Below are 57,542 nucleotides of genomic sequence, written 5' to 3' on the forward strand. Positions count from 1 at the left end.
CCGGGTTCGAACCCTGGGTTGGGAAGATCCCCTGGAGAAGGAAATGGCAATCCACTCCAGTGCTATTGCCTGGAAAATCCCATGGACAGAGGAGCCTGGTGGGCTGCAGTCCATGGGGTCACTACTAGTATATAGTAAGTAGAGAAAGAAATAAATGCACCAAAGATGTGAGCTACCTCCAGCTATGTCAGGCCAAAGTCTTGCTTGCCTGCTTCAAATCATGTTGAACTTTCTCTTTCCAAACTGTTATGTGAGTACTGATCCTAACCAGTATGGTAAAAGTATTGTAAAACTTTAGCTGAGCAGAAACATAGGAATGTTCCATTTTGAATATTTTTCCAGATAGTTACCAAATTAAGTGCAAAACATTTTCATTCTGTTTCAAATAGAGCTTATTCAAAAAGATATTATTAATTTCCTATGGATGATATAGTGAAAAGACCACAACAAGACGTCATTAGGGCCTCCCCCTGGGGCTCAGCATAAAGAATCTTCCTGCAGTACGGGAGCTGCAGGAAACATGGGTTTGATCCCTGAGTAGGGAAGGCCCCTGGAGGAGAGCATGGCAACCCACTCCAGTATCCTTGCCTGGAGAAGCCCATGGACACAGGAGTGTGGCAGGCTACCATCCATGGCATCACAAAGAGTCAGACACAACTGAAGTGACTCAGCACACATACACACACAAGGACCATTAAGACTAACCTTGTAAATAAACTATTTTATTTCTAAGGCAGAGTCTGTCACCTGTGAGTGGATACTAACTGCCTGCCTCGTTCACAGGATAAGGTAAGATACAGTAAAGGTGAAATGTTTTATAAATCTCAAAATGTTTCACACATTTAAGGTATCATTTAACCAGATTTTTGCTTACTCAGAGGAAGTTCTGTGAACTTAATTGTCTAGGTAAACAGTGAGGACCCCAAAGTCTAGAATGTATGTAGTTAATACTGTTTGCTCCTCTTCCTCATAGCCAGTTCAGTTCAGTCGCTCAGTCATGTCCGACTCTTTGCGACCCCATGAATCACAGCACTCCAGGCCTCCCTGTCCATCACCAACTCCCGGAGTTCACTCAAACTCACTTCCATCGTGTAGGTGATGCCATCCAGCCATCTCATTCTCTGTCGTCCCCTTCTCCTGCCCCCAGTCCCTCCCAGCATCAGAGTCTTTTCCAGTGAGTCAACTCTTTGCATGAGGTGGCCAAAGTATTGGAGTTTCAGCTTTAGCATTAGTCCTTCCAATGAACACCCAGGACTGATCTCCCCTAGAATGGACTGGTTGGATCTCCTTGCAGTCCAAGGGACTCTCAAGAGTCTTCTCCAACACCACAGTTCAAAAACATCAAGACTTCGGCGGTCAGCTTTCTTCATAGTCCAACTCTCACATCCATACATGACCACTCGAAAAACTATAGCCTTGACTAGATAGACCTTTGTTGACAAAGTAATGTCTCTGCTTTTTAATATGCTGCCTAGGTTTGTCATAACTTTACTTCCAAGGAGTAAGCGTCTTTTAATTTCATGGCTGCAATCAGCATCTGCAGTGATTTTGGAGCCCAAAAAAATAAAGTCTGACACTGTTTCCACTGTTTCTCCATCTATTTCCCATGAAGTGATGGGACCAGATGCCATGATCTTAGTTTTCTGAATGTTGAGCTTTAAGCCAATGTTTTCACTCTCCTCTTTCACTTTCATCAAGAGGCTTTTTAGTTCTTCTTCACTTTCTGCCATAAGGGTGGTGTCATCTGCTTATCTGAGGTTATTGATATTTCTCCTGGCAATCTTGACTCCAGCTTGTGCTTCTTCCAGCCAGCATTCTTCATGATGTACTCTGCATATAAGTAAAATAAGCAGGGTGACAATATACAGCCTTGACGTACTCCTTTTCCTATTTGGAACTAGTCTGTTGTTCCATGTCCAGTTCTAACTGTTGCTTCCTGACCTGCATACAGGTTTCTCAAGAGGCAGGTCAGGTGGTCTGGTATTCCCATCTCTTTCAGAATTTTCCACAGTTTATTGTGATTCACACAGTCAAAGGCTTTGGCATAGTCAATAAAGCAGAAATAGATGTTTTTCTGGAACTCTCTTGCCTTTTCCATGATCCAGCGGATGATGGTAATTTGATCTCTGGTTCCTCTGCCTTTTCTAAAACCAGCTTGAACATCTGGAAGTTCAGGGTTCACGTATTGCTGAAGCCTGGCTTGGAGAATTTTGAGCATGACTTTACTAGCGTGTGAGATGAGTGCAATTGTGCGGTAGTTTGAACATTCTTTGGCATAGCCTTTCTTTGGGATTGGAATGAAGACTGACCTTTTCCAGTCCTGTGGCCACTGCTGAGTTTTCCAAATTGGCTGGCATATTGAGTGCAGCACTTTCACAGCATCATCTTTCAGGATTTGAAATAGTTCAGCTGGAATTCCATCACCTCCACTAGCTTTGCTCATAGTGATGCTTCCTAAGGCCCACTTGACTTCACATTCTAAGATGTCTGGCTCTGGGTGAATGATCACGTCATCGTGATTATATTGGTCGTGAAGATCTTTTGTGTACAGTTCTTCAAACGCTGCAGTTTTCAATGGCCAGCTGCTTTTTTTTCCTTCTCTTCTCCCGCTATCTGTGTCAATTCTCATTGTTATCAGTGTTTTGCTTCTAAAAGCTCCTCTTTCCCCTTTTATTTTTGGCTCTGTAGGATCTTTGTTGCCAAGTGCGCTTTTCTCTAGTTGTGGTGAGTAGGGGCTACTCTTTGTTGCAATGCGTGTGCTTATTGTGTTGGCTTCTGTTGTTGCGGAGCATAGGCTCTCGGGCATGTGGGCTCCAGCAGTTGCGGGTCCAAGGCTCTAGAGCACATGGGCTTTGTTGCTACACAGCAAGTGGGATCTTTTTGGACCGGGGATCAAACCCATGTCTCTGGCACTGGCAAGCAAGTCTTCACCACTGAGCTACCAGGGAACCTCTTTCTTTTAATCTGCTACTAATAACATGCTGTGGGGTGGGGATGGGGATCTTTTTCTTGGGGTTCAAGCTGTATTTAGAAAAGGCACAGGAACCAGAGATCAAACTGCCAACATTTTATGGGTCATAGAAAAAGCAAGAGAATTCCAGAAAATATATCTACTTCTGTTTCATTGACTCTGCTAAAGCCTTAGAATGTGTGGATCACAACAAACTGTGGAAAATTCTTAAAGAGATGGGAATACCAGACTACCTTACCTGCTTCCTGAGAAACTTGTATGTAGGTCAAGAAGCAATAGTTAGAACCAGATGTGGAACAATAGACTGGTTCAAAATTGGGAAAGGAGTACATCAAGGCTGTATATTGTCACCCTGCTTATTCAACTTATACGCAGACTACATCATGCGAAATGTCAGGCTGGATGAAGCACAAGCTGTAATCAAGATTGCCGGGAGAAATATCAATAACCTCAGATATGCAGATGATACTACCTTTATGGCAGAAAGAGAAGAAGAACTAAAGAGCCTCTTGATGAAGGTGAAAAAGGAGAGTGAAAAAGCTGGCTTAAAACTCAATATTCAAAAGATGAAGATCATGGCATCTGTTCCCATCACTTCATAGCAAATAGATGGGGAAACAGTGGAAACAGTGACAGACTTTATTTTCTTGGGCTCCAAAATCACTGCAGATGGTGACTGCAACCATGAAATTAAAAGACACTTGCTCCTTGGAAGAAAAGTTATGACCAACCTAGACAGCACGTTAAAAAGCAGAGACATTACTTTGCCAACAAACGTTTGTATAGTCAAAGCTATGGTTTTCCAGTAGTCATGTATGGATGTGAGAATTGGACCATAAAGAAAGCTTAGCACCAAAGAATTTATACTTTTGGACTGTGGTGTTGGAGAAGACTCTTGAGAGTCCCTTGGACTGCAAGGAGATCAAACAAGTCAGTCTTAAAGGAAATTAATCCTGAATATTCACTTGAAGGACTGATGTTGAAGCTGAAACTCCAATACTCTGGCCACCTGATGCAAAAAGCCAACTCATTAGAAAAGACCCTGATGCTGGGAAAGATTGAGGGCAGGAGGAGAAAGGGATGACAGAGGATGAGATGGTTGGATGGCATCACTGGCTCAGTGGACATGAGTTTGAGCAAACTCCGGGAGATGGTGAAAGACAGGGAAGCCTGGTGTGCTGCAGTCCATGGGGTCGCAAAGAGTCAGACAGGACTGAGAGACAGAACAACAACAACAATATGCTGTGGGTTCAGAGAAGATGACTAGAAATGGGTATAGATTTAGAGGAAACAAAAAGTGAATGAAAGTTGCTCAGTTGTGTCCCGCTCTTTGCGATCCCATGGACTATACAGTCCATGGAATTCTCCAGGCCAGAATACTGGAGTGGGTAGCCTTTCCCTTCTCCAGGGATTTTCCCAACCCAGGGATCAAACCCAGGCCTCTCACGTTGCAGGCAGATTCTTTACCAGCTAAGCCACAAGAGAAGTCCAAGAAAATACAAAAGACTTTCACTATAATGAAACAAATTAACATTATTGCATGTGACTGTTACGTTGCTACCATTTTCCCCTTATCTCCTGGTTATTGGATGTGTTTTGAATTTCTTTTTTCAGCAAATATCTATTGAGGACATTCAATAGTGCCAGACACTAAAGCATAACTCCTATGCCTCATGGAGTTTACAACCTAATTAGGGAGGCCATTAATAAAATCACAGACTACAATGAAGAGTGCTTGTCCTGATAAGGAAGGTATGTAATCTTATAGGACTAGGAACAGAGGAGTCACAAGTAGTTTAAGGAGTCACAATGGCTTCCCAGACCCAATGGTTTCAGACGCCTTTCCAGCTGAGACCTCAAGGAGGGTTAGGAATTAACCAGGCAGGGAAGAGGGATGCATGGGAAGAGTTCCAGGTAGAGAGACAAAAAGTGGGAGAGCACAGGAAGAGGGAGAAGAGAGGAGAGAGAAGCCAGCCATGATGTGTTTTGGAGGAGCTGGGAGGATTCCAACACAGACCAGAGTATAAGGTAAAGCTGGAGAGGTAAACAGGGAAGGAATGGGTAGAATTCTGGCTTCAGAAGGTATTAACTGTATTTGCATCTTTTTGTATTTTCCTATTATATATTTCTTTTATAAAAGGACTTTTACTTTTTCCTGTGATTTTGACAGTGCCACCTACTATTGGCACCCAAGTGTGTGATTAATGAATTAATAGAGCACACAGGAATAGAATGCTGCCGCATTCATTATGAGGTTGGAGTCATTACCTCCTAACCTTGTGAGGTAATTGTCAGAAAAGCATAGGCTTGGGAATCACACAAGTCCTCAGCCTGCCATTTATTAGTTCTCTAATTTGGGAACAGGTTATCTAACCTCTTCAAGACTCAGTCTTTTTCATTGGTAAAAAGAATATAGTGACATTTAGTTCATAGAGGTATCAGGATGAAGTGAGATATTTATATAACATCTAGCAGAGTGCACCCAACAAATGCCCTCTCCTGTTCTCTCCTCTCCCTTTCCTTAACTCCCATTCCCTTCTTTTCCACCTGCCCCTGTGCCTTGCTCCATAAACATTACCTCTCCTTTGCATTTTCTAGGCCTCCCTCTCCACTGCTTCTTCCTCTCAACCTACAAATGTCCTCAAACTCCAGGCCAAAAATTGAGTCCCTCTCTCAATCCAGCTTCTCATCCCATTAAGTTACCTTTCCATTTCTCTGCATCCCTTTACCACCACAGTCATTGAAGGCGTTGTTAGCATTTCCAATCCAAATTCAGTCAAGGACCCTCAGCTCTGAAACCTGGACTGAGAGAGGTGGGAGTAAGAAAGGAGCCAAGACCCAGCCACTGTCTCCAAGGAGAGAATCAATGGTTTTGGAGTCACTGGTATGCTGATCGTCTCCACTTCTAAACTTCAACATTTCACAACCAGACATCTTTCCCATTCTTTTTCTGCCAGAACTTTTACTTTTCTTAAAAAGTCCTTTTTAAAATATATAATATATATATATATATATATAAAATCTAATTGGAAAATAAGAGGAGTGAAAATACAAGAAGATGCAAATACAGTTAATACCTTCTGAATTCAGATCTCAAGTCCTCTCATCGGTTCTCATTGTGTGCTTAAGAAAATTATACTGGTGATCACTTCCTTTTAAGTGTCCCCTTTCCTCAGCTAAAACTTTGCTGAAGCCCCTAACTCAGTCCCACTGGGCTGATGATTTCCTTCCCCTGATCAAAAACCTTTAATGTCTCCCTACTGTCTACGGCAAAAGTCTGAAGTCTTGAGCAGCTCCCTTAAACCCTTCTGTGATCTGGTCTTTTTCCTTCTTCACTTCTTTTTCAAACAACCTATGTTCCAGTCATCAGAATAAATCACCATTTCCTGAATGTGCCTTGAATCTCTTTGATTGCTCTGTGGCTTATGGGTATCTCCATTATCTGGGAAGAATTTCTTCCACACTCGGCCTGCTAGGTAGTTAAATCCATCCTTCTAAGTCTACCTCTTCAGTACTCCTATTAGAAAAAAAAAAAAAAAAAATCTAAATTTCTCTTTACTCTCACAGTTCCTTAATTCCTTAAATTTCTATTAAAGTTAATGACATCATTTGGCTTATATTACAGTTATATGTGCTTACATTTATCTCCCTGACTAGGCTGTAAGATTCCTTTTCTTTTTTTTCCTTCAGGCTGTAAGGTTCTTGATGGTAAATAAATTTGCCTCATTTACGGACTGTGACTTGCCTTCATTTTTTGTATCCTGTTAGCAGCTATGACAGAGAAGGCAATGGCAAGCCACTCCAGTACTCTTGCCTGGAAAATCCCATGGATGGAGGAGCCTGGTAGGCTGCAGTCCGTGGGGTCGCTAAGAGTTGGACACGACTGAGCGACTTCACTTTCACTTTCCACTTTCATGCATTGGAGGAGGAAATGGCAACTCACTCCAATGTTCTTGCCTGGAGAGTCCCAGGGACGGGGGAGCCTGTTGGGCTTCCGTCTATGGGGTCACACAGAGTTGGACACGACTGAAGTGACTTAGCAGCAGCAGCAGCAGCAGCGATAACGCATAGTCAATAAGCTCGTTGCCTCTATTGGTACAGTTATGTGCTGACACCTGCTGGTTATGTCTAGTTCTGCAGCCTGACCCAGCATCTTCCTCTCAAGAATTTGGGGTGAAGAGAAGTGTTAGTCGCTCAGTCGCGTCCGACTCTCTGTTACCCCATGGACTGTAGCCTGCCAGACTCCTGTGCCCGTGGGATTCTCTAGGCAAGAGTACTGGAGTGGATTGCCATTCCCTTCTGCAGGGGATCTCCTCGACCCAGGGATGGGAAACCAGGTCTCCTGCATTGTAAGCAGATTCTTTACCGTCTGAGCCACCAGGGAAGTTTAAGTATTAGGGGTGGGGACACACCTACCCCTGGAAAATTAAATGGCAACCCGCTCCAGGATTCTTGCCTGGGAAATCCCACGGACAGAGGAGCCTGATGAGCTGCGAGTGGTCGGACATGACTGGGAGATTGAGCGTGTATGCACACCCTTACCCTGCCAGGTACTGGAAACCTGCGCTGCTGGTAATGTTGCCCCACAGTACCCGCCATCCTTGGTGACTCTAGGGGCACACTCAGACCTGCTGGCCTCTAACTTGCTTCTGGGGTCTCCAGTCTAAGTTCAGTACAATCTTCAGAACTTTCTGCACCGACCCCCACGCCAGCAATTTGGACATCACATTTCCCCCAGTACCACAGAAATATAAGGAGAGCAAGATCTCAAGGAACTGGGCAGCAATTTGGGAACAGGGGGTGTGCAATTCCTCCTCCTCACCTTAAGGAATCAAGACTGTTTCCTACAGAATGCTATTCCTTTTGACCTTTGTCTTATTTATAGAAGGCTGTTGGGGCCATGGACTTTCTTGGTGACAGTGTGATGAACCGGAGGTTGAGCACAGAGTAGGTAGGCGGGGCTTGGGGGTGGGGCCAGGCCAAAGGGCCTCTCACTTAGGAGCTTCTCCATTCTGTCAGCTCTCCCGGAACATCCAAGGCGGGACTGGCACCCAGGGCGCAGCAGGTGAGGGACTGGGCAATGACAGAGGGTAGGCTTCAGGGGAGATGGTGGCAGAAGAGTCCCGGCTCTGTCAATCTGAGCTTTCCATATTGTGGCTCTCATTTGGTAGAATTCTTAAGAGTCTCAGGGGGGAGGTCCAGCTCAGTTTTTCCTGGAGTAAAGCAGCCGCAGAAAGAAAGACATGGTTTTGGATGGGTGGGCGCAGGGCTGAGGGATGGCGGTGGATAAGGGCATATGAGAGACCACTGAGAGAAGCAAGGAGATCTTAGGAGACATGGATATGGAGGTAAGGGCCAGTGAAAGAGTATGGCCAGAGGACCACAGGGCAGCACTCAGTCAAGTGGAAACGGGAGAGAGAGACACAGAGGGAGGGAGAGGACAGTGGCCCAAAGGCGAGACGGCCACGCAGGCAGTGGGGAGCGGGGTAACAGGAAGGCCGAGGAGGAGGGCAGGCTCACATGGAGCAATCTCCTCTTCCGGCTGCAGAGTGTGGTCCAGAAAGCCCCAGCAAAGCTGGGGGCACAGCAAGGTTCTAGGTTTCCACCGGACTGATTCGGCTGGGGTAGAACCCACTACCCCAGTGACACCTCCCCTGCTTCTTCAGACTCCCGTTTTGGTTGGGGGACAGGGTGAGGCTGCTCCTCACTGCGGTCAGAGCCACATCCTGCAGAGGAACAGGGGAGGGGGAAGTAAGAAGCAAAACAAGCAGAACCACCATAGGCAAGCCCATGGGGAGAGCCCTCCGGGACCAGGCACTCATGTGCCGCCAGCAGGTCCTCGGTGCGGCCTCGGCAGAGGACCTGAGACCTCGGGGCAGTCTTGAGGTGCTTGTTTCTCACGCTTCCTCAGTTGCGCTTCAACCTCATTGAGAGCATCCCACGGGAGGAGGCTTCTTCAGATTGTGTGGGTCAAGGCCCATTTTCATCATTTGCCAGTGACTTTAGCCAAATTGCTTAATTGTTCTTAGTTTCATTTTCCTCATTGCAAATTGGGGATACCTACCTTACAAAGGGTTGGAAGACTGAGATAATTTACATGAAGCACTTGCCATATAGTAGGTTCTCAATAAATATGAATAATTATTATTTTTTATCAGGACCCCAGGGACCCCTCTATTTCTCTATATCTCTAAAGGCAGTGCAGCACACTAGCTGACGTGGGCTTTTGGAGTCAGAAAAACAATTGTGTTTGACCTTGGGTAAACTATTTAATGTCAGCTTAAGTTTGCTCAGCTGTGAAACAAAGATACTAACGGCTACACTTCACAGTGCAGGTGTCCTGTGGGTACAGATGTGCAGTACCCAATCAGTGTCCAAAAAGGGCAGCCGTGAGAGCTATCTGCCAGGTAAGCTTTATCTTCTCCACTTCCCTTCAGGTCTTAGCTGTGGTGGGCTAACTTGGGCTATGCCCTCATCCCTCCAGCTAAAGCTCCTACTGCTCTGCTGGCCTGTTTTAGAGATCATGATGTCCTACCGTCCTAAAGGGAAAAATGGGAGCAAAGTGTAGAGGACTGAGGGGGCCCAGGAGGAAAGAGATGACAGAGATGATGATGAGACAGAAACCAAAGAGACAGAAAGGGGAAAAGCTATTTCTCTCTTGCTCAGGAAGCCTGTGGCCTCTCTTCTAGTGACTGATCACATAACCCCCCACCCCACCCCCGCACCCCGACTCTTCCCTAGGAACCATGGAGTCCTTCAGTTCAAAAAGTCTGGCGCTACAGGCAGAGAAGAAGCTACTGAGTAAGATGGCAGGGCGGTCTGTGGCTCATCTCTTCGTAGATGAGACGAGCAGCGAGGTGCTAGATGAGCTCTACCGTGTGTCCAAAGAATACACACGCAGCAGGGCCCAGGCCCAGCGGGTTATCAAGGACCTGATCAAGGTGGCGGTCAAGGTGGCTGTGCTGCACCGCAGTGGCTGCTTCAACCCCAGCGAGCTGGCCCTGGCAACCCGCTTTCGCCAGAAGCTGCGGCAGGGCGCCATGACAGCACTCAGCTTCGGGGAGGTGGACTTCACCTTCGAGGCCGCCGTGCTGGCCAGCCTGCTGACCGAGTGCCGGGACGTGCTGCTGGAGCTGGTGGAGCGCCACCTCACGCCCAAGTCCCATGGCCGCATCCGCCACGTGTTCGATCACTTCTCTGACGCCGGCCTCCTCACGGCCCTCTACGGGCCTGATTACACCCAGCACCTGGGCAAGATCTGTGACGGGCTCAGGAAGATGCTGGACGAGGGCAAGCTCTGAGAGTCCTAGCCCCAGCGCGCTCCTTCTTGGCAGAATGGCTGACTGAGAAAACTACACATACCAGGCTTCTAACCCTGCGCCTCTGCACTAATGCTTTTCAATCCTCAGGCTTCAGTCTTTCCCAAGAGTGCGTGTGACTCTGAGACTACCCCACCCCCAAACTCCTGGTGGAGAAGAAGCAATGCTGAGGGTTGAGGCCTCTCTTCCCACTCCAGCCCCAAGACCGGAAACAAAGCTGCCTGAAAAAGACGAAGTGAAACTTGGATCTCTTTTTCCCCCCCCCCCGCAAAGGGCCTTTCAAACAGGGAAGCCCCCTCACCTCAAACCAGGGTAAGAGAGCACATCCCAGCTAACTCTTCTGGGGACACTAAAGACAGCTGGGGGGAAGGGGACCCTGAGAGACATTCTAGACCTTCAGATCTCAGCAGAGTCTGGAGGGACCCCAGAGGCTCTGCTCCAGAGGGCAGGAAGAAGGGGCTAGGGCAGGGAGAGTCTCACAGAGGAAATAAAACTATTAAAACATGCACAGGGCTCAATGTTTAATCTCTCCAGCTTCTTAGATCTTATGACCATCACAGAGGGAAGAGGTATATAAACACCACTCATCTCTCCTCTCACCATTTCCATACAGGAGACTGAGGCATATTGCCAGTATCACTGGGGTTTCTTTGCCTACTTCTCTTTAAGAAACTCAAAAAAACTGTACCACATCAGTGCTACAAATTGCAAATAAATATGTAGTGAGGAGCAAGGCATAGATCAATAGGCTCTGGTAGGGAGAGGGTATGACAAAGAGGCTCCCATGGCAAAAAGATTCCCACAACTGTCTTCCTCTTCAAGCTCCAAGTCAATTCTTCTTCCATCCCTTAGTCTCACATAGGCTGAAGAGAGGAGCGGATCAGAGGGGTGAACTGGTGGCACGGAGGGTTCCGGACTCTACATTGCTGTTTTTTTTTCTCAGAGCAAGAGTTGTGAAAAAGTTACAGTGACCTGATTAGTCAAGACTAAGCCCAAATTCTTTCATTTGAGATTGGGGGCAAGGCCCGGCACAGTCTGCCACTCCCTGAGGCAGGGCTAGATCACTGATGGCCCATTCTCAATAACATGGTTGGCTAAGACGGTGGCGAAGGTGGACTAGAAATCACTGGCTCACTGTTCCTGGGTTCCCCTCATCCCAGGGCTACAGAAATCCCATTTTTCAGCTAAGAGTGGGAAACAGTAAGATACAGCAAATAAATATTACTTCAATATAGCACCAAATAAATTAGGTAACAGAGCTGGAGATGGGGAGGAAGTTAGGGGCTAGGGGAGTCCCTGCCTCCCTTGGCTCTAAGGCCAAGGAATCATGGAAGAGACAGGAAAGGCAGCAGGGATGTAAAAAGACCTTTTGAGTCTAAAGACCAACTCTAGACTCAGCCCAAGAACACAGAAGGGGTCTATTTCTCATCCCCTACCCTTGCCAGTAGAACTGCTCCAGGCCAAGGAACTCTTGACGGACAAGGAGGCTGGGGCCATGGCAGGAGTACGGGGAGGCAGGCTGGGAAGCCGTGTTCTCGAGCCTCACCTCGGGCTCTTCTCTCCCTCAAGATGTCCCTTCAGCATCTGGCTTCTCTCAATCAGTTCTGGGGACCTCAGAGTTTGAAGATTTCATCCTCCTGGTCCCGAAGTGTCCGGGTCCGAGAGGTCTGGGTCAGTGGCACGGGACCTAGGACTGCTCGTTGCTGCATCCGAGGAGAACTCAGGTGAAGACTTGAATCTTCCCCAGGTATCCTGCAGGCGAGGAAAAGGGGGAAAGAGCAATAGATCAAGGGAGGAGACTGAGATGGGCTGAGTGAAGAAGTAAACGGGAAGCTGTCTTCCTTTAATATACATGAGCTGGTTGCTTTACGATGGAGTCCAACACCCTCTGGATAAATCCTAACCCTAACGTTCCTTCAGATCATCAGAGCAGTAAGAACAGCCAACTGCTTCCCTCCACTGGGAACACAGAATCATTTTCCAGTGCCTCCACCCATTCCAACAGCCATGGGCTCTGTGAATTGTCTTGGGGCCACCTGAGGGAAAGGCTTCACCTTGCTTCTGCTGACACTGGGCTTACTTTGTGTCTGATCAGGTAAGGTTGGGGGAACAGAGAAATTTATGGAGGGACTTAAAAGGACCCATTCAAAACTCACCCACTTTCCCCCCTTTTCAGCTTCTGGGCAGCAGCCTTCTTTGACAGGCTGATCTGTGAATCGAGCTTCTTAAGGAAATCGGAGGCAGAAAGGTCGTGCATGGGGGGCTCCTGGCCAGGTGTGGGAAGAACTTCACCATTGGCATGTCTTAAACCTCTTTCTCGTTTCTTCCTCTCGGCTGAGTGTGGTCGAACTTCATCCTTACTTGCCTGTACCGCTTCTTCTCTATCCTTTTCTTCCTCAGAATCCAAACCATTGAACAGGTCTCTGGGCTCTGTCAGGATGGGGATGTAGAGGGTTTTCTTCAGGAAGATGGAGTCATTAGTATAAAGGCGGTTTGCACGCTTAATCTGTTCCATCTTTAAAAAAAAGTCACCACAATTAATGACAGTAATGATGATCCACATTATATTTGTGCAGCACCTCATGCCTTTTAAAGTGACTGTTCAGAGTCTTAGCTGGCCCCATAACAACCAAAATTACAGAGGGCTGATATTATCCCTATTTTATTGATCAGTAGTTTTTCATACTTTTTGGTTTTAGGGCCCCTTTACATTTTAAAAAAATATTGAGGGAAAAAGCTTTTACTCATGTTCATCACATCTATCAATATTTAAGGTATTATAAATTAAAACTTAAAAAATTTAAAACACTGTTATATGTTAACATAAATATTTTAATGAAAAATATTTTCTAAAACAAAAATAGCGAACATATAGCAAGAACAGAGACACTGTTTTACATTTCTGTAAATCACTTTCATGTCCAACTTAATTGAACACAACAGGCTTCTCATATCTGCCTCTACAAGCATCTGCTACAGTATCACAGGTCACATGGCTTCTGAAAAACACATAAAGTCTTGCTATCACTACTATTAAAATAGTTTTGACCTTGTGAATCCCTAAAGAGTCTTAGGGACCCCTAGATTTTGAAACTACTGTAAAGATGAAGGAACTCATTTTGAAACTAACTAGATTCTAATGACCTTTCTAGCTCTTGGCTCAAAGGCAGTGGAGCAATGTCCCCATATTTGATACTTTGAAAACTACCATAAAGATGAAGGAACTGAGGCTCAGAGAGGTTAAGTTACTTGCCTAGCAAGCTATTGATAGAGCTAGAATTCTGGGCCTTTTTACTCCTCCCAGGAATGCTTTTCTCATTTATTTATTTTGGCCATGTTGCAAGACATGTGGGCTCTTAGTTCCTCGAGAGGGCAAGGCTGGAACCCATGCCCCCTGTAGAGGTTAAGGCCCCCTTAACCACTGGGCCTCCAGGGAAGTCCCCAGGAATGCTTTTCTTATAATATTAATAGTTTCACTGATCAAATTATTTATTTAGTGCCTATTTATTCATCACCAAACACAGTGGCTGGCATCACCATCTATATCTACCTGCCTCCCAAGGTAGAAATAGCACTGTCATCCTTAACTCATACTTTTCTTTCACCATCTATACCCAAGAGGTCAACAAAAATTCTGCAAAAATCTCATCTCTGGTCTCAGCTTCACATTGCCATTGACTTAGAACAGAGTCAATATGTCTCATTTGGGTATTGTTAAGTTTTTTAACTGGTCTTCCTCCCTCCATTTCAACTCATCTTCTACCCTGCTGACATATATCTTTTTACAAAAAATTTAACCTGATCAATCTACTACCGTGCTTATGAACTTTCTATGGCTCCCCACTGGGTCAGAGATAAAATCCAAATTACCATTCAAGGGCATTCTCAATTTCGCCTTCATAGGAAGTCCAGCCCACGGCCCTTCTTCTGCCACTTACACCTTTTGCCATCCTGAACTTTTTATTTTTTTTCCAACATTTCATGATCTTTCACACTTTTGTGACTTCATCTGCCTGGAACGCTTCTCCACTACTCCCTTCTTAGCCTGGAAAACTTCTCATCAACTATCATTCCCTTTGTGTTATCTTCTTCAGGGCTCCCAATGCATACTGTAAATATTGCCACAGTAATACCTATCTTATTATATTATACTGTAGGCATATTTGTCCTGTGCAAACTGTGAGTCATTTAAGGGCAAGACTGGTGACTTGCTGTATCCCTAAGATTCTCCTCAACATCGCACAAACTTGGCACACAGCAGAGGCTCATTAATGCTTTATGAGTAAAGAAACTAGATAATAAAATATAGAAACCACAGACACAGTGTATCAGTATTTTATTACCCGAGGCCAGGCAGCCAGTTTTACTAAAAATTCATCCCATAAAGGCACCAGTTTGGGAGATCATAATTCTTATAACTGTCCAATATCAAAGCCGTTTCCACTCCAGGCCAAGACTACTAAAATAAACTTGACTAATAAAATCTTATGCTATAATGACTTTAAAAATAAAAACGGATTGATCTGAACAGTAAAAACAGTTAAAAGCGGCTTGCAGTTTTATACTTTTACTTTGCCAAGCACTTTGATGCTATGCATTTTATTTTGCCTAGATAATATCCTAGGTCCCTTCTAGTTCCAAGGTGACATGAATTAATTTGTGAATTTTCTGTTGCTTTTATTACTTTGCAGAAGTACCAGATATGGGGACATTATTCCTCTGCCTTTGAGCCAAGAGCTAGAAGGTCATTAGAATCTAGTTAGTTTAATAAAGCAGTTCAAAGTGAGGATTTTATTTTTTTGGCTGTGCAACACAGCATGTGGGCTCTCAGTTCTGAACCAGGGATTGAACCCACGCCTCCTCAGTGGAAGCACAGAGTCAACCACTGGACCACCAGGGAAGTCCCATGAGGATTTTAGAACAAGACAACTTGGTCTGAATCCTAGCTCTAACAATTAGACTATTTGTATATAGTCTATAGCAAGTTATCTCTCAAAGCTTCAGTCTCCTTATCATTAAAAATTTATTTTTATTGAAGTATAACTGACTTACAGTATGATATTAGTTTCAGATGTACAACATAGTGACATTTCTTATCTTTAAATGGAAATGGTCACATCTACCTCATCAAGTTGCATGGAGATAATATGAGATAATAGAGCCTGGCATATACTAAGTGTTCCTTAAATGACAGGTAGGTAATAAATTAGGTAATTTATTTGCCTAAATTTTTTTTTATTCTCATTGTACATATGGTGAGGAAACTGAGGCCCCAGACAGTGAAGTGATTGACTATCCAATCACTCAGCTAGTAAGCAGCAGAATGAAACCAGAACCTAGAACTTTTCTTTACTAGACTTTACTAGACTTTTCTGTACTCAGAAAGACACAGGGCAGTAAGAAAACCTCAAGCAGTAATTGTTGATTCACGAGCAGCGGTTTCCTTCATTGCACAGCATCTGAGCCTCTGCTGGGATGAAAGGACTGCTCGGTACTTTCAAATCCATTTCCTTTATGTAGGCCATCCCTCTACTTAAATGTTCACTTTACTATACTCCCAATCTCCAGTGTGGAAATTGTAGCCAGACTTTCATTCATTCAAAAAACATCTATTAAGCTTCTATGTGCTGGGGATTATGTCAGGCTCTAGAGATATAAAATTGAAAAGAAACAGTTCTGTCCCTTAGAGTGCAGGCTATTGGAAAGACAAAGATGTAAAGGATGTAGACCACTGGATTACAGAGGTTTATAGAGAGGAGCATAGAGAAAGGAATGTCCAAGTCTTTGAAGGCACATTGTGATGGTTCCCTTAAAGTCTGCACTAATGTCCTCTTCCAAATAAAACCAATCTTCTTTCCTGACTTCCCACTCTTTGGGAACACCTCTACAAATTCACCACGTTCTGTCACCTATGATCATTATTTGTGTGCCTGCTCACTTCTTCAGTTCAGTTCAGTCGCTCAGTCGTGTCCGACTCTTTGCAACCCCATGTATCACAGCACGCCAGGCCCCCCTGTCCATCACCAACTCCCGGAGTTTATCCAAACTCATGTCCATCGAGTTGGTGATGCCATCCAGCCATCTCATCCTCTGTGGTCCTTCTCCTCCTGCCCCCAATCCCTCCCAGCATCAGAGTCTTTTCCAATGAGTCAACTCTTCGCATGAGGTGGCCAAAATATTGGAGTTTCAGCTTCAGCATCAGTCCTTCCAGTGAACACTCAGGACTGATCTCCTTTAGGATGGACTGGTTGGATCTTCTTGCAGTCCAAGGGACTATCAAGAGTCTTCTCCAACACCACAGTTCAAAAACATCAATTCTTCAGCACTCAGCTTTCTTCACAGTCCAATTCTCACATCCATACATGACCACTGGAAAAACCACAGCCTTGACTAGACAGACCTGTGTTGGCAAAGTAATGTCTCTGCTTTTTAATATGCTGTCTAGATTGGTCATAACTTTCCTTCCAAGGAGTAAGCGCCTTTTAATTTCATGGCTGCAATTACCATCTGCAGTGATTTTGGAGCCCCCCCAAAATAAAGTCTGACACTGTTTCCACTGTTTCTCCATCTATTTCCCATGAAGTGATGGGACCAGATGCCATGATCTTAGTTTTCTGAATGTTGAGCTTTAAGCCAATGTTTTCACTCTCCTCTTTCACTTTCATCAAGAGGCTTTTTAGTTCCTCTTCATTCACTTCTTACTAAACTGTAAATTACATGAGAGCAGCAACTACACATTTTATTTATGTTTCTGTCTCCCAAGATGGTTACCACAATGCTTTGAACATACCAAGCAGAAAGATGTTGCCTAAATTCAACAAGATATAGGGGAAGACCCTTATCAACTTTAAAGCAATGTATTTTTACTCCTACTAAATATACCCTATGCATGAGCTGAAATGCTTGGCATAGAGAGTACCTGTTTTGTACCACAGAGACCACCTTCTTGAAAAGAAGAGGACAGAGCATTGAGGAGGAGAAAAGAACAAGAGGAGTCAGCACTTAAGGAACCTCAGACTAAAAACTAGCTCTGCATTGTTTGCTGTGAATGTTGAGTCATTCTCAATTAAAATATTTCTATGTAGTTAACAGTACAGGCTTTGGAATCAGACAGACCTGTTTGAATTTTCACGTCAACACTTATTAGTTATTTGACCTTGGTCAAACTGGTTAACCAATCTTAAGTCTCAGTTTCTTCATCTGTAAAAAGGGCACAATAATTATAAGCTTGATAGTAACTGATCTAATAAATAAATGCTGCTCCCCTCCGTTGGGATAATGGGACAGGATTTGTCCCCACAGACAGTGCAACACTGAGATGGGAAAACAAAAAGATAAAGGTGGACCAAACCTTTCTCACAATCTATCACAATTAGTTAATATAAACACAATTAAGAAAATTTCAGGGGACGTTGCCTAGAGGGCCATACATTCTCATGAGAAATAAACCTCTTCTAATTGGGTGTCTGCGTCCCAATCCTGAAAGACTCACCGTTACCCCGTATTTGAGTGCTAGTCCAGCCAGGGTGTCTCCGGGCGCCAACTGATGCTCCAGGCGTCTTTCCCTCACCGGGGAGCAGGCAGACTGCACCAAGCTTCCATAAGAACGAGCCCGGCTCCCTTGAAGCAGTCCTGACCCCCCGAGGGGGGCCTGTCTAGAGGGAGAGGCCATTTCCTCACCCTGCGGACAACTGAGGTTACAACTAGGGAAGGACCGGCCAAGTGACCGATAGTGACAGGCTTGCGGTCCGAGAATGGGTATCTTAGAGGATTCCTCTCCGTGTCAGTCTTCTCTCTCCTGTCTCCCCGCCTCCTCCGGCGATGCGACCTGTCAGCCCTAGCTTCTCCTCCCTCCAAGTCCCCTTCCCACAAATCTGCACTCTGACTATTCAGTCCCTACCTGAGTCTTTCCTTAGCACCCCTCCGACTTTCGACTCCCCACAACAACTCGCGACGTTGACCCCTAACCTTTGAACTCTAGCAGCCTCCTTAACACGCAGCTCAATTTGCCCCTACGTCTGGCAGCCCGACCTCCTGGCTCCCCAATACCCCGACTCCGCCCAGTCCCGGGGTTGGCCCTCTAGGGTCAGGAACCGATCAGGCCCACCCTCTGTGGGCTGTGGCTGCAGGCGAAGGGCGTGACAATAGCGAGAGTCTGTAGCACTCTTTCCCCTTCAGAGATCCTCAAAGGTATTCTCCAAACCAAATCAGTCACACCCTCAAAGTCGGGCTCCACATCTAGGTTCTTGTCGTTCCAAACGCCTCGAATCTGCCAAGACGAAAGGGCCTGGATCCAGCCTGGGGCAAGCCCTTTGAAAAAAGACTTCATTTCCCAAAAGGCCCCGCGCCGGCGAGGTCGCAGGGCACCATAGGAAATGCAGTCCCCCTCGGCCGGCTAGACGCTGGCTTCCGGGATCGCGCAGTGCATTCGTGGAAGCACATCCCCGGAAGTCAGGGGGCCAGCCGGAAAGAGACCGGAAGGAACGGAGACGTCCCACTCCCGGTACGGTGGCCTGAAAGGAGTGGCGAAGGCGGCTGGAAAGAGTTTATGATTTCTGGGGCTCACAGTCGTGATGTCTTTCAAGAGGGAAGGAGACGATTGGAGTCAACTCAATGTGCTCAAAGTAGGCGGGGAGGAGTGCGTCCGAAGCAGCTTCACCTACCCTCTGAAGGCTGTAAAGGAGCTGTTTTGTTGCTCTGGCAACAACTGGGGGGCGGGGTGGAGGGAACCAAAAGACTAGAGGTGGTGGTGACCCCTTCTTCGCCGCGGATGTGTGTTCTCCCATGGTCTTTGTTCCCTTTGAGTCCTCGTCTCTATCATTTCCCTTTTATCCCTCCTTTATGTCCAGCTGATCCCGTCCGGACTTCTTCCCCTGTCCCCTGCAGAAACGAAGAGTCGGGGACCTGCTTGCCAGTTACATCCCAGAGGATGAGGCGCTGATGCTACGGGATGGACGGTGAGAGCGAGGAGTGGATCACGTTTAAGGGTTTTGAAGTTAGAGACTTAAGAACTTCTGTTATTAAGGAGGAGAGCGGGAGTATCTAGGATTCTTTGTCTGGGAGTGAGTGACAGGGATGTGGGTGATGGAGACTGGGAGACTTGGGAGTTGGGCTTTGGAAATGAATGCTTGGACGGGGTGGGACCTATGACCAAGACTCCACTCCCCAGGGACCAATTATCTTTCCTACTCCCCAGCTTTGCTTGTGCCATCTGTCCCCACCGACCTGTCCTGGACACTCTGGCCATGCTGACTGCCCACCGTGCGGGCAAAAAACATCTGTCCAGTAAGTTTGGGAAAAGACAGACGATAGAGAACAAACCCTTAAAATCTCTTCAAACCATCCTTGGTGCTCTGCTTTTAATCTTCCCCTTTCTCCTCAGGCCTGCAACTTTTCTATGGCAAGAAGCCGCCAGGAAAGGGCACAGAGCAGAATCTAAGACAGCATAATGAACTCAGGAGAGAAGAGACCACAGCAGAGGTAATCAGAGAGGGGAAGTTGTGTTCCAGGCAGGACTGTGCTGCACACCTTAGGCTTGAAGGACTTTGGCTTGTTTCTGGCTCTGAAGGTTCTGACTCTGTCTCCTATCTCCATGCCAGGCTCCTCTCTTAACCCAGACTCGACTTATCACTCAGAGTGCTCTGCACAGAGCTCCTCACTATAACAGTTGCTGCCGCCGGAGGTCCAGGTCAGTGGGATGGGAAAGCTAGAGGTAGGGAGGGACAAGAGATAGATAGCTCTAAAGTGATTATTTTCCTAATTGTAATCTCAGAAATACTAAGTGTTCTGGGGGTGTTAACTTGTGTTTCAGGAAAAAGATTTTTGTAAATAAAAAGTTTGGGAAGTGCTGCTTTGTAATCCTATTTGATTAAAAATTAGTGTATTTTAAGGGTTCTACAAAATCTTAAGATAAAAAAAAAACCTTAAAAGATTAATTTAGACTTCCCAAAGTTTACTGGATTCCAAAATTCTTTTTATGCAGAACACTTACTAATATCTTGAGGAACACAGAATTGGGAAGCACTTCTGTAAGGAGTTGGGAGTCACAGGAGATTAGGCCCTTTCCTTTACTGCTTTTACAGACTTTGATTCTTCTCTGTCCAGACCAGAAGCCCCTCGTCCCTCTGTCTCTCATCCCCCTTTGCCACCCCCAGAGGTTGAACCCCAAGGTGGGAAGATCAGTAGAGAACCTGAGCCTGAGGCTGGTTCACAAACCAAGGAATCAGCCACTGTCTCATCCCCGGCACCTATGAGCCCCACAAGAAGACGGGCCCTGGATCATTACCTCACCCTTCGAAGGTGAGTATGCAGAATTTTCCCTCAGTTTTTCCCTTTTCTCTCTGACCCTCCTTGTTTCAAAGCTTCTCAAGTGTTTTTACTTATCCCCATGGGGCTTCCCAGGTGGTGCAGTGGTAATGCAGGAGAGGCAGGTTCGATTTCTGGGTCAGGAAGATTCCCTGGAGGAGGGCATGGCAACCCGTTCCAGTATTCTTACCTGGAGAATCCTGGCAGGCTACACTGCATAGGGTCACAGAGTCGGTTCCTACTGAAGCAACTTAGCACACATGCATGCATGCACAAAGACTCCTTACATATGTAACTTTTTTCCAAATAGTTCAGGAAATTAACTACAGTTAGAAAGAACTATTGGGGCTTCCCAGGAGGCTCAGCAGTAAAGAATCCTCCTGTAGTGCACAGGAGGCAGGTTCGACCCCTGAGTTGGGAAGATTCCCCTGGAGAAGGAAATGGCAACCCATTCGAGTATTCTTGCCTGGGAAATCCCATGGACATAGGAGCCTGGCAGGCTACAGTCCATGGGGTCGCAGAGTCGGATGTGACAGAGCACTCGCACAGTCTTTTATTAATTTAATAAACTTCCTTTCCTGACCAGTTCTATTTTCTGATGTTTCCAGCTCTGGATGGATCCCAGATGGACGAGGTCGATGGGTAAAAGATGAAAATGTTGAGTTTGACTCTGATGAGGAGGAACCCCCTGATCTCCCCTTGGACTGACATCCTTTTTCCCCATTCATTTCACAAATAAACTACAGCAGGCGCTGGGAGCCCAGCTTTCCCTGAGTCTGGTTCCTTGTTTCAGGATTTCAGATCTGTTCATTCTCAGCCCAGCCAATTCTTCTCTGCAAGGTACACAGCTCCCCACACTTCTAACCCCTCCCCCACCTTCTCCCACAGTCATGCCAAGCGTCAGCTGCATGCAGCCTGGTGCCCTATTAATAAGTCTGTCAGAAGGAGGTTTTTGCCCTTCATGTTTTCTGCTTTCTTCTCCACCTCCACTCAAAGTCCTTGTCTCCTTCCAATAACATGAGGGTTGTGGGTAGGCACTGGTCGGCGGGGAAGGGTTGGACATGTCTGGAAACAGAGCCAGGGCTAGCCATCCTGTGAAAGTAGAAGAGACTAAAGGCATTGGCAGGGTTATGGGGAACACCAAGGGAGGGAGCTCCCCCCACCTCCTCCTGGTAACTTGAACCTCCCTGCCTGCTGATCCCCAGAGTATAAATAATCCCCTGATGAATTGGCAGTAACCCTTGGGGGTTAGCGCCAAGATTTCCACTCCAAAGCCCAAGGAAGGAGGCAGGCAGAGTGGACAGTAGGGCCTTTATTTACAGGAAAGGGGGGACAGATGAGGATTTAAGCTTTCAGGGCTCCGAGCCCTAGTTGGTAAAGGGAAAGGTAGTGTTATCTCTTCTTTTGCTGGCGACCTGTAAAGGAAGAAGAGTAAACATAAGTCGTTATCCCATCTCTTGCCTCCTGCACAGGTGTTCTTCTTCTTTCTAGTTCGTTGGCCAGTCTCATAAAGAGGTAATATCTTAGGTCACCAAACATGCTCCTCCCCGCCATGTTAAAGTAAGAAACAACAGGGCAAATAAAAACACATGGCCCCAAATGGCTATGACTAACTTCCTTTTTGCCTCTCTATTAGTATACTCGGGCAGAGTTTTTCTGTCTACTTTCAGGTCACCTATGGTATTTGAACTTCTGTGAATGTCACGTTGGCAGCACCCTAGGCTGCTAGTCACTAAGTTAGCTATCAGGGGCATCCACCGGCTTCTGCACTACTTGCCTTCTCCCCCACGCACCATGTCTGCAGCTACTCACGCAGTTCATTGTTCCGGGTCATGGCCTGGGCGGCCCGAGCGCGTGGCCCCTGCTGTGTAAAGTGGTAGCCAAAGCGGACAATGGAGGGACACTGTTCGAGCACGGTGGCCATCTCCATCTCCACCGCGTCACCAGGCCACTGGCGCTGGGGGAGGGCGAGATGGAAGCTGTCAGCACCACCCGTCTGGATTGTTCACCATCTCAGACCACCAACCCTTTGGGAGGTTAAAGAGGCTCGCTCTCCAGAATGAGTGACGAGAGGTGCTGCCTTGGCTCCCCTCATAAGAGGGAGAGTTCAAACAAGATCAGATGAGGTCCTGTCTGTCCCCAGGGAAGAGGATCAGTGAGTATTCAGTTCAGTTCAGTCGCTCAGTTGTGACCGACTCTTTGTGACCCCATGAATCACAGCACGCCAGGCCTCCCTGTCCATCACCAACTCCCGGAGTTCACTCAAACTCATGTCCATCGAGTTGGAGTATTAGCTGACTGCAAAGACTAGGGGAAGGGAAGGCTGACCTGGTTGTCTACTCGGAGCTCAGTGAGTGTGGCGTTCTCCCGAACTGCCTTCAGCACAGCCATAAGCCCTGTGCTACTAATGAAGTTGGATTCGATGTTCAGGCTCTGGAGGCTACGATTCTCACGCAACATGTCAGCCACCGCCTGGGTAGTAGGGACTTGGATTAGGTTTAGGGTACAGTTTCACAGATGACTGAGGAGAGAAAGAACAGGAGCAAGAGCGAGACATAGCTCTTTGAGAAGAGGCCTTGAGCTGTGTGTGGGGCTCCAGGGAGGCAGAGGGAGGGTAGGTAGTCGGGAAAGCAGTGGGTGACGTGTGCAGTGGAGTTGGGGGTGGTTGAGAGGGTTTGGCGCTTTAGGAAGACAATCAGGATTTCACAGCTGCGAGTCAAAGGACTGAGGGGAGGAGTCTCCAGCAGGTCTCCCCTAAGAGAGTCGATGGGAATAGCACCCCCAGCACAATCCTTTCTGACAGCCCTGCCAGGGATGCATGTCAAGGTGCAGGGAGAGGGTGAGGGATGCCAACTAACTAGCCTTACATTGGCAATGGGGTCACCACTCCTCGTGGCCACCAGGCTGAAGCTCCGGACATGGGTGTTGGTCTTCATGGCCTCACACAGCTCAGTTAGCATGGGGATTGGGATGTCCTATCAAAGGGGAATAGGAGAGGGTGGGCCAGGGGACTCATGACATCAGAGTTAGGCTGGTGTTACTGCTTAGGGGATGGGGTCAGATATCACACCTGGATATTATTGAGGTTCACCTCCTCTACCTCCTTGTCATTGCTTCGAACACTCTTCAGTATCTCCTCGATGTTGGTGGGATTTGGGGGCTCATCTGGCACTGGCTTGTACTTGTCAGGCTGCACCACACCTGGTGGGTGAGGGGAGGAAGGAAACCCCAACGTGTCCCCACAGTCTCCTCCCCACTCATTCTCTTATCACTTACGCATTATGTCCTGTCCCTAACTGCCTCGTGTCACCCTTTGCTACCTCTGCTCGGACTTTGGGACACCTGCCAGGAGCCCTGGGCGCCGTGCTCCCACACACACTCACTGCTGATGCCTTCGGTGTTGCAGATTTCTCCGCTGCAGATCGCATCATAGTACTGCTTGTTGCTCATCAGTGTGTACATGCCCAGAATTGCTGGAGAAAGTAGGCAGAGGAGGGCACAGGGAATGAGAAAAACGCGCTTGTTCCAGCCTCCCCCCACCCCATTCTGAATCTAGTGCATTTTTGAGGCCTGGCCTCTTCCAAAGAGGTTTCCACTTTTGGTCCCAAGGGTCCCTTCCATTAAGCTGTGTAAGGCAGTGGTTTTCAAAACATTGAGACCGGGCTAAGGGAAGGTCCCTAAGGAGCCACTACAGGGTGAGGGGGTCTGTCAGGCCCTCCTGTTTTCAGCCAAAATAGTTTTGCTTTATAATCCCTGTAAAATCGCCCTTGAGATGTTAACTTATTACATTTAAAAATGAGTGAATACATATATAGACAAAAATTAAAAACCACTACCTGAGGCTTCTCTAAACATCCACACCCACTGGTCCCATGCCATGTTCACGACCCCTTGCCCCAGATCCTCCCAACTCAACTGCCCACAGCTGCCCACCTGCAATGTCACACATCTCAGCATCTGTGGCGTTGGCCAGCGCCTCCTCCAGCTCAGGCTCCAGAGTGACCTGCTCCTCCACTGGAATTTCTCTCTTGGGCTGGATGTAGGGTTTCCCTGATGGGGAGATGAGGATGGTTCAAGTCGAGGTCATTTCTCCTAAGATCCTGGCCTCCAGCTTCCTTTCCTTCTCCAGGAGGTAGAATGCTGGGTCACTAGGAGCCATTGTAAAACCTGAGTCCTCTATAAGCTCAGGACTCCTGGGTCCCCTTGATCACTTCTAAGAGCTAGAGTGCAAGTTGGCATGCAGGTGTAGGCAGCTGATTTCCTGGCAGTTAGGAGTGGGCAAGTGAGAAGAAAGCTGGAATGGGGACATGTGAGGGACCACCATTAGGTTCTAGGAGGCATGGATGTTAGAGATCCCATACCCTTCTTCTCGCCTGTGAAGGGCACCAAGTCATCACGCTCTTTGACCTCTAGTGCCTGCTGTTCCAGGTACTGCAAGAGGGCCTCTCGGTCCAGCGGCCCCGTTGGGCTCTTCTTTGTCTGGTCACGTTGTCTTAGTCCAGCTGGCAGGAGCATGTTCTTAGGGATGAGTTTTGGAGAGCAAGTCAGGACCCCCCCTCTGGCCTGGGGCACCTCCAGGTCTCCCTAAAGCATCTCCAGACACCGTTCCCCTGACCTTCTTGGGACTCTAAGCCCTGTAGATCACCCTGGTCTCAGTCCCCCAAGGCCCCACACCCTTCCTGCTGCCTAGGGATTGCCCGATCCCCTGTGCTGGAGCCCCTACCTCGGGGTCCATCTCCTGTAGCTCGCAGTCCAGCTGTTCTAGCTCCTCAGGGCTCAAGGTCTTTAGGATCTCATCTTCATCTATGTCTCTGTATTTTTCCAGTTCCTTTTGATAGGATGACATGATGGCCCCCACCCCCTCCCCACTGTGTGGCACTCACGGAGCCTAGGTTATAGGGAGAAAGTGGTCGGACAATGGCAAGATGTACACGGACACAGCAGGGAAACAGACAAGCCAGTGGGGCAGAACAATAAATAAGCTGGTTGCCTTGGAGGACTGAGATCTAGCTGGGCATGGGAAAATGGGGGAAGGTTGGGTTGTTTAGTTAGAACTGGAGCCTCCTTCCCACTTCCACAGCTTCCAGCCACTCTGGATGGGGATCTCAGGTATGCAAGGTGAATCCCTCTCCCCATTGTATCAGAAACCCTGGCAGTACCCCTCCCCTTAACCCCGCCTGTCGATGCCTCTTGCCCTAGCATAGCTGCCAGGAGCCCTGCCATCACAGCTGGCCCCAAGCCCAATTCCTATTGCAAGGAAGGGGGGCAGGCAGAGAGCTTCAGGGAAATTCCGCCTCTCTTCCCCCAATCCAGTTTTTCCTAAATTGGCTTAAGAAACCAAGGAGGATTTCGGGGGGAAAAGACAGTGCTCTTACTCCACCCTCATTTCCTTTTATTGTGGGGGATCAAGATCTCATTATGTTTTCTAAAATTCTAAATCCTGAGGGAAAGCGAGAGCTCAGAGGACCTGGGAGACATCCAGGTTGGGGGAAGGGTGGTACAGCCTTAGGAGAAGGTACTGAGTTCACACAATTTGTCCCTGGCTTTGGACTGGAAGGTGACACCAGTCTAATGGGTGGGAAATGCCTTCTAAATGGGATAAAGTTTCTCTAAAAACAGTGAGAGGATTAAACTTGCATGATCTTTTAAGCCACACATACACACTGTGCTGAATATGAAAGATTCAGAAAATGTGTGAGATACTTACATTGACAATGTAAATTACAGTTAAGGGAGAGGACAGACAGCGACAGAAACACTAAGTGACAGAGACACAGACACACTCCACATCATTCCCAGTAGAAGCCACTCTTCTCCTCCCATCTCCCACCAGGCTCTGATCCACAAGCCCCCTGCCTTCCCCACCTACCAGTCCTGATGGCCACCTCCCTTCTCACCTCCCCTGCTGTTGGTTGGTCTGTCTGTTCTGCTGGAGCACCGTCCGGGCAGCAGGAGGAGCCGGTGCCGGGGGAGAGGGTGGGGGAACAGTGAGCTCAGCATTTTATTATTTTAGCTCTGGCCAGGTGGGGGGTAGTGGGAGATCACATATACACAGCCCCCATACCCTGCCCAGCCCTGAGAGCCTCTAGTGGCCGCTAACAGCCATGGCACCTCCTCTCCTTTCTACAAGTCTGAGTCCCAGAAACCGGAGTTCTACGAATCACAGTTCCTATTAATGCTTACTGGATTGGATTAAAAGTCTGTTTGGGTTTTTCCATGATATCGTACAGAAAACCTGAACAAAGTTTTTGGCCAACCCAATATTTAGTGCCTGCTATATTCAAAGCAGGGACTACAAGGAGATATAACGGTGAGTATAAGGATTTTGTTTTGGTGTCTAATTTTAAGGTGTCTATAAACTGTTAGAGGAATTAATATTTTACAATTTAAAAAGGGCAACTCTGAAAGTTCCCTGATGGTCCAGTGGTTAGGACTAGGCACTTCCACTGCTGAAGGCCCAGGGTTGATCCTTGGTTGGGGAACTAAGATCCCACAAGCCATATGGTGTGGTCAAAAAAAGAAAAAAAAAAAAACAACCCTTAAAAAATAAAAAGGATGACTCATAATAAAAGCTATTAAACAAATATAAAACTCATTCACAAATACTTTTTGCTCCCAACCCTAGATTGGACACCAGACAAAAGGGATCTTTCTATTTTATTAGATTAAAAAACACAAACCAGTAGGAACTAGGGGGAAAGATGGCGAAAGAAATACAGAGAAAAGCTGGGCAAAGATCAGCGATGACAAAGGGGAGAAGCAGGGCTTCTTAAGAGCCCCAACTTAAGACCCTTAAGTTAGGACAGGAAAGAGGTTTCTAAGGACCAGACATCCCTTCATTTGATGACAATTTTCTGGCGCAAGGCTCTGGGCCCAGAGCCAGGGAGGGGCTCAGGAGGTGGTGGGCCAGGGCCTAGGGCTGAGGCGGTGGGCGGCAGTCCGTGGGCAGTGATGTACTTCTTGTAGGCCTCACGGATGATCTTGAAGGCTCGAGCAGTGGCGTAGGGTATGTCTGTAACAGGGTCCCGATATAGGGCTGGCCGATGGGTCACCGGGCAGACCTCCCGAACAGGGATCTTTGGGGGCCGCCCTTGAGGAAACCATTCCTCAAATGTGGCATCGTCACTAAAAGTGATGAAGGTACGTGAGCAGCGAGCAGGAGGGATGACGGGTCCAGTCCCAGCACGGGGAGTCAATGCAGAAGCCATGGGAGCGGGATCAAGTCTGAGGGAAAAGACAGAGAAAAACAGAGAGAGCTGAGAGGTGAAGATAACAGATAAAGAAAGAGATCAGAGAACTGAAGAAAGAGGAGGAGGCAGTGGATGGCAACAGTCCGGGAGAATCTATTAAGTGATAGACAGGACAAAGCAGGGCTGGATGGAAAAACAGGAGAAGAGAGAGACTATAAGAAAAATCAGAGCTGATGGGAAAAGGATCTGAAAGATACCCAAGTGTTAAGGGAGCTGTGTGAGGAGAGCAAGTGAAATGGGGCTGAGGGAACACAAGCTGAATACAGCAGGGAGAAACTGCACTCCCTTCCCCGAGATTCACTCACTCACCCTTCTACGTCGACATTCTCTTCTTTAGGGCCTGGCTCCCCAACCAGTGGCACAGTCACCGAATGGTAGGTGATCATGGGCCCGGGGCACTTCCGCTTCTTGTGGACCTGCTTCTTCTTGTCAGCCTCGAGCCGCTCATATGTCTCTTCAGGAAGGAACGTGTGGATGGTCAGGTCCCCACTTCCCAAAGCCCAGTCCTGTCCCATAGTCTCTTAATTATCTTCCTGGCTGTCTAGTCACTGCTCACCCAGGCCAATTAGGAGAGTCCTCTAAAGCCCGCAAGCATCTCCCGTTTTTAAGCTTTCTGCTTGGCACTCTTGACATACATCCTGCTCATCACTTCTTAGGCTCACCTGATTCCTCACTGGCTCACAACAGTAGGACTTCAGAGCTCAAAGGGATCCTTTGCTGGGGAGCCTGCTCATTTCCTGTAACCTCTTGTTACTATTCTGTCAACTTGCTCCTACCTATCCAAGGCAGCACACTGCCTCTTTAGGATTCCCTAGTGATTAGAGTTCTTTCCTACTTTTTAAAAGTAATTTATTTATTTGCGGAGTTATTTGTTTTTGGCTGTGCTGATCTTCGTTGATGCGTGGACTTTTGCCTAGTTTCAGCGAGTGTGGGCTACTCTCCAGTTGCGGTGTGGGGCATCACATTGTGGTGGCTTCTGGTGCTGTGAAGCACCGGCTCTAGGCACACGGGCTTCAGTAGTTGTGGTTCCTGGGCTCAGTAGTTGTGGTTCCTGGGCTCTGGAGCACAGGCTCAGTAGATGTGGTGCAAAGGCTTAGCTGCTCTGCAGCATTTAGGATCTTCCTGGACCAGGGATTGAACCCATGTCTCCTGCATTGCCAGGCAGATTCTTTACCACTGAGCCACCAGGGAAGCCCCCTTCTTTCCCACTGTGAGCTGAAATATACTTCCTGTTGATACTGTTTCACCTTTTAAGGCCAAAAGGAACACAAATCTAACCTGTCTTCCACTTGACAGTCCTTTAAATAGTTGAAATTAGTGCTCATCTCTCTCCAGGCTGATCACAGTACCCCTTCTACTGAACCATTCCTCACACAATGTGGTTCTGAGTCACTCCCTCCTTTGCCACCTGTGCCAAAAACACCCTTCTGTTCCTGTACTTACCATGATCTATGGTAGAGGTTGCAAGATAGCAGCCCCCTTATGTGTCCTGCTTGATTTGCATAGTGTTTTAAAGAAAAATCTGAATTAGTTGCTGACATTTAAAAGTCAGGAAATTACATTCAAATACAGAGGTTTCTGGTCCCTTTTGAAAAACTAAGAAGAAAATCTGGCAACTTTGCATCTGCATTCTCAGAGGGCAACAATGAGCTGAGCTGAGTAACTGTTCTTTCCTTCAGGCCGTCCTCTCTAGTTCACTAGTCACCCTGTCTGGACCAGGTGACACTGCTCTGTGGCAGTTCATTGTTGGTATACACGTCTCTTAAGGGCAGTGACTGTGACTCACATTACCTATACATCATGAGGGTCATGCAGCATTCCACACATTACAGGAATTCAAGATTCATTAATGTATACACAGATCAAAATATTCCTGGTCCCTCTGTCCTCCTTAAATGTGGGTACTCTGAACACAATTCTCTACTGCAGGGGTCCCCAACCTCTGGGCCGAGAACCGGTACCTTCTGTCAAATCAGTAGCAACATTCAGTTCAGTTCAGTTCAGTAGCTCAGTCGTGTCTGACTCTTTGTGTTAGATTAGAAATAAAGTGCACAATAAATGTAATACACTCGAATCATCCTGAAACCACCCCCTCACCCTGGGTTCGTGGAAAAATTATCTTCCACAAAATTGGTCTTTGATGCCAAAAAGGTTGGGGACCACTGCTCTAGATAAAGTATGACCAGAAGAGTCCTCTGGATACCTACTCCCCTGACCCCCCCACCCAGTGATTTAATCTCTTTTACACTTGAATTCTGGATGGTAATATTGCTTTCTTTCCCTCGAGCCAACCTTTCAGCTCTTCTCTCAACACTTTCCTGTACCCTCTGTAACCCTGCTCTACAATCAGCCAACTCATCTATTTCATCAAGTTTTGCACTCAGCATGCCTTCCAAAACTTGCCTTCAAGAAACCTGTCATCCGCAGAGGCCACTACTCCCTGCAACCCTCTGGTGGAGGCTGCTTATTCTTCCACATCCCGGGCAGGATGTGCCTGTGTCCTGTGGAGCCCCACGCTTCAGCTCTCTTTGCTCCATTACCCTAGATACCTCTGTTCTTCTAGTTCTTTAGTACTTCGAGTACCTTAAAAATCTCTGGTTTCTATCACTCCTTCCAGCCTTCCTTTTCTCTCATCAATCTAAACTCCTTCGCCCAGACCTGGATCGATGAGCAGTACTGGAGAAAAGTTACACAGCAGGTAGAATGAAACTGCCAGAAATTCACAGTCCCAGACTTCAAAAGAACTGCCAACACCAGCAGATGATCCTGTCTCCACAACAGTTTCACAGTCTTCACTCACAAGCTTCCAACTCTGTCCCAACACCTGACAACTGACAGTGCCTAAGACACATCTGAGGAGAACTATTATACTGTCTGCTCTGGACTCACAACCCTACAGCTGTGAGCCACCCTTACCTCCTTCCTCTTAACTGAGGCCAACTCTTCTACCCATGCCCGAGCTCCCACCCTGACTCCCACTTCTCCAAAACCCTACATTATTAACGATCCTTTCTTTTCTGTCTTAAAATCCTTTCTGTTGAATCTCACCAAAAACATATATTCTCCAATCTTTGAATAAAAGAGAACAAGGACAAACCCTGTCTTGACCCCAGACCCCGCACTGTTCCTCTCCTACCCTTCATGGCCAAATTTTAAAGTTTTGGCTTCCCGACAACTTCCCAATGGCTTGTTCCCCAAAAAGTGCTCCCTAAGGTCATTTGTGACCCCCATGTCACCAAAACCAACGGACACTTCTCAGTTCTCTTCACGGGCACCTCAGCAAGACTGAGAAGCTACTGCTCCAAAACATTCTCTTTCCTTTGAGTTCTTAAGACAAACTTTCCTGGCATTTCCCACTCTCTGGCCTTCCCTCAGATCATTTTCTAAGTTCTTCCTCTTGTAGGAGACCATTACTTTCTAGTGTCTGCAGGACCTTCTTGAGCCTCTGCCTGCCCTTCTTCCTCTATGTTTTCTCCCTGAGTGATCTCATCCACTCCAGTGTCAATTACCATCCATATTCAAAACCTTCCAAATTTGTATTTCTAGCCCAGATATCTTGTCCAAGCACCAGATTTGTGTGTTTATCTGATTTCTCAGCACTGCATGAACTGCTCACAGACATCTCAAATCCAACATGTTCAAAAATGAACTTATAATTTTTTTCTCCTGCTAAACATGCCCCACCAGGATCTCCTATGTCAGAAGCCTGGGAATCACTCTCTTTACAGTGGCCTGAAACCATCAATGTAGTCAAAGGATGAAGATTATAATTATAGTGACATCAAGTGACCTCATTATTTGTGATATTTCTCAGACACTTATATGTTTTAAGAGATAACCACTGTTTTACAGCACGGCGTTGCCATTATACAGACAAAGGGTATATTTCCCATTTTAAAGCCAATATAATAATAATTTTTTTAAAAAGTCATGACAGCTGGACTTCCCTGTTGGTCCAGTGGTTAAGAATCTGGCTGCCAGCATTATTTACAATAACTAGGACATGGAAGTAACCTACATGTCCAACAACAGATGAAAGGATAAAAAAGCTGTGGTACATGTATACAATGAAATATTACTCAGCCATAAAAAGGAACTCATTTGAGTCAGTGCTAATAGGATGAGTGAACCTAGAGCCTATTATACAGAGTGAAGTCAGTCAGAAAGAGAAAAATAAATATCGTATATTAACACATGCATATGGAATCTAGAATGCAGTCCTGATGAACCTATTTTCAGGGCAGCAATAGAGATGCAGACAAAGAGGACAGACTTATGGACATGGAGGTGGTAAGAAGGAGAGGGTGGGATGAGTAGAGAAAGTAGCGTGGAAACATATACACTACCACTACCATATGTAAAACAGATAACCAGTGGGAATTTGATGTATGACTCAGGGAACTCAAACTGGGACTCTGTGACAACCTAGAAGGGTGTGATGGGGTGGGAGGGAGGCTCAAGAGGAAGGGGACATATGTATACCTATGGCTGATCCATGTTGATGTATGGCAGAAACCAACACAATATTGTAATTATCCTTCAATTAAAAACGAATAAATAAAGAACCTGCTCTGTGAGGCAGAGGACACTAGTTCGATCCTGGTCCAGGAAGATTCCACATGCCGTGGAGCAACTAAGCCCATGAACCACAGATACTGAGCCCTCATGCCCTACAGCCTGTGTCCCACACAAGAAGCCACTCTATGACAATGAAGAAGAACCTCTGCTCTCGGCAATGAGAGAGCCTGAGGGCAGAACAAAGACCCCGCACAGCCAAATATAAATATTTTTAAAAAGTCACAACAGTACACCCTGAAAATGTTGAAAATAAATTAAATCTTTTGTGGTCTTTTGGAGTGAAAGTCACTCAGTCATGTCCAACTCTTTGTGACCCCATGGAATTCACCAGAATACTGAAGTGGGTAGCCTTTTCCTTCTCCAGGGGATCTTCCCAACCCAGGGATTGAACCCAGGTGTCCCACATTGCAGGTGGATTCTTTACCAGCTGAGCCACCAGGGAAGCCCAAGAATACTGGAGTAGGTAGCCTATCCCTTCTCCAGCGGATATTCCCAACACAGGAATTGAACCGAGGTTTCCTGCACTGCAGGCAGATTCTTTACCAACTGAGCTATCAGGGAAGCCCCAAAGATGTACTTTCCTGACTGGGAACAGAACCCAGGCAAGGCAGTGAGACCACCAAGTCCTAATCACGAGACCACCAGGGAACTTTCTGGAGTGAAGGTATCTACATTTCAAAACTACTGATAGCATTAAACTAAAATGAGTTAAGTGAAAGTGAAGTCACTCGGTCGTGTCCAACTCTTTTCTACCCCATGGACTGTAGCCTACCAGGCTCCTCCGACCACGGGATTTTCTAAGCAAGAATACTGGAGTGGGTTGCCATTTCCTTCTCCAAGAGATCTTCCCGACCCAGGGATTGAACCCAGGTCTCCCGCATTGTAGACAGACGCTTAACTGTCTGAGCCACCAAGGAAGTCTTAAGGATACCAAGGATACCATTAAACTAAAATGAGTAGGGTTCCAGATATTCTGGGTAAACAATCTTCCACACCACAGTAAAACTGTATTTGGGTTATGCACATTCAATTATATGTCCTTGATCAAAAAAAGATTCAGGGAGAGAGAAATAGCAAATCAAATACTGTAGATTTCACCTGTTATTTCACTCAGTGCACATATGCTCCAGAGTGAGCACATGATGGGAGGTGTGAAATCTGCTGTTCCCTCATTCATCTCTCATGATCTGAGAATTCTCATCATCCCTTAAAGAAATGTATGCTTTTGTACAGCATGTTCCCATACAGGACTGTGTGCCCAACAGCACATAAACTGAAGAGATTTTATAGAATTTTTACCTTAAAGCAATGTTTCTTATGAATGGACTGATTCTACTGAATTTCTAATTCTCATGATCATTAAAGTAGCATTATCATCTCATTGCATTTTGTGAACAAGGAAAGAAAGATACAAGCGGGTTGTAAAGTAATTTGCCTGCAGTCTTATAGCAAGTGAACAGTGGAGCTAGAATCTGAACTCATTTCTGTACAATTCTTATTTTATACCAAAGTACTTTAATATAACTTGTTCTTCAGACCCCTCATTACTGCCTACTTCCTTGCTCCTAATCACTTTCTCTCCCCATCTTTCTTCTGATTTCTCTTGTCCCAAATCTCCATCTGTCCAATTCTTCGGGGCCTCTAGATCTAACTTTTTCTCATGCTTCTCAGCCATTCTACCCATTGTTCTCAAAACCAAAGACTGACCCAGTGAACGTAAGTTGAGCTCCTCTGTGATCTTGGCCTCCCTGAGCAGCTCCTCCTGGGTCAGTGGCCGCTCACAGTGGGGCCCCTTCCGTCGCCGTGACTGGCCCTGCCTCTCCTGTACCCGAAGGAATGTTTGTCGTGTGTGCTCAGCTGTAGACTGACGCATGGACTTCCGACCTGGGAAGGAAATCACAGAGGAAGAAATCTTTGAACTCATGTCTACCTTCTCTGAATTTAATTTTAAAGCTTTTAATTTGGAAGAATAGTACAAACTTACAAAAAGTGAAGAATAGTACAAAGAACACCCATGAATCATTTGCCAAATCATCCGTTAATATTTTGCCCTTTTTGCAACCTGTGTGTGCGTATTTTCTGAATAATCTGAGAATTACGTTATGCACATCAACATCATGGCTCTCTTCCCTAAATACTCGGTGTATATCTCCTAATAAGAATTATTCCTACATGCTCATAGTAAAGTTATCAACTTCAATAAGCTTAACACTAATACAGTATTTTATCATAATACTTCAATTTTGTCTATTGACCCAAACATCCCCACTCACTGTCAGTGCCATCATCCTGTAGTTCTAATGGAAGCAGTGCTTTCTCTTCTCGGGTCTTCTGAGAGCTACCAGCTGGGGTGCTGACTTTTCGAGGCCTCAAGCTCTTGAGAGGCTCCTGGGGACAGAGTGAAATCAGATACCAAGGAAGAGAAGCTACTGAGAGATAGACAATGAAGACCTTAGGAAGAGAAAACCAGCACAGCAGGAAGTGGGATTGGTGTGGGGCATAATGGGACCTGATGAAAGGGAGAATACAAATTAAGGAAGTCCAAGAAAACCAGGCCTCCCCTGCACCTTGTATGCTTTGGTGACTACTCGGCGCTTCCTTCTTGGCTCTTCTGCTTCTCCATCACTGGATGGTTCATCCCCTTCGTCGATGTCAAAGTCAGAGTCCACCTCATCCTCTGTGTCTGACTGGTCCCCTTGATACTCATCATCTCCTGATTCCTGAGGACATAGGGAGATGCGGTTCTCACTGGCATCAGGTATTAATGCCCCTCCAGGAGGAAAAGAATCCCTTTGCCTATTGATAAAGGCTGCCCCACTCTCCTTCCCAGCCTAGCCTTTCATTTCCCTCAGGCAAGAAGGGCTGATGGTCTTTGGCTCCAGCACCACCCCTTCCAATGTTAACTGACTGCCCTTTACCTGCAGCACACTGTGTTAAGTGCTGGGGTAAAAAAGGATACGGTTTGGTTTCCACCTTCAGGGTCTCACAATCAAGTATAGGAAAAGACATCATCATAAATGGAAGCTTTAATACAGGGCAACATAAAAACTACCAAATGGCAAGAAAATGTTATAGGTGATCAGAGGAAGGCACACCTGCTATGGACTGATGACCTGGAAAAGTCTAAATGTTAGACTTTATTCCTTTAGACCAAGGGTTGGCAAACTTTTTCTGCAAAGGACCAGATTAAAGAGATAGTGGGTTAGATTCAGCCAGCAGGTTGTAGTTTATACTAAACTCTGCTTCAGACTTTAAAGAATGAAGAGGACTTGAGCCATGGTTTAAAATACTGCTAGTATTTAGACAGCCAAGAGGGAAGAGGGAATCACAGGCAGAGCAAATGACAGGCCCAAATGTGCAGAAGCAAGAATGTGTACAGCTTGTTTATGGAATAAGGATTTAGACCTAAGCAAAGCACTCTGGCAAGACCTCTTCCTAGCTGACTGCCTTTGGCTCCATCACAGCCTCCTTCCAACATTAACTGAATGCCCTATAGGGCTACAAGATTTGAAAAGAAGGTTGCATTCAATCTATATGCTCAGTCGTGTCCAGCTGTTTGTGACCCCATGGACTGAAGCTGGCCAGTTCCCTCTTCCCATGGAATTTTCCAGGCAAGAATACTGAAGTGGGTTGCCATTTCCTTCTCCAGGGATTCGATCTACAGAGAAATGTAAATGTCATGACTTAATGACATTTAACTTTTAAACTTATGATCTTAACACGCAGGACAGTGATCCTCAATCCTCTCCCTCTTCTTACCTGGTCCAGCACCGATAATCACCGTTGAAGTAAGCTAAAGTTACTGAGAAATATGTCTCATTTCTCAGGTGAGTTGGGACAGAAAGAGTTGGGTCCTACTACCATGTATGAGCTTCCCTGGTTGCTCAAATGGTAAAGAATCCACCTGCAATGCGGGAGACCTGTGTTCGATCCTTGGGTTGGGAAGATCCCTTGGAGAAGGGAATGGCTACCCACTCCAGTATTCTGGCCTGGAGAATTCCATAGACAGAGGAGCCTGGAAGGCTGTATAATGCATGTAGTCACAAAGAGTCAGACACAACTGAGCAACTTTCACTTCACACCAGGTATAATGGGAAGACACTGAAGATTTGGGGAGGAGAGGAAAACTACATACAAGGAGTGTTTCAGAAAGTTCTGGAGGTGGTGGGATGGACTGGAGTAGAAAGCATGTAGTAGGCCTAAGCCTGACTTTGGGCTAAAACAGCAGCCACACAGGAAAAGCAAGAGAGAAAAAAAAATGCTTTGGAGGAGAGGAGTTAATTGAGCAGGGCAGCACCTCAAACATGTGCCTTTCTCTGCAATCACTGATGAGACTGATGGGTTAATCTTGCTACACATGGTGCCAAAGCAAGCAAATAACACAGTTGACAAGCCAAGGCAGCCAGTATTCAGTCTTGTACTGGTGACCATCATTTCCTCCCAACTAATGTTTGTGAAAGACAGCCTGAGAACACATTAATCCCCTCAGCCCTGACCTGGTATTAAATCATATCACCAGAGAGTAGTAGTTCAACTACACATTAGCTTAGTGCCCAACTGAAATGCTTTCACTAAGTTATGGATTTACTATCATTCCTTTGGCTTTTATCAAGGGTCATTAAGAGACATGACTAGTTAAGAGAATGCTTTTACATCATCTACCAAACCCCTGTTACTTTATTTATAAGGATGTAATTCTCCTTAGGACTTACTGCTGAATAAGCATATCTCTCTTAAAGAACTTAAATGCTTCTTTCTTACAAAAAAAGAAATTCAGGATTTGGCTGCCAGGAAACTCACAGATAAATTTAATATCAACGGTTATTACCATTTTAGCAGAGGCTCCTGGTACAATTACTTCTCATCTGTCTCTATTTTTACTGTTCCTACTTTTTGTTTATATCATAAGCCTTCTTAAATCCTTTTTGGAAGCATGAAGGGTACATATTAAATAACGACTCGTAAAATGACAGGAATAGGAAAATGGCCTTTGGAGGAGAGATGAGAAGGTTCTATTTTAAACTAATTGGTTATGGCTGTGTTAAGCAATGATTCCTAATCAGTCACCAAGTCCTGTGGATTCTAATTCCTTAGTTTCTCTTGACTCCTGTTCATGTTTCTCTCTCACTGCCTCCTTCTACCATTTCCTCATTATAGAGTGATCTTTCTAAAATACAAATCTGACCATGAAATAATCTTCTCAGTCCTCTGAATGAAGAATAAAACTTAACATGGCTCACAAAACCCTAAAAGAATGGGCCCAGGCCTGCTCCCTCTATTATTCTCCTTCCTGGTTTGGAGTATGAGAGTATCTGTGCAAGTCCAAGAGTAGGATGTCAGTGCCTTTACATAGTCTGCCCCACCGTCTTCCAGGACTAACCTTCCTTCTCTCCCTGCTTCCAGTCCTACTGCTCTCCATCCAGCCAAGGCTCACTTTTCAAACCGTCCTCAGCTTAAACATCATATTTCCCAGGGATGCCCATCCCAAACAACTTTGTCTCCCAAGTGTTACCATAGCACCCTATGCTTAACACTTTTCTCCTTATCACACGATATTTTAACTGACTGTTGACTCAGCTAGGTCCCCCACTGGAGTCTGAAAAACGTAAGGATAAGGTGGTGTTCTTAAGACTCTCTGTTTCCACAGCGCCTATCACAGTGCTTGGCTTGCTTTAGGCACTTAACACATTTAAAGAATGGACAGATTCAATCAATACAAATTTAACAATTGTCAACTCAATCTAGTCATTGGACTAGGCACTCGGATGTACACTGTTGATCAAAACAGACCATCTCTAACCTTACAGAACTTACAGTCTATTGGAAGGTATAAACAAACAAAATATATCTAACTACAAATTGAAATATGTTCTATGAAGGACATACATGGGGTCACTTTTCAGGACAGTCAAGAAACAGTTCTCTAAGAAAACATTTACAACGATATTTGACAGCTGAAAAAAGGAGTTGGCTAAGTCCCTCTATCTTTTATTCTGAGAGATTCTTTTCTACAGTTCAAGTGAATAACCAGGCAGTAGGCCAACGAATATATACCGCGTGACTAGGCTGTGCCTGGCGTATGTGAGACGTCAGAAGCGCTGAGAGATGCAGTTAAGGAAACACACAGTAGTTTTCAGCCAGTCTGGGGTCCTTCGGACATCTTCTCCATTCCTGATCCCTCCAACACCATTCAGGGCTCCCCCTGCTAGGACTCCAGTTTATCCCCCCATCTCGCCCACCCCACCTCCAGTACCAGCTACCAGGACGCCTCTCCCCCGCCCCCTTCTTTGTCCGAGGTTTCTCTCTCCGTCAGGACTCCTTTTAGCTTTATTCCCTCCCTCTTCCTGGGCCCGGCTCTTGCCTCAGTGAAACCCCCATAAGTCGTCTGGTAGAACTCATCTTCCTCCTCTGCTTCCAGAAGCCCAGAAAGCCGGTTCCCCGCCGTCTTCCGGGGGGCGCGGCCCCCAGCCAAACTCATAATGTCTACCGAGACTGCGCTGCCACCACCAAGCCCCTCACCCTGTGCTGTTCTCTAGGCTCGGCGCTCCATACCACTACCTGCGGGCGGGCGGCGGAAGCCGGTCGTCTACAGACAGAAGTAGTAGAGCGTCGAGAAGTTCCCAGTACAGTCCCTTCAGTTCAGTTCAGTCTCTCAGTCGTGTCCGACTCTTTGCGGCCCCATGGACTAAAGCACGCCAGGCTTCCCTGTCCATCACGAACTCCCGGAGCTTACTCAAACTCAGTTCCATTGAGTCACTGATGCCATCCAACCATCTCATCTTCTGTCGTCCCCTTCTCCTCCCGCCTTTAATCATTCCCAGCAACAGGGTCTTTCAAATGAGTCAGCTCTTCGCATCAGGTGGCCAAGGTATTCTAGTTTCAGCTTCAACATCAGTCCTTCCAATGAATATTCAGGACTGAATTCCTTTAGGATAGACTGGTTGGATCTCCTTGCAGTCCTAGGGACTCTCAAGAGTCTTCTCCAACACCACAGTTCAAAAGCACCAATTTTTCCGCGCTCATCTTTCTTTATAGTTCTACTCTCACATCCATATATGACCACTGGAAAAGCTTTGACTAGACGGAGCTTTGTTGGCAAAGTAATGTCTCTGCTTTTTAATATGCCGTCTAGGTTGGTCATAACTTTTCTTCCAAGGAGCAAGCGTCTTTTAATTTCATGGCCTCCTCAATTCTTCAGCCCCGCCCACTCCTGCGTTGAGGCCACTCCAGGCTCCCCGCCCTAGTATGCAAGTTTATCCGGGCTGTGGAATGATAGGACACCAGGAGCCCTTTACCCCACGGACAGAATTTGGGAATCAATAAATTTTCACTTAGGTCAGTTTCCCTCTGCTCCAGTACGTTTTTCATTTAGTTGTCAATAGAAACCTTTCTGTTACTGTTCAATCGCTAAGTCCTGTCAGACTCTTCGACCCTATGGACTGCAGCACTCCAGGCTTCCCTGACCTTCACTGTCTCCCAGAGTTTCCTCAGGTTCCTGTCCACTGAGTGGGTGATGCTATCTAACCATCTTATTCTCCCTCTGCCGCTCCCTTCTCCTCCTGCCCTCAGTCTTTCCCAGTATCAGGGTCTTCTCCAATCAGTTAACTCTTTGCATCAGGTGGCCAAAGTATTGGGGCTTCACCTTCAGCATCAGTCCTTCCAATGAATATTCAGGGTTAATTTCCTTTAGGACTGACTGGTTTGAGCTCCATGCAGTCAAAGGGACTCTCAAGAGTCTTCTCCAACACCACAGTTCAAAAGCATCAATTTTTCAGCGCTCAGCCTTCTTTACGGTCCAACTCTCACAACCGCACATGAGGACTGGAAAAACCATAGGATTTTTTTTTTCCAACAGCATTGACTTTTATTCATTCATGTTGTCACCTGAAATGGCATGTTGGATTTAAACGCTCATTAATGTAAATGGCTGAACAAATCCATTTTAATGGATATTCAACTCATTAAAAGAAAAAACTCAATATCCCGCATAGTTAAAGTCACTTCCACATAGCCTCGTGACAACTCCGACTCCAAAACAGTACTTTATTTTGTAAATTTTGACCCATTATTACTCCCATGTTATGGTCTTTTCAGCTGTCAAGCGTACAAGGTGAAGAAAAAATTTAGTTAGATGGGGTTTGCACCTGGAAAACAAATTCCTTAAACTCCACATACACATTTCAAAACTGCTGGGTCCCAAGTCCATCTATGAACTCCCAGGCCCAGTATCATGTGCAGCATACTAAAGCCATACTATCTGAATAGCTTATTAATTCTGCATAAATCAGTTCAATGTGTCAATCTGTAACAGACTGCGCACTTTTAACTGAACACGCAAAATATTCACTCTCTTGAACTTTACATCATCATTTGATGTCAAACAATGAGGCAAATCCCAACAGTATATACAAAAAACAGCTTTGCATTTACAAAAGATTGTTTCCAATACTGATTAATCCGGGCAGCTAAATGCTCAAAATTCTCCAAGCCAGGCTTCAGCAATACATGAACCATGAACTTCCAGATGTTCAAGCTGGATTTAGAAAAGGCAGAGGAACCAGAGATCAAATTGCCAACATCTGCTGGATCATCGAAAAAGCAGGAGTTCCAGAAAAACATCTATTTCTGCTTTATTGATTCTGCCAAAGCCTTTGACTGTGTGGATCACAATAAACTGTGGAAAATTCTGAAAGAGATGGGAATCCCAGACCACCTGACCTCCCTCTTGAGAAATCTGTATGCAGGTCAGGAAGCAACAGTTAGAACTGGACATGGAACAACAGACTGGTTCCAAATAGGAAAAAGAGTATATCAAGGCTGTATATTGTCACCCTGATTATTTAACTTCTATGCAGAGTACATCATGAGAAACGCTGGGCTGGAGGAAGCACAAGCTGGAATCAAGATTTCCAGGAGAAATATCAATAACCTCAGATGTAGATGACACCACCCTTATGGCAGAAAGTGAAGAAGAACTAAAGAGCCTTGTGAAAGAGGAGAGTGAAAAAGGTAGCTTAAAGCTCAACATTCAGATCATGGCATCCAGTCCCATCACTTTACGGCAAATAGATGGGGCAACAGTGGAAACAGTGGCTGACTTTTTATTTTTTGAGGCTCCAAAATCACTGCAGATGGTGACTGCAGCTGTGAAATTAAAAGATGCTTACTCCTTGGAAGGAAAGTTATGACCAACCTAGATAGCATATTAAAAAGCAGAGACATTACTCGTCAATGGAAGTCCATCTAGTCAAAGCTATGGTTTTTCCAGTAGTCATGTATGGATGTGAGACTTGGACTATAAAGAAAGCTGAGCGTGGAAGCACTGATGCTTTTGAACTCTGGTGTTGGAGAAGACTCTTGAGAGTCCCTTGGACTGCAAGGAGATCCAACCAGTCCATCCTAAAGGAAATCAGTCCTGGGTGTTCGTTGGAAGGACTGATGTTGAAGCTGAAGCTTCAGTACTTTGGCCACCTGATGCAAAGAGCTGACTAATTTGAAAAGACCCTGATGCTGGGAAAGATTGAGGGAGGAGGAGAAGGGGATGACAGAGGATGACATGGTTGGATGGCATCACTGACTCAATGGACATGGGTTTGGGTAGACTCCAGCAATTGATGATGGACAGGGAGTTCTGGCGTGCTGCTCATGGGGTCGCAAAGAGTCAGACACGACTGAGCGACTGAACTGAACTGAACTCACTGGTTTATGCAACTTTATTGAAAAAAAAATAAATCAGTTACTAGCGACTTAGCTTTCACTTTTCACTTTCATGCATTGGAGAAGGAAATGGCAACCCACTCCAGTGTTCTTGCCTGGAGAATCCCAGGGATGGTGGAACCTGCTGGGCTGCTTGCACAGAGTCGGACATGACTGACGTGACTTAGCAGCAGCAGCAGCAGCAGAGCTATTAGTTGATCCTTCATCCATTGACAACTTGCACCATTTATTCAGTGCTATATTAAACAGTGTATTGGAAGACAGATTAACTAATAGCTCCAAACCTCCTAACAATTTAAATGAAAATGAAAATTAAATTTAAAAATGTTTGAGACCCTATTTTCGAATACAAATTGTGTTTGACTTCCTATTTCCATTCTCTGTAGAACAGAACAGGTCATTCTTTATTGACATGCATAAAGTACATCACATTTTCTGTTCTGCTGATGCTATAAATTCAATAAATTCTCTAGCCACATCAGTTATGAGCATAAAGAATATAATGTAACCTCAAATCTCTAACAATGGAATCCTTAAACAAGGATGGACACTGCTAGAATAATGCTGCTCCCTTTGATGTGACAACTCAGCATCCATCTCCCTGCCTCTCAAGATGATTCTTCAGCATGTTAGAGCCGTGAGGAATGATTTCAGTCTCATAACCAAGTTAGAGTGAACACATTGGCCACATATTACACATGCTACATTTTTAAAAAAATTCTGAATCTTGCACAACTATTCTCTTGTAACTACTTTGCAGTTTCTAAAAGCAGTTATTGTCCAAAGCTGGAAGAACTTAAATCTTCTCAGATGAGCATATGAATGGAGGGAGGTAAACAAAAAATAAAATAAAAAAAGATGAGGTCTGATACGGGAGCAGCCCGGTAAGAAAATCAGAAAAGGAACATTAAAGTTTATTCCAGCTATAATACAGGTTATTCTGTGTTTAAGGTAGCATCACATGGCATACTTCTGAGTCCATTCCCAAGATATTCTGTTGTACTTATCTCTCTCTGTTTTATAGATCCATGCAGTCTCTGGCACTAAGGGGTCACCTGAGTTTGGATCACATAGCAGTGAACAAATGGATAAATTAGAAACAGTTAAAGCAGGAGACCACTGTGATCTTAGAATATCGAGACAAATGCTGCTATTACTGTTAATATTTGGATCATAAATTCTTGTAAATACAACCTTAGGTGTTTTGAAGGGGTAGTCTGCAGGAAAACGAATTGTCAAAAAGAATACACTGTCTTCATATGAGCTGTCATTAGGTCCCATAATTGTGACTTGCCAATGAAACATATCATCCCCCAACTGGACTTGCAGAACATTGTGCTGGAGGGTCACGGGCCAAATCACTAAGTTCCTTATTGGTCTGTTTCAGCACCATAGTCTGTGCTTTTTGTCTGGCTCCTCACTATCTTGGTGTGTGCTGGAAGGTCTGGCCAAAACTCTTGATTATCCCGGCGACTGGGAAGAATTGTCTTTTCATCTCACATCAGCTCTGCCAGACACAGGCGCTTGGTATTGAGGAGGTGGATCTCGCGAGAACCTCAAGGCTGGTTTCGTCAGCACTCAGCCTTCTTTATGGTCCAATTCTCACTTCCATACATGACTATTGAAAAAAACCATAGCTTTGACTAGACAGACCTTTGTGGGCAAAGTGATGTCTCTGCTTTTTAAAATTGTCTAGGTTTAGCATAAAAGAGCAAGCATCTTTTAATTTCATGGCTGCAGTCACCAGCCACAGTGATTTTGGAGCCCAAGAAAATAGTCTGTACGGCTTCTCTAACAGAGCAGGACGGGCACAGCCCTTACCAGGTAGCATTGCTGTGCCTCATTACTCTGCACCCTGTTACTAGGCAACAGGTCCTGCTCATCTATTGGTCAGCCCCGCAGTGGGTCCTGCTCATGGTAACTGTCAACAGGGGACCATTGGGAAAATGATTCAGTCCATGGGGTGGTGGTCATCAGATGGAGAGTGAGGTAAAAGGCAGATGCAGGCCTTCTCCTGGAGGCCCTCCAGCTTACCCAGCCTTGGGCCAGCAGGTGAGCTGAACGGCCCAGGGAGCAGATTAGGGAGCCCAGGGACTACGTCCTGCAGGGCTCCAGAGCCCTCACTGAGGCCCTCCACTAGCCATGGCCCAGGACTTGAGAAGCAGTGAACCTCTCCCCATCCCTGTCTCTGTGACCCACTAGCAGTGGCCGTCTGTATGAGTCACAGTCTGTGAGACCTGGTCTCCCCATTTGGACGGCCTGAGGAGACTGAGGGCCAGTTGGGTTGGATGCCTGGCTCCCTCACGGATGACAGCTGGGCAGAATATGGGAACCTGGCCCTGAAGGAGCCAACTGAGATCTGCCTCCTCTAAGCCAGGACTGGGACCTTGGAGGGTAAAAGTTGTGCCTTGGGACTTTGCCCTTTCTGGTTAAGACAGAGAATAATATTCATCCAGTAGAGATTTTCAGGAACATCATTACCTGACCATGACCTGACCTCGAGAACAAAGGATCTGATACCCAGAAGTCTATAACAACTAACCACGCCCATCCATCACCTTTTCCTTTTAAAGGGACTTGCTGACAGCTTTCAGTAATTTTGGGGTTCTAGGATATGAGCCACCCATCTTCTTGTATGAATCTGTAATAAGCCTTTCTCTCTTCCAAACTCTTACGTTTACTATTTATGGACTTGTGATTTCGGTAACACTTCCACTTTTCCCTTTTCTACTTGTCATGAAGTGATGGGACTGGATGCCATGATTTTTGTTTTTTTAATGTTGACTTTTAAGCCAGCTTTTTACTCTTCTTTTTCACCCTCAGCAAGAGGCTCTTTAGTTTCTCTTCAGTTTCTGTCATTTAGAGTAGTATCATCTCCATATCTGAAGTTGCTGATATTTCTCCTGGCAGTCTTGATTCCAGCTTGTGATTCATTCAGCCTGGCATTTTGCATGTAAGTTAAATAGGCAGGGTGACAATATACAGCCTTGATGTACTCCTTTCCCAATTTTGAACCAGTCTGTTGTTCTATGTCCAGTTCTAACTGTTGCTTCATAACCTGCATACAGGTTTCTCAGGAGACAGGTAAGGTGGTCTGGTATTTCCATCTCTTTAAGAATTTTCCACAGTTTGTTGTGATCCACACAAAGGCTTTAGTGTAGTCAGTGAAGCAGAAGTAGATGTTTTTCTGGAATTCCCTTGCTTTCTCTATGATCCAATGAATATTGGCAATTTGATCTCTGGTTCCTCTGCCTTTTTTTAAACCCAGCTTATACATCTGGAAGTTCTTGGTTCATACTGCTGAAGCCTAATTTTAAGGATTTTGACCATGCTTTACTAGTATGTGAAATGAATGCAATTGCATGGAAGTTTGAAAATTCTTTGGCAATGCCCTTCTTTGGGATTGGAATGAAAACTGACCTTTTCCACTCCTGTGGCCACTGCTGAGTTTTTCAAGTTTTCTGACATAGTGAGTGCAGCACTTTCACAGCATCATCTTTTAGGATTTGAAATAGCTCAGTTGGAATTCCATCAACTCCAATAGCTTTGTTCATAGTAATGCTTCCTAAGTAATACTTTTGAATTGTGGTGCTGGAGAAGACTCTTGAGAGCACCCTTGGACAGAAAGGAGATCAAACTAGTCAATCCTAAAGGAAATCAACCCTGAATATTCATTAGAAGGACTGATGCTGAAGCTGAAGCTCCAGTACTTTGACCACCTGAACAGCTGATTCACTGGGAAAGACCCTGATGCTGGGAAAGACTGAGGGCAGGAGGAGAAGGGGCTGACAGAGGTGGGATGGTTGAATGGCATCACCACTCAATGGACATCAGTTTGAGCAAACTCTGGGAGATAGTAAAGGACAGGGAAACCTGGCATGCTGTAGTTCATGGATTGCAAAGAGTTGGAAATAACTTAGTGACTGAAGAAAAACAACACTTCCCAAGGCCCACTTGACTTCACACTCCAAGATGTCTGACTCTAGGTGAATGACCACACCATTGTGGTTATCCAGGTCATTAAGACCTTTCTTTCCTTTTTAGTTTTAAAATGTGGACATTTACTACTTAAATCAACTCGTTTGATAAAAAACATTGTATTTTAAAATAATACAAATACATATTAAAATAATTATAAATTGTGATTCTTTTGAGTGCAAACGAGTGGTTACCCAAAGAAGAAATAAAAGCTCCTTGTGTGCTCAGTTGCTAAGTCATGTTTGACTCTTTGCGACCCTATGGACTGAAGCCTGCCAGCTTCTCTGCTGGGGATTTTCCAGGCTAGAATACTGGAGTGGGTTGCCATTTCCTTCTCCAAAGACCTTTTCTGTAGAGTTCTTCTGTGTATTCTTGCCACCTCTTCCTAATCTCTTCTGCCTTTTTTAGGTCCTTATTGTTTCTGTCCTTTATTGTGCCCAACCTTACATGAAATGTTCCCCTGATAACTCAATTTTCTTGAAGAGCTCTGTAGTCTTTGCCATTCTATTGTTTTCCTCTATTTCTTTGAATTGATCACTTAAGAAGGCCTTCTTATCTGTCCTTGCTATTCTCTGGAATTCTGCATTTAGTTGGGTATATCTTTACTCATTTCCCTTGCTTTTTGCTTCTCTTCTTTTTTCAGCTATTTGTAAAGCCCCCTCATATAACCACTTTGCCTTTGTGCATTTCTTTTTCTTTGGGATGGTTTTGGTCACTGCCTCCTGTACAGTGTTGGTGCAATTGGTTATCACATTTGGCTGTTAACCAAAAGGTTGGTGGTTTGAGCCCACCCAGGGACGACAGTCCTTGAGGTCTTTTCAAGAAACATCTCTCAAAACCCAGATTTTGTCACTCTTTTCCTCAAAACTGTCTAATGACTCTCTGTTGACTACAGGATAAAGTCCAAAATCCTTGTGGCAGAATAGTAGTGTGATTAGGAGCACAGCTTTAGAGCCAGCCAGACATGAGCTTGCATTTGAGCTTAAATTCTAGCCCTATGACTTTGGACAAGTTACTTTACCTCACAGAATTTTAGTTTTCTTATCTGTAAAGTGGGTCTGATAGGTATTAACCTAAGTATTAATCTACCCTTTAAGGTGGTTGAGAAGATTAAGAAATGTAATCCTTATAAACTGCTTAGCACAGTATTTAGTAAGCACATAGATGTTTAGCAGGCAATAATTATTAATGCAGTCATATCCTTCGTAATTTAGCCTCTCCCTGCTTTTCATGGCCTCAACTCCTGCCACATCATCCTATTCTAGCATCATTTCCCTGATATCAATTCTCTGTAGTGCCTCTATGCTTTTCTTCTCCTTAAAAATCTCTCTCTTGTCTATCTGGCAAAATTCCAATTCTATAATACAGTGACGTCTTCTCACATACCCTTCCCAAAGTTCCTAGAATCATTGAGATCATGCCTCCTAGAACCTTGGGAATAGTTCCAATCTCAAATAGTTTGTGGTGTTATCAAGAATGTACCGAAATAATCCCATTTGCATTGACAGGGATGGCCCTAGAGATTGTCATACAGAGTGAACTATGTCAGAAAGAGATGAACTATGTCAGAAAGATAAATATTGTATATTGTCTATATGTGGAATCTAGAAAAATCATACAGATGAACTTATTTGCAAAGCAGAAATTGAGTCAAAGATGTAGAAAACAAATTTACAGTTACCATAAGGGTAAGGAGGATGTGTGATGAATTGGGAGATTGGGACTGACACAGATACACAAAATGGGGCTTCCCAGGTGGCGCAAGTAGTAAAGAGTCTGCCTGTTTGATGCAGGAAATGTGAGACTTGGGTTTGATCCCTGGAGGAGGGCATGGCAACCCACTCCAGTATGGTTGCTTAGAGAATCCCATGGACAGAGGAGCCTGGCAAACTACAGGCCATGGAGCTGCAAAGAGTCAGGCATGACTGAAGCAACTTAGCATGCATACATAAAATAGGTAACTAATAAGAACCTACTGTGTAGCACAGGGAACTCTACTCCCTGCTCTCTGATGACCTAAATGAGAAATCTAAAAAACAGTTGATATATGTATATCATTTTGCTGTACAGCAGAACTAACACACCATTGTAAAGCAACTGTACTCCAATAAAAATTAGTTAAAAAAAAGACTGCATCAACTTCTCTTCCCCATTTTTATTCTGAAAACATGGTTTTCAAAACACAGCATTTGTGCATACTTTATGATGGCACCTATTATGTTTTATTTTAATGATTTCTGTGTCTGTCTTTCTCATTAGTCTGTGATCTTTTTGCAGGCAGAGACTTTATTATCTGTGTATGCCAGAAATTCCCATAGTTGAGGGCATAGCTAATTCAATGAATGAATTAATGACTAATTGAGTGAGTAAGGTATCATTGTCTTATTTTGCCCCTGTGTTGACCTAACCACTCCATTTTGACCTGAGGTACTGTTTGTTCTAAGGCATGAATGTCATGTTAGTAAAGCTGTGTCTTTGTGTGTGTCTGTGTATACACTTTGTCCTTTAAGTTTGTATGTGGGGCCCTATTTTGAGATCACCAGATTGCCCTCCTCTTTCCAAAGTATAAATTGGTAAACTCCCTTTTCCATTTCCTCGGGGGGACCAGGCCAATGTGTCCTGCTTTGCTCCTGTTTCCACACACTGCCACATCACTAGAGTACTGCTATGCAAGGAATGTTAATGGGAAAGAGTGGCTCTGTGACTCAGAAGCCAGTCCAGGGATTAAGCTATAGTGGAGGGAAAGACAAGGTTTGGGGGAAAATATGAAAAACACTGTTGCCTTTATGCCTGGTGGCTCAGATGGTAAAGAATCCGCCTGCAATGCAGGAGACCTGGGTTCTATCCCTGGGTTGGGAAGATTCCCTGAAGAAGGAAATGGCAACTCCAGTATTCTTGCCTGAAGAATCCCATGGGCAGAGAAATCTGGCAGGCTACAGTCCATGAGGTCGCTAAGAGTCAGACATGACTGAGTGACTAAGCACACACATAGAAAACTGTTAACTCCACTTTTTGAATTTTGCCTTCATCCATTCATATATTCAGTAGACATGTATTGGGTACCTACTCTGTGCCAGGCACTATTCTAGACGTTTGAGATATAAAAATGGATTTGCCCTGAAACGTTCTCAGTCTTTGAGGGAGAACAAGTAAAAAGACTGACATAATACAAGATGGTAGGAGTAATAGTGGCTATTTTCTGGTACATAAAGGAGAAACAGACCCTGAAGAAACTACAATACAGGGGTCTCTCATTTCAGGAAGCCTGAAATCTAATTTATAGATCAAACTCAAGGGAGGTGATCCCTCTCTTGACCTATGCCTTGGTGAGTAAGGGTAAGAGGCAATTCAAGCATTTGAAGTTTGTCTATTTTCGCTACCAAAAAGATGAATAACCCAGCAGGTGGCAGCAGGGAAACAATTATTGTACATCTCGATGATGGCGTAGTAGAAGGCAGAGGTAAATGCTTGGGATTGTGTTCTGGACGTTCAGGCACTAGGTTCCCTTTCAAAGACTCAGAAGACATTCGGATAGAGAATAACTAGGCCCATGTTGGGGACTGTAATACCCAGGATTTTAACCCCATTCATCTTCATTTATTCATTCCACAAATAATTATTGAGCCCTTACTACGTACAGAGTTACATCATGGGAGGAGCTGGAGATATAAGAATGAAACAGTCCTTACTCTCTGGCAGTTTAGTCTGTTCAGAGATAGGTCTTCATATTCCCCATCAAGGTTCATAATCTCCAGGGTATTTTATTAAAACTGAGCGGGGTTGGTACGAAGATTAGACTAGAAAGGGGAATTTCTCTGAGTCTCAGTGACCTTTGGAGCATAGGTAACAGAAAGGGTAAGGGCTCGGATCACAGGAAGACTGTTATGTTTCTGATTCTCTTCCATGGCCTTTTAGGCAGGTCTTCACTCGTTTATTTATCAAATATTTGGTGGTGTAAGGTCGAAACGGGCCAATGCTGTTAAATAAAGGAACCCAGACGCCAAATAGATAATGTAGCAGGCTTTAATGGCAGGCGCCCCCGGGGCGGAACCCCAAGACCTAACAGAGCGAGGTCGAGAAATCCGCACGGAACAAAGGCAGAGAGCGACTTACATAGCCTCTCAGTAAGGAACCTCGAAACTCTCCAAAAAAGGCAAGGTCTGGAGTGGCGGTTTCTCATAGGTCGGCTAGTCATGGTGGCAAGACCGGGTTGGTCACTCTGGTCAGGACGGAGGGTTGATTTCAGTGGAGAGCTGTTGCTCAGACTCTTCAGCGGTTTTGCGGGACTTTTTCCCGCAGGCGGGAAATGACATGGAGAAGAAAAAGCAGCAGCCAAGCACCCCTCCTTTTCCCCGCCAGGGAGGGGAAGCCAAGATGGACGAGGTCCGACCTTACATTCTGACCCTTTTGATAGGATAGGGGGCAACGTTGTCATCTCTGGCTACTTCCTGCTGGAAAGGGGCGTGATGGGGTTTTTGGGTCATGGCCAGACCCCGGTGTCCCTCAGGGGTTTTCGGGGTCGTGGGGGGGTGGAAGTCTGGAATAGGCGGCCACCATCATCATCTGTCCGGTGGCCACCTGGGTCATTTTCTGCAGCCGTTGAACAATGCATTGTAGGATACATGGGCCGAAGAGCAATATGAGTAAAATGACTACAAGAATGATCAAAACAGATTTCCACCAATCTCCTTTTATCCAAGACAGGACTGAAGTCCAAAAAGGCATGGCCTTTATCTGAGTTTGCATATCTTCTAAGGCAGTCGATACGTTTCTAGACAGGTCAGGGATGTATACACAACATTTATTTTTAATTATGGTGCATGCTCCCCCTTGAGCTGCTGTGAATATGTCTAAAGCCATCCTAATTTGGATCACCGCCTTTCTCATCAGAATTTGTTCTTCGTTCAATGCCTGAATAGCTTTTGTACTGTCTAAGAGGGCCTGTTTAGTGAAATTAGTTAGGGCTTCCACTTCAATTATAGTATCTGTTGTCCCTGTAGAGGGTACAAATAAGGCAGTGAGACAGTCATACCATTGGAATATGGACCGCGTCCATCTTGCATGTAGATAGGGCAGGTTCACTGGAGGATGGTGTGCTGCTGCTGCTAAGTCACTTCAGTCGTGTCCGACTCTGTGTGACCCCATAGACGGAAGCCCACCAGGCTCCCCCATCCCTGGGATTCTCCAGGCAAGAACACTGGAGTGGGTTGCTATTTCCTTCTCCAATGTGTGAAAGTGAAAAGTGAAAGTGAAGTCGCTCAGTCGTGTCCGACCCCTAGCGACCCCACAGACTGCAGCCTACCAGGCTCCTCCATCCATGGGATTTTCTAGGCAAGAGTATTGGAGTGGCATGGTGTAGGCTAGGTTTGATACTGCCATGGGCGAAAACAAATCCGAGGGTGCAACGCCCTACCCAGCCAACTGGTAACCATGGCCATAGGTTACGCCTACAGAGCCACTGGGTCCCGTTGGGAGCTACCCAACGGATCCCAGGGTTGTATTTCCAGTTGGAACCGGGCCACCGAGCAGACCGATTGGGATGGTAAGTAACGTCTAAGATTTGTTTACACTGTTCAGGGGACAAATAACCCATGTATTTTAGTTCTGTCGGGTCTAGGGGGTGGTCTCCAAACCCAATCTTGTGCTCTTTCTGTTCCCAACATATAGTAGCGGGAGTGACTAGCTGTCCTTTCTCAGGAGTCATCCAGAAATATTCATCCCATACCTGATAGTATTGTTCAAGGTATCGGGAGGCTTGTCCCCCTTCTGTAAGGGTGCCCTTTTCCTTTTTGTTTTTCATGTATAAGGTATAAGCCCGTGTTACTTCTATAAGGCTGGTGTTCATGTTAAATATTGCCTTATGTCCTGGGTCCATTGGTGGCTGTTTTTTACACCAGGAGAGTAAAGAAGGGTTATGATTAGTTAGTAAGAGAAAGGAAAGTTCTCTTCTGTTGTTCCAGAAAGGAGCACAGTGGTATAAGGTCTCCATAACGAAGTGGCGACACCCACCAAGGGAGCCCATCCATCACTGACATGGGCATGGCCCCACATACCCAGCAATTGGAGGAGTTGTGGAAGTTTGCATAGGAATGTGCCCATAAGAGAAAGACGTTGTCTTGTGCGACAATGGTAGCTAGAGTTAGGCTAGTCAGAAAAAGTCGTAGAGTGAGCATGACTGACTAGGATATAAGGCAGAGAAGGACTAAGGTGTAGAAGTTGATTTGGGTGTCGGTAGAAGAGAGAAAGGTTCCCTGTAGCCAGAGTTCAATGACAGCCTGGGTGAGGGAATCAAAGTCAGTCACCAGAGTGGGAAGCCAAAGGTCTTGCAGGAAATCAGACAGAAAGTTTTCAAGACTGGTTAATGTAAGAGACATGTAAAGAAAGGGAGGTCACTACAAAGAAATAGTAACACCCCAGAAGTATAGTGCAACCTATGACGTAGGCGAGAGCCAGAATGAGACGAAGAGTAATGGACCACGCCGGTGGGGCAGCTAAAGCGAGGCCTATGGCAAAAGCTCGCCTATGGGTGGAAGAGGTACTTTGGTAATAGTGAGCCTGGCGGGCCCGGAAACTTTGGAAGTGTGGGTGTAAGTATTTGCGGACAGCAGAGGAGGCAAGCCGTGTAAGGGGGCCTGTTTGAGTCTAGTGATGTGGCACCAAGGCTCATGTCCCAAGAGTTTGGCCGCTGTGGGAGTGATGAGAATCACCGTGAAAGGGCCAGTCCACCGTGGTTGGAGGGGGTTAGGTGTTAGCGTCTTTAAGAGAACCTGGCCTCCCAGAGCCAAGGTAGTTAATGGAGGCTCCTGATTTGTGTCGTTAGCAAGCTGGGGTAGGGTGCGGTCTGTGTGTTCCCGTAGCAGGGATAAGAGGAGTGTGAAATAGGGCAGACAGGTTCCGAGAGGTGGTAGTGGGGGGTCCGGGAGATCGGCAAGCAGGTACGGCCTACCGTATAGCAGCTCGAACGGCGTGAGGCCTGTCTTGGAGTGGGGGGTTGTTCGGATGCGTGTGAGTGCTGCCGGCAGGTCAACCCATGAGGTGTAATTCAGAGGACAGTCTTGCCAGGTGGGCCTTGAGAATGCCATTGGTCCGTTCAACCTTGCCTGATGATTGAGGCCTGTAAGGGACATGTAAGTGCCAGTAGATATTTAATGATTTAGCGACGTGTTGAGTTACCTGGGAGACAAAGGCTGGGCCATTGACAGATTGAATGGAGTTAGGCAGGCCAAACTTCGGGATGATGTGGTTGAGGACTGTGTCAGCAACGATGCCAGCCGTTTCTTTGGCCATTGAAAAAGCTTCCACCCATCCTGAGAATGTATCTATAAAGACCAAGAGGTATCGATAGGCCTTGTGTCGCGGCATGTGAGTAAAGTCAACCTGCCAATCTTGTCCTGGGAGGTGCCCCCTTAGCTGGTGAGTTTTATGGGGTGGTCTGAGTTCCCCTTGGGGAGAGGCTTAGGCGCAAACGAGGCAGTGGTCATGTGCCGACCGTATGGTGGGTTAGAGGTGTAACAAAGAAAAAAGAGGGCTGAGGAAGGTTAGGAGGGCTTGGGGCCCCATATGTAAAGAGTTTTGAATGTCTGTAATTATTTTTAGTGCCTGTCTTTCTGGCAGGACCAGCTTATCATGAAGCATGATCCAACCAGAAGGGTGTTTGGAAGAGGCCTCTTGTGAGAGGAGGGGTTTGGCCTCATCAGCAGAGTAGTGAGGAGAGTCTTGAGAAATAGAATGGGTGAGGGTGCCTGGTCTAAGGTTAGCCATTTGGCTACCTGATCGGCTTTGTTGTTGCCCAGAGACACAGTGTCGTGTGATGTCTGATGGCCCTTACAGTGTAAAACAGCCACCTGGGTAGGGTGTGAGATGGCTTCTAGGAGTTTAGCAATAAGTGGGGCGTTAGTGACCGGGGAACATTTGGTGGTGAGAAAGCCCCTCTCCTTCCAGATTGTGGAGTGTGAGTGAGCAATCAGGAAGGCATATTTGGAGTTGGTGTAAATGTTAACCTGTTCTCCTGTTGACAGAATCCCAGAAAGGATAGTATCTGTTCCCCATTGGATGGGGGAGAGAGTTCCCGAAGGAGGCTCAGCCAGTCGAGAGTGAGGGCCTTAGTGGCTGGGGTGATCTTTAGGCCTAGGTAGGTTACAGAGGGCTGTGTCAGTTGAGCTTTTTTGTCTAGAAGCTTGGTATCCCCGAGAACTGAGAAAATTAGGAACGATCATATGAGTTTGAGAAAGGGCTTGTGAGGGGCTACAGAGATCATCTACATATTGTAGGAGGATGCTGGGGGCCAGGGGACAAGAGGCCAGATCCCGAGCTAGGGCCTGACCAAAGAAATGGGGACTGTTTCTAAACCCCTGTGGGAGTACAGTCCAAGTGATCTGGGAGGGCTGTTGAGTCTCGGGATCAGTCCATGTGAAAGCAAAAAGGAATTGACAATCTGAGTGGAGAGGGACAGTGAAGAAGGCATCTTTGAGGTCTATGACTGTAAAGTGGGTCGTATTAGGTGGGATGTTAGAGAGCAGGGTATAAGGGTTAGGCACTACCAGATGGGCAGGGATTACAGCCTCATTGATCAACCGGAGGTCTTGGACCAGGCGGTAACTGCCTGAGGCTTTACGTACCGGAAGGATTGGTGTGTTACAGGGTGATGTTGTGGGAAACAAAAGTCCCTGGCCCAAGAGGCGGTCTATGATGGGTTTGAGGCCACATAAGTGAACTCGAGAAATGGGGAACTGGGGGTGGTGTGGATAATGTGAGGGATTTTTTTAGCTTAATTAGGCTGGGGGTGTGGTGGTCAGCCACCGTGGGTACCTCGGTGTCCCATATTATGGGGTCTACAGGGGGAGATTCAGGAGCACAGAGAAGTATAAGTGGGAGAGTAGGAACCTGAGGAAGGCAAATGTATGGTGGCTTTGAGTTTGGCTAAAATATCTTGTCCCAATAGCAGGGTAGGGCATGAAGGAACTACCATGAAGGAATGTGTGAACAGGTGCCAGTCAATCTGACAAGGCTGTGAGGGCTTGCCATCTATACCCACCACCGAGATCTGGGAAGGAATTAGAGGGCCCCCATAAAAGAGAAGAACAGAGTAAGTAGCCCCTGTATCTATCAAGAAATTGATAGACTTACCCGCCACTTGAAGCATCACCCTGGGCTCAGCTTGGGTTATGGGGGTCCCCGAGTCTGGGCGCTGTCAATCTTCATCAAGGGAGAGAAGCTCCAAGGCGGGGGACGAGGGCGGGGCATGCTTCCGGGAACCCAAGCCCCGGTCCGATGGGGTCGAGACCTGAGCTGCATGGGGACAGTCGCTCGCCTAATGCCCCTTTTGCTTACAGTGAGGACATGGCCTGGTTGGAAGCTTGGGATTTGGGCATTGACAGGCCCAATGACCCTCGTGGCCACATTTGAAGCAGACTCCCAGAGGTGGCTTCTGGGGACCCATCTTCTGTTCCGTGGCTGGCCACAGGGCTGCTACCAGTGTCTGGGTGTGCCTCTCAAGGAGGTTGGCCTGCAGTTCGGCCTTTTGTTTAAGCCTTGCCTTGCGGCTGGCTTCAGCTACTTCTTCCCGGGCATTATATACTTTGAAGGCCATTTTTACCAGGTCTCGGAGGGGAGTTTGAGACCCGTCCTCAGCTTTGGACAGCTTTTTTCTGATATCTGGAGCTGACTGAGATATAAAGCGATTAGCCAGAGTGGTGACCCCTGCTGGGGAGTCAGGGGCAATGCGGGTATAAGTGGTGAGGGCCTCGGTCAGCCTGTTAAGAAAGGCTGCTGGGTTTTCATCCGGGCCCTGGGTTACTTCATCTAGTTTTAACATTAACAACCTTAAGAGAAGTGTTTTCCATTCCCTCTAGTAAACATTCTAACATGTATCGAATGTTTGCTTTTTCCCGTGTCCTTCCTGGTAGTCCCATTCTGGGTCGTCTGGGATGGCAGCTGCACCAGGGGGTCGGGCGGGATCTGCTGGGTTTGCCAAGTGGCATTGATCAGCTACCGTTCTGGCTGCTGTCCAGATAGCCTGCCTTTCCTTGGGTGTTGTGGTGGACCCCAGGATCACATAGATGTCCTGCCAGGTAAGGGGGTAGCACTGGGACAGTTGGGTGAAATTTTTGATATAGTTGGAGGGATTGGCTGAATAAGAGCACAGCTTTTGTTCGATGTGAGAAAGGTCCTGAAGGGAAAACAGTACATGCACATAGGCTAGACCGTCCGGGCCAGCCACTTGACGGAAAGGAAGTAGCGGGGCTGGTGACAGGTGGAGTGTAGGGTTGGGGGCGGTTTGGGATCTAGTGTGGAAGCTAACAGGTGAATCCGAAGGGGGAAGGAGTTTAGGGAGGGACGGATATTGTGCCGGAGCAGAGGGAGTTCCCGAGGGTGTCTCCAGGGCAGTTTGCGACTTGGTATGAGAACAGACAGGCGAGTCAGAAGGGGAAAAAGGTTTAGGGAGGGGGGGATAAAGCGACGGGGCTGAGGGAGTCTCCGGGCGAATTTCTGGGGATCTATCTTGGGAGCAGGATGGCTGTGGAGAAGGCATTCAAACTGTTAATGACGGAGGGGTTGGGGACACAGGGGAATAGGGGGTTGAGGGGTAACAGAAGCGAAGGTATAGGGTGGGGGCGCCATCAGGTCTTCTGGAGGAATCCTAAGAGCGGAGTTCTCCTGGGTCAGTTGTTGCTGCTGTGCCTGGCTTCGTGAGCCGAGGGCCTCTGCAGCTGCTTGCCCGGAGCCAGGGGCAGAGTTCTTGTTGGCCTGTGCGGATGACGTTTTGGATGGCGGCGAAGGGGCAGTGGGGACCACGGTTACAAGAGGGTGGGATGGGAACGCAGCAACCAAAAAGCCTGTACATAGGGCACCTCAGTGGAGAAGCAAATGGCAACCCACTCCAGTGTTCTCGCCTGGAGAATCCCAGGGACAGGGGAGCCTGGTGGGCTTCTGTCTATGGCGGTCACACAGAGTTGGACACGACTGAAATGACTCAGCAGCAGCAGGGCACCTCAGACCACTTTCCTGTCCTTCAACAGTAATTATCTAAATCACGGAGGATGTTAAAATCAAAAGTCCCCATTGATGGTCATTGTGAGCCATTGTCTAGAGGATATTGCGGCTAAGCCTCAGAGCACAGAAAGGTCAACCGCTTGCGGCGGATGTCTCGAGAAAGGTGCAAGGTTTTTGAGATTAGCTAGGAGGCACTCTAAAGGGGTCGACCAGCCTTGGTTGGCTTTGGAAGCGGCAGTCCCCATGGCGAGCAGCAGATTTAGGCTTAGGGGTCAAGTCAGTCAGGCGTCCCCGAGTGATTCAACACCCCAGCGAGGAGGGCTACCGCAGTCAAAAACGGACGTCTCCGAATCGACTGGCGCCGAGGAGCAGGCCTGGCCTGCGGGAGGGAGCCGGACGCGGCCGCGATTTCGGGGCAGGCCTGGCCCGCGA

At 46.3% G+C, this 57,542-nt stretch overlaps 5 protein-coding genes and 1 pseudogene across 11 annotated transcripts; 2 read left to right on the top strand and 4 right to left on the bottom strand.

The window, feature by feature from the left end:
- The first annotated feature begins 7,953 nt into the window (after positions 1–7,953).
- Positions 7,954–10,796, top strand: TIPE2 (TNF alpha induced protein 8 like 2). 3 transcript variants are annotated; one of them, XM_055402140.2, is made up of 3 exons: positions 7,954–8,036; positions 9,307–9,378; positions 9,713–10,796. In XM_055402140.2, the coding sequence occupies exons 2-3, from the start codon at positions 9,324–9,326 to the stop codon at positions 10,270–10,272; spliced, it is 615 nt and encodes a 204-aa protein (XP_055258115.1). In that variant the 5' UTR covers positions 7,954–8,036; positions 9,307–9,323; the 3' UTR covers positions 10,273–10,796. The 3 variants fall into 3 exon arrangements, with proteins under 3 accessions (XP_055258115.1, XP_055258114.1, XP_055258116.1); XM_055402139.2 differs by having other exon boundaries at positions 7,956–8,036; positions 9,302–9,378; XM_055402141.2 differs by lacking the exon at positions 9,307–9,378 and having other exon boundaries at positions 7,967–8,036.
- LYSMD1 (LysM domain containing 1) lies at positions 10,550–18,657 on the bottom strand. The gene is made up of 3 exons (XM_055402138.2): positions 17,783–18,657; positions 12,447–12,805; positions 10,550–12,042 (listed from the first exon to the last, which is right to left on the bottom strand). Exons 1-3 carry the CDS (start codon positions 17,960–17,962, stop codon positions 11,904–11,906), a joined length of 678 nt encoding a protein of 225 aa, XP_055258113.1. The 5' UTR covers positions 17,963–18,657; the 3' UTR covers positions 10,550–11,903.
- Positions 18,658–18,710: 53 nt separating this feature from the next.
- SCNM1 (sodium channel modifier 1) lies at positions 18,711–21,369 on the top strand. 4 transcript variants are annotated; one of them, XM_055402136.2, is made up of 7 exons: positions 18,711–18,793; positions 19,177–19,247; positions 19,487–19,575; positions 19,673–19,770; positions 19,890–19,978; positions 20,395–20,589; positions 21,204–21,369. In XM_055402136.2, the coding sequence occupies exons 2-7, from the start codon at positions 19,231–19,233 to the stop codon at positions 21,301–21,303; spliced, it is 588 nt and encodes a 195-aa protein (XP_055258111.1). In that variant the 5' UTR covers positions 18,711–18,793; positions 19,177–19,230; the 3' UTR covers positions 21,304–21,369. The 4 variants fall into 4 exon arrangements, with proteins under 4 accessions (XP_055258111.1, XP_055258112.1, XP_055258110.1 ...); XM_055402137.2 differs by having other exon boundaries at positions 18,749–18,793; positions 19,140–19,247; XM_055402135.2 differs by having other exon boundaries at positions 18,775–18,914; positions 19,140–19,247.
- Positions 21,370–21,889: 520 nt separating this feature from the next.
- On the bottom strand, positions 21,890–26,594 carry TMOD4 (tropomodulin 4). Of its 2 annotated transcripts, none has more exons than XM_055402132.2 (10): positions 26,493–26,594; positions 25,319–25,483; positions 24,957–25,113; positions 24,529–24,645; positions 23,979–24,068; positions 23,666–23,796; positions 23,463–23,570; positions 22,924–23,067; positions 22,408–22,552; positions 21,890–22,010 (listed from the first exon to the last, which is right to left on the bottom strand). In XM_055402132.2, exons 2-10 carry the CDS (start codon positions 25,439–25,441, stop codon positions 21,988–21,990), a joined length of 1,038 nt encoding a protein of 345 aa, XP_055258107.1. In that variant the 5' UTR covers positions 25,442–25,483; positions 26,493–26,594; the 3' UTR covers positions 21,890–21,987. The 2 variants fall into 2 exon arrangements, with proteins under 2 accessions (XP_055258107.1, XP_055258106.1); XM_055402131.2 differs by having other exon boundaries at positions 26,465–26,537.
- A 645-nt stretch (positions 26,595–27,239) lies between these two features.
- Positions 27,240–38,995, bottom strand: VPS72 (vacuolar protein sorting 72 homolog). The gene is made up of 6 exons (XM_055402130.2): positions 38,785–38,995; positions 34,991–35,143; positions 34,697–34,811; positions 34,131–34,307; positions 28,155–28,299; positions 27,240–27,819 (listed from the first exon to the last, which is right to left on the bottom strand). The coding sequence occupies exons 1-6, from the start codon at positions 38,899–38,901 to the stop codon at positions 27,432–27,434; spliced, it is 1,095 nt and encodes a 364-aa protein (XP_055258105.1). The 5' UTR covers positions 38,902–38,995; the 3' UTR covers positions 27,240–27,431.
- Positions 38,996–43,097: 4,102 nt separating this feature from the next.
- Positions 43,098–43,533, bottom strand: LOC148778171 (ubiquitin-conjugating enzyme E2 D3 pseudogene; annotated as a pseudogene).
- Between the last annotated feature and the right edge of the window lie 14,009 nt (positions 43,534–57,542).

This window comes from Moschus berezovskii, chromosome 4 (assembly GCF_049115385.1).
Source record: "Moschus berezovskii isolate FMDL1 chromosome 4, NW_MosBer_1.0, whole genome shotgun sequence".
Taxonomy (NCBI): Eukaryota; Metazoa; Chordata; class Mammalia; order Artiodactyla; family Moschidae; genus Moschus; species Moschus berezovskii.

Bases quoted from the DNA above. Each gene is read 5' to 3' on its own strand.
- TIPE2 (XM_055402140.2), top strand. From the start codon at position 9,324: ATGTGCAGTACCCAATCAGTGTCCAAAAAGGGCAGCCGTGAGAGCTAT. The intron at 9,379-9,712 runs GTAAGCTTTATC...ACTCTTCCCTAG, and splicing joins CCGTGAGAGCTATCTGCCAG to GAACCATGGAGTCCTTCAGT.
- LYSMD1 (XM_055402138.2), bottom strand. From the start codon at position 17,962: ATGGCCTCTCCCTCTAGACAGGCCCCCCTCGGGGGGTCAGGACTGCTT. The intron at 12,806-17,782 runs GTGAGTCTTTCA...TTTTTTTTAAAG, and splicing joins CACTCAAATACGGGGTAACG to ATGGAACAGATTAAGCGTGC. The intron at 12,043-12,446 runs GTGAGTTTTGAA...CCTCGCCTGCAG, and splicing joins CTGAAAAGGGGGGAAAGTGG to GATACCTGGGGAAGATTCAA.
- SCNM1 (XM_055402134.2), top strand. From the start codon at position 18,864: ATGTCTTTCAAGAGGGAAGGAGACGATTGGAGTCAACTCAATGTGCTC. The intron at 19,576-19,672 runs GTAAGTTTGGGA...CTTTCTCCTCAG, and splicing joins GGGCAAAAAACATCTGTCCA to GCCTGCAACTTTTCTATGGC. The intron at 19,979-20,394 runs GTCAGTGGGATG...TTCTCTGTCCAG, and splicing joins TGCTGCCGCCGGAGGTCCAG to ACCAGAAGCCCCTCGTCCCT.
- VPS72 (XM_055402130.2), bottom strand. From the start codon at position 38,901: ATGAGTTTGGCTGGGGGCCGCGCCCCCCGGAAGACGGCGGGGAACCGG. The intron at 34,308-34,696 runs GTGAGTGGGGAT...TTTCCTTCCCAG, and splicing joins ACAGGATGATGGCACTGACA to GTCGGAAGTCCATGCGTCAG. The intron at 27,820-28,154 runs GTGAGTGAGTGA...CTTTTCCCTCAG, and splicing joins GAGAATGTCGACGTAGAAGG to ACTTGATCCCGCTCCCATGG.
- TMOD4 (XM_055402132.2), bottom strand. From the start codon at position 25,441: ATGTCATCCTATCAAAAGGAACTGGAAAAATACAGAGACATAGATGAA. The intron at 23,797-23,978 runs GTGAGTGTGTGT...CTCACCCACCAG, and splicing joins CAACACCGAAGGCATCAGCA to GTGTGGTGCAGCCTGACAAG. The intron at 22,011-22,407 runs GTGAGTAGCTGC...CTTCCTTTACAG, and splicing joins GACCCGGAACAATGAACTGC to GTCGCCAGCAAAAGAAGAGA.